This window comes from Rhinoderma darwinii, chromosome 1, assembly GCF_050947455.1.
Source record: "Rhinoderma darwinii isolate aRhiDar2 chromosome 1, aRhiDar2.hap1, whole genome shotgun sequence".
NCBI lineage: Eukaryota > Metazoa > Chordata > Amphibia > Anura > Rhinodermatidae > Rhinoderma > Rhinoderma darwinii.
In genome coordinates, this window is record NC_134687.1 from 323,200,913 (window position 1) to 323,273,001 (window position 72,089).

The 72,089-nt window shown below is 43.5% G+C and overlaps 1 protein-coding gene across 2 annotated transcripts; it reads right to left on the reverse strand.

Annotated features, from left to right (window-relative positions):
• Positions 1-2,856: 2,856 nt before the first annotated feature.
• ANP32B (acidic nuclear phosphoprotein 32 family member B) lies at positions 2,857-42,980 on the reverse strand. Of its 2 annotated transcripts, XM_075825620.1 has the most exons (8): positions 42,915-42,980; positions 42,614-42,753; positions 15,049-15,198; positions 13,006-13,128; positions 9,500-9,695; positions 5,967-6,097; positions 5,522-5,585; positions 2,857-3,621 (listed from the first exon to the last, which is right to left on the reverse strand). In XM_075825620.1, exons 2-8 carry the CDS (start codon positions 42,665-42,667, stop codon positions 3,548-3,550), a joined length of 792 nt encoding a protein of 263 aa, XP_075681735.1. In that variant the 5' UTR covers positions 42,668-42,753; positions 42,915-42,980; the 3' UTR covers positions 2,857-3,547. The 2 variants fall into 2 exon arrangements, with proteins under 2 accessions (XP_075681735.1, XP_075681734.1); XM_075825619.1 differs by having other exon boundaries at positions 42,614-42,944.
• Positions 42,981-72,089: the final 29,109 nt, after the last annotated feature.

Below are 72,089 nucleotides of genomic sequence, written 5' to 3' on the forward strand. Positions count from 1 at the left end.
ATGGCTCCCATTGTTACTAAAGATGTCCTAGGAAGCCCTTTGGCATCTACCACTCAGACAGGATCTACTGTTCCAGGGTCCGGCAGTGAGTCGACGTCATCTTACAGCCTGGATGTTGAACGGAAATTGTTGATGGATAAGGGTCTTTAAAAAAAGGTTGTAGATACCTCATTAAAAACCAGGAAGATGGTCACTTCAAAAAACGTACCACAAAAAGTATAGAGAGCCTTCCTTTCCTTCCTGAACCAGACATCAGATTCTTTATTTGAACCCAAGATATCTACTATCCTTGAATTCCTTCAATTAGTTATCGATGTAGGCTTAAAGACCAGCACTTAAGTCCACGCTGCAGCCCTCAGTGCCTTCCTGTATCAAAAGCTTGCTGACTATCCGTGGATTAAACGATTTTTTAGAGCAACATCACATATAGCGGCTTCAATTGTTCCTAGAGCTCCTCCTTGGGATCTAAACTTGGTGCTAACAGCACTTACCAAACATCCCTTTGATCCAATTCAAGATTTCTTATTAAAAGTTCCTGACTTCGAAAATGGCATTCTTTCTAGCAATTACATCTGCTCGTAGAGTCTGTGAAATACAATCCTTCTCTTCTAGTCCACCTTATTTAAATATTCTGGAAGACATAGTTATTCTAAGACCTTTAACATCCTTTCTTCCAAAGATACTGCCCACATTTCAGTCATCAAGATATATCACTTCTTTCTTTCTGTGCCTTCCCTAAAAATGAAAAGGAGGCCGAATTTCATACGATGGACGTAGGATGATGTATCCTCGCCTATTTGGAAAGAACAAAGACGTTCAGATGTCAAGAGCAATTATTGATCCAATTCCATGGCAAGAACCAGGGACAAAGTAAGCAAGCAAGATTTCAATTTCAAGATGGATCAAAGATATTTCCAATTCCTATAAGATTATGGAGAAGACTCCTCCCCTGCTGCTTAACTTCTTAACCCTTATCACCTACAGTTACATGATATTGCGTTAAGTGGAAGTATGGAGCAAGCTCACGGGCTGAGCTCACTCCATACACAGCAGGTGACGGCTGTGTCACGCAGCCAACACACACCTCACTGCAACGGGCGAAATCAAAGATTACTTTGATTAGACCCGTTTTACACCTTAAATGCCACGGTCAATCGAGACAGCGATATTTGAAGTGTTAGAATCAGGGGGGGTGCCCCCTGAAACAAGCCATCACCCCCCCCCCCCCGTGGCACGATCGGCTGTTAACAACGGTTGTTATGGCTGCCAGGCCCCCAGGTCTGCCAACTTTGTACTCCTTTGAAGCTCTGCCTCTGTCAGAATCACGATATATTGCAATACATTAGTATTGCAGTATATCATGCTAGCGTTCCAACGATCGCCACTTCAAGTCTCCTAGGGGGACTAATAAAAAAAAAAGTTAAAAACGTAGTTTTTTTTTTAATGTTCCAAAAAAAAAAGGAAAGTATTAAGTTAAAAAACCCTTTTCACATTTTTTCCCTAAATCAATGTTAAAAAAACATTAAAGTTAACATAACTGGTATTGCCGCGTCCGTAAGAGTCCGAACTATCACGATATAGCGTTGTTTAACCCGCTCGGTGAATGCCGTAAAAAGAAATATATATTATATATAAAACACGCAAATTGCTGTTTTTTGATTACCTTAGCGCTCCAAAAAAATACAATAAAAAGTGATCAAAAAGTTACATATACCCCAAAATGGTATCAGTGAAAACTACAGCTCGCCCTGCAAAATTTACTCACATCCTTACTTTGAAGGAAAAATGAAAAAGTTATGGCTCTCAGAACATAGCAAATAGTTTTATTTTTATAAAAGTGGTAAAACAAAACATAAATTTGGTATCGCCGTAATCGTATCAACCTGTAGAATAATGTGAATATGTAGTTTCCCAGTACATTATGTGGTACAATAAATGGTGCCATGAAAAACTACAACTTGTCCCAGCAACAAACAAGCCCTCGTATGTCTATGTCATATATATATATATATATACGGAAAAATTAAAACTATAGCTTTTGGAAGGTGGGAAGAAAAAAAAAATGTGAAAATCCGAAAAATAGCTGAGGAGGGAAGGGGTTAAAGCTCATTCAACCAGAGTGGTTTCTACCTCCTGGGTTGAGAGTGCTTCTACCGCAATTGAGCATATCTGTAAGGCCACGACGTGGTCAAGTCCGAGCACTTTTTTCAGACACTATAGATTGACGTAATGTTGAATCAAGATGTAAGTTTTGGCCGTAAAGTTTTACCGCTCATCGTCCCCTCCCCTTGAAAAATCTGTTTATCCTCCAGCTATGTTGAGACAGGGTACACAGCGTATCCGTCCTGGTCCCCGCAGGGAATTCTGTCAGAAAAAAACACTCATTTTTATAAAAAAAAAATTCTGTGGGTTTTTATGCAGCGTGTGGATCAGATTTGATCAAATCTCATCCACTCTGCTGCTACTGTATTACGCTGCAGATTTTCCGCAATGAAAGCAGTTTCGGAAAATCAGCAGTGTTTGCGCTAAATTTCATCATGCTGCAGGACAATTATCTAAACTATTCAAAAATGATTTAACACAAAAAAAAAACAGGGGGACTGGCCAGCTCAATTTCCACACTTCAATTCTAGTTCTCTCTTTTGGGATGAGTTTCCCTGTCAAGGTCAATGAAAAGTACCCTACTAGCCATTCACACCTCAAGAAAAAGTTATCAATATAATTAAAAACTGGGAAAAAATAACCTGAAAGATATTTCTCAGCAATTCCAAAATTTTTGATGGTCGTAAATACACACGCACGCACGCACGCACACAGAGTATATACAGAAAAAAAATACAAAGCACATTACAAGTACACGATTAAGAGTAATTTACTTATTCAGAAACGTAAACATACAACTAGGGTTTACCAAATAGTAACATGTTTATTTCACTCATGTTCTTAAAAATAGTTCATCTGCAGTTTTCGCAAAAACATCCTACTGTAAAAAAATACTGAACTGTTAGGAAAAGAAAGCAAAGCATGAAAAACAGGCCCAAACTGTTAAGATTTTATTTACAAAGTTTTTCTTTCTTTTTTTGTTGTACAGAAAGTAAAAATGGTGCTCCAATGTCTATATAATAGGTAGCCATTGACAATCATGACTCACCAAGCACACACTAAATGTTCTAGCTTGTTAACCCTTAAGAACCCAAATGTAATAGTAAAAGCATTGGCCCAGTTTGTTTAGCCGAACGTTTTGTGTGTAAATATAATTTTTCCTATGTATACATAGATATATATTTATTTTTTCCTTTTATTAATTTTTTTTTGCCTTTTTGAGACTTAATTATAAACCAGGATGTAAGCTTCCAGTAGGGTTTATTGGCTGTAGGAATGTCACAGTAACAACTCTTTGGCTCTTTTTGGGTATTTAGGGATAGGGCTTGTTTTAATTGTTACATTTCATTTGCAGCTTGCTTTTCAGTAATCCATGGATGGGGCCAGTTCAATCAATACTATGTAATCCAGTAAGGTCCTTTTCAATTTTTTTTCTTACACAAATTTAATCATCCTCTTCATCACCTTCGTCATCTGTTTCCCTCTTCCTCTTTTCTCCTTTTCCAGCTTCTTCTTCATCTGGAGAATGAGACAGATTATGTATGGAGTTACCATCAAACACACCAACAGCGTTAACAAAAAGAAAAAACACATACAAGTCAGGTCCTGTATTAGTATTAAAAACTGGTTATAGTCGCTTGAAAATTATTGCTGATGGCAAGTGTAACAAAACATTCATATTAACCACTTTTTTGTGTGGCTTGGCTGCTGCGCCAAATTTTTGTAGCAGAAAAATCTAATGTGGAAGCCAAAGTTTGTGGATTACGAATTTTTATTTTGGTATTTGCATTCGGTGCAGCCATATTGGTAGTTACTTAACCCTTTCAGGATGCAGCTATTTTGGTCCTTGAGGACATCGTGATTTTTTTCATTTACATTTTTCTGCCGATGTGGGTGTTTTTTGAGGGACGATGTGTATCTTTTAATGCCTCCATTTTGGGGCAGATACACTATATGGACAAGAATATTGGGACACCTACACATTAGGCTAAGTTCACATCACGTTTTGGGCACACGTTAGTTGAATATGACTACGTATACGTTTTAAAGTTACAAAAACATGCATTCGTAACATACGCTTACGTTTTTTGTAGTATATGTTTGTGCCCATTCTTACTTCTAAAAACGCATACATTTTTTTGTTCTTGAGCTAAATCAAACTTTGTAAATTCAATATTTTCCATATATGGTGGCAGGCTTAAGATTGCATACGTCGTCAATATGTAACCAGTGACTTCAATACAAATGAAAAAGTATAAGTGTGGTATACGTTTTGGAAAAGTACTGAAAAGTGTAGTGGGCTAAGCTTTTTCAGGACATGGAAAAAAAAAAGTGTCTGTGGGAATTTTTGGCCATTCATCCAGAAGAGCATTTGTGAGGTCAGATACTGATGTCAGTCGAGAGGGCGTGGTTTGCATATTCCGTTCTAGTTCATCACAAAAGTGTTTAATGGGGTTGAGGTCAGTGCTCACACTAAACTCACTCAACCATGCCTTTACGGACTTTGCTTTGTGCACAGTCATACATATAGATGTCCAAAATGTCTTGGTATGCTAAAACATTAGGAATTCCCTTCACTGGAACTGAGTGGCCTAAGTCAACCCCTAAAAAAGACCCATAACATTATTCCTTTACAGTTGACACAATGCAGTCAGGCAACATTCTCCTGGCATTCGCTAAACCCAGACTCGTCCGTCGGACTGCCAGATGGAGAAGGGTGATTCTTCACTCCACAGAACACATTTAGACTACTCCAGAGCCAGCGGTGGCATGCTTTACACCACTCCATCCGATGCTTGGCATTGTGCTCGATTATGTAAGGCTTGCATGCAGAACCCATGCCATGAATATCCCAGCGTAAAGTTTTTGTACGGATGTTGATGCCAGAGGAGGTTTGGAAGTCTGAAGTTATTGAGTTATTGACAACTTTTATGCACTATTTTTAGTGATTTTGATTTTAGGGTAGGGACTCCAAAGACAATGACGACCCTTGACGCAGGTTACGAGATTGTGTATTTTCGCCAATATGTCAACGAATACCTCACGTTTATAATTTTTGCTGAATACAGTCTGGCCTTGTGAAGTTTGGGGAGAATGGAGTGTCAGTAACTTGTGTGGTGTACTGAGAAAGATCCGGGCAAACCGCCTGATCTAATACTATGGGCATAACGAATAGGCTACAATCTAGCATTACCCACTACACACAACCGGTGGGACTGACACCCCATAGAAGCCTTATTTGTCTGCACACTGCTAGAACCTGTCCTCATAATCAGTGAGTTTTGCCTTTTTCTGTGATTGTAAGTAAATTTGTAAATTACAGTAAATCTGTAATTTATCTTTAGCAGCTGCCAAATAAAACGCTCAAGCTAGTAAATTGCAAGTTTTAACCAGAATGCCTAGTATGAATTAGACAAACCTTCATCTTCCTCTTCATCCTCCTCCTCTTCATCTACTTCTCCATCATGTCCAATTTCCTCATCCTAGTAGATAAAACAAACTGGAGTTAGAACAATGTAGCAATTTTTTTTAAATCTAGTCAATACAAGGCTGCATTTGCGCTGGCCTTTGGAAAAGCTGTTCCCACAGCCATCATTATGGGAATGGACGACAGCACAAAATGGTATGGAAACCTTTTTCAAATTAAATATTTGGGATGGTTTCAGACGTCAGGAAATATTTAGCACAATAGACTATCCATTATCCATGACTGGTTAAATTTATTCGTAAGAAAAAAAAAAGTGTCCCATTAATAGTATTTAGCATTCTGTGATGAATTTTGTCTAGAGGATAGCAGCAGTTTATTACATGCAATTATCAGAATTATAATAATAAAATGCACACAAAAAATATTCTACACTAACCTCTTCTCCACTACCATCCTCCTCTTCATCTTCTTCTCCAACCTCTTCCTCATCTTCATCATCTTCTTCCTCATCTATATCTTCTTCCTCTTCACCTTCCTCCTCATCATCATCTTCCTCCTCTTCTCCTTCTATAAATATTTGTAATGCGTACATATATTAGGAGTGGAACATTATGTAAACAGAAATAAAAATGCTATGTGATAACGTACAACATCGCAGTCACATAATGTCACATGTAATTTCAAATATAATTGTATGGGGGGGGGAAAACAAAAAACTACTTTGAAATAACATGGAATTTCTGCAATTATGATATTGCAGTTGCATTCTAAATGATTTGTTGCACTACGATCTAAGGCAGTGAAGAACAATTATGCTGTTATTTCGGATCATTACACCCACGGTCAGGCTGAGATTTGCGGTCGTAATATGAGCAAAGAAATGTGCCCGTATTACACTTTTGTGAAACTGGTCTTACTTGAACCTTTATCACTCTCTGTAGACTAGGGTTGTCACGATACCAGAATTTGGACTTCAACAAACGATACTTTGTGTAGTATTGCGATTTTGATACCAAAACGATACTTTGCCAACAGTAATAGAAAAAAAAAAGTTCTTCCATTTTCTGGTGTGATGAATTTTGAATCTGCCTCACATTAATAGTAATTAACCCCATTATGTCTCTCAGTCATGATGGGGTTAATTACTATTAATGTGAGGCACATGGAGGTTAAATTCATCACACCTCGTGCCTAACATTAATAAGTGAAAGCAGTTTTTATTTTTTAGTGTACACATCATAAATGAGGCAAAAAAAAATTGTTGTGCAGGTTATTACGGCCGCGCCAATACCGAATATGTGTATGTTTTATGTATTGAGACTTATTTTACTGTTTATTGTAAAAAAAAAAAAAAAAAAAAGTGTATGTATATTTTTTTAAATTTAATATTACTTTGTTTTTACTTTAATGTACTGGCATATATCAGATATGTGCCAGTACATTAGCCTGTGTACGTATAGTGCACAGGCAGTTGTTAGAACATACCTAAGTATGCCCTAATAGGAAATATGGCAAGACAGCCCTGGGGTCCTTCAATGGACCGTGAGCTGTCTGGCCATATATGGTATGGCCCTCAATCTAGTCAAGGCAACCGGAGGCCAGACGATGGCCATGTATGGAACCCTATGAGGGCCAGCCGGAGGAAGTGTAATGTATTCCAGAAGCGATTAGAGCTGCAAGTCTTCAATTCCCCTAGTGGGACAAAAATAAAAAGTAATTTTTTTCATAAAACTGTAAAAATAAAAAAAAACTTTTTTACATAAACAAGAACGGTTTTTTTTCTCTAAAATAAGTCCTTGATTATAAAATGATAATAGAAATTTTACTGCAGGGTGAACAGCGTAAAAAACAATGCCAGGATCGCACTTTTTTTTGGTCATCACCTCTCGCAAAATATAGAATAAAAAGTAGTAAAAAAGTTGCATGCACCCCAAAATAGTACCAATAAAACTACAACCCGACACGCAAAAAACAAGCCCTTACACAACTTTTTTGACTAAAAAAAAAAAAAAAAAAAAAAAAAAAAAAAAAAAAAAGTCATGACTCTCAGAATATGGGGACATAAAAAAACAATGTTTTTTTTATAAAAAAAACCTGATTTTATTGCGCAAATGCTGCAAAACATAAAAAAAAACAAAACACTATATACATATGGTATCGCCGTAAGCGTATCGACCCGCAGAATAAAGTAAAATTTAAATTTATAGCCATGGGGGAAGGGCGTAAAAAAATTAAAAAAAAAAGAAGAATAAAAAAACATTGTCAGAATTGATTGTTTTTGGTCACCTTACTTGCCAAAAAATTGAATTAAAAAAAAAAAATATATATAAAAAAAAAATGGCATCTACCCCAAAATGGTATCAATGAAAACTACAGATTGTCCTGCAACAAATAAGCCCTCACACAGCTCCGGTGGAGAAAAAATAAAAAAAGTTCTGTGCAGTGCTCCAAAAGTGGATAAGATTGGGCGCCATTTATCAGTGTGAAACTGGCAAACAGATCTGTGAATTATTATTTATTCACCCCATTATTATACCCTCTTATTGTACCCTGATGTACTCTGCACAACTTACATATGCCCTCACATTATAAAATGAAATACTAGCAAAACCCCAAACAGAACTACCAAGCAAAATCTGCGCTCCAAATGACACTTCCTTTCTTCTGAACCCTACAGCGTGCCCAAACAGCGGTTTACGGCCACAGATACGCCATATCCGGGAGAACCCGATTAACATTTTATGAGGTATTTGTCTTCAGTTGCACAAACTGGGCACAACTTATTGTGCATTAAAATGGCAGATCAGTGGAAAATTTAAATTTTCACTCTGCACCATCTGTGACGCATTAACCCCCTTCGCGCACAACGACTTAATAGCATGTAGTGGAGGGTGATGTATGGAGTACATGAGCCCGCGCCATACGCTGCGTTCGTCAGCTGTGTATTACAGCTGACACTGTCAGTAACCGCGATCGTGTGGTTACAGGAGCCTATAAAAATGACAATACTATTAATGATAAAACATATTTAAAAATCTTTTCCAACCTGCAGGCTTGGCGGTTTTTTTCTTCCTGTTAATTCGAATCCATCACAATATATAAGGGTCAGAATTGTAATGTGCACATGGCCTGAGGAAGACGCTCGTTCAGCGTCGAAACGCGTAGCCACCTATTGTTCCATTAAACAGATTTTATATCAGAATAACCTGTTCGCTAATTTTCCGATCGTACCACGCAGCAGCGCCTCCAAAAGATCCATCTCTTTGTTCAATTCTTCATTCATCTATTAGGACATGTCTCTGGAACGGCCTAATAAGTTTATAGTCAGGGCAGGCCTGGGGGCCTTTGCTAGGCCCCCAGCTGCCGTGGCAACCCATCAGAGCCCTTTCCCCTCTGTAAGCCACTGACACCGAGGTCACTATTGACCACGGCGACTAAATGGATGCGAGTGGAGCAACCGCGGTCCTCCTGAAACGGGACACAGTGGAATAGGCGCTGTGAAAAGGCCCCTTAGTGACCGGCGTGAAAAGGTGCATTGGCGTTCACTAAGGGGTTAATATGAAGTAAATTAATGGGAACCTTCATTGTTTACTTCCAGAAGGTGAAACTTATCCGTGCCATGTGATGATCAGACAGGTGCATGGCTCGCTACAGTTAAACTCCATCTGTAAGGCTGGGTTCACATGTCGCAGTCATAATCCGTTTTTGAACGTGACGTGTGAACCCAGCCTCAACATCTGTTTCAGTGTCTTGTAAAGATCCATACAACTGTGTAATCATCACAAATGTCCTTCCCTGGAAGCAAACAAGGAAGGTTTCCTTTTTAATTACTAATAAGTAGACCTCAGGGAAACCGGGAGGAATTGATACAAAATGTAAAAATTTAACAACTTTTCATTATATAATTAATACATTTTATTTGCGGAATCCAAAATACCATTTTAATAGAGTAAAAACAAAATAGCAGACCTTCATCTTCCTCCTCTTCGTCAACACCATCTCCATCAGCCTCTGCATCAGAGTCTGGTGCCTCCTTATCGTCTCGGTCATATCCATCCAAGTATGTCAGCTGAGGGAGGAGTTTGAATACGCTTTCTCTGTAGTCAATTAGATTTGTTACTTCACAGTTGAACAGGTCAAGACTCTTCAAATGTTCCAATTTTTTCTGAAATTTAAAAAATAAATTTTCAGGTCAGTAACATTTTCCAAGATACCAGTGTGGGAGGTGACAGGCTGAAGGTCTTAATGAGGATTAAATTCTCATACATATTCCTGGAAAGAATTTAGTGGCTTGAAGGTTTAACTGCCAATTAAAAGGGGTTTTCCACTATGGACAATCACTACTTGTAAGATGGGTCCATCAAAAATAAGCTGATCACAAAGTGTCCCCTTGTTGGGACCCCTAGCGATCAGTTATAATCTGTAGGGAAACCTGGCAGTAAGTGTTAATTTTTCCTGATGCACTACCAGAGAGAAAATTTCAGGGCTATGTACATCTCCAAAAGTATATATATTATTTTTTTTTTTAAATAAAAACGTTTATTAGTGTGTTTGGTGCAACTTTCTAATTAGTTTTTATTTAAAAAAAAATTGTTTTTGAGGTACAGCTGCTTTGTATCCTGTATAAAGAGCAGCTGTATCGTGCACAGAGACCTGAATCCGTCAGGTCAGCGGGACTGACGGGTTCAGTGTTAGCAGGTCTGACATTCAGGATCCACCTGTAAATCTATCACATCTAAGTTGTAAACTTAGATGTGATTGGTAACAGCTCGATCCTGCGTGTCAGAGACACGCAGGACCTGCTGACACTGAACTTGCCAGTACCTGACAGATACAGGATTCAGCGCAAGATACAGTCGCTCTGTATACAGGATTACAAAAACAGCTGTATCTCAAAATCAGGTGGATAGGTCATCAGTTGTCAGAAGCTGGGAAACCCCTTTAAGGATAATGGTCTAGAGCTTTTTTTCAGGGTTTGGGCTACACATCTTATTTCCAATAAATGGTAGTGTTAGGGTATGTGCACACGTAGAGTCAAAAACGTCTCAAAATACGGAGCTGTTTTCAAGGGAAAACAGCCCCTGATTTTCAGACGTTTTTTCAGCAACTCGTGTTTTTCACAGCGTTTTTCGCGGCGTTTTCTACGGCCGTTTTTGGAGCTGTTTTCATTGGAGTCTATGAGAAAACGGCTCCAAAAACATCCCAAGAAGTGTCCTGCACTTCTTTTGACGAGGCTGTAATTTTACGGGTCGTGTTTTGACAGCGACGCGTAAAATGACAGGTCGTCAGCACAGTACATTGTAAAACCCATTGAAAGTAATGGGCAGATGTTTGCCTACGTATCGGAGCAGTTTTCTCAGACGTAATTCGAGGCGTAAAACGCCTCTATTACGTCTGAAAATAGGTCGTGTGAACCCAGCCTTACTGCGACCGCATACAAAGACTTTTTTTTTTTTTTACACAATTGTAGGCTTCCAACTTTATGGCAACAGTCTGGGAAAGGCATTTTCTTGTTTTAGCATGACTGTGCCCCTGTGCACAAAGCGAGGTCCATAAAGACATGGTTTGATGAGTTTGCTGTGGAAAGTTCAGTGGCCTGCACAGAACCCTGACTTTAACCCCATTAAACATCCTTTGTTATGAATTGGAAGGCCTATTGTGAGCCAGACCTTCTCATCCAACATCAGCGTCTGCCTTTACAAACTACAAACACTCTTTTGGCTGAATGGGCACAAATTCACAGACACATGCCAAAATCTTACGGAAAGCCTTTCGAGAGCAGTGGCATCGGTTATAGCCATAAAAGAGAGTCCAACTCTATATTAATACCCATGGTTTTTGAACAGGATATACATAAAACCCATATAGGTGTGATGGTCAGTTGTCCACACATTTTTGGCCAAATAGTGTGTGTGTGTGTGTGTGTGTGATATGAAAGCAACTATCACACCAAAGCATCCTGAGTTATTGACACAAGTTAGGATGGATCCATGGATTTGTGTCACATTCTGAACAAACACCCATAAAGTTGTCTTGAGTGGTAGCACACACATGCTAACTTACCACCACTCCATACAACTGCTCTTCACTGCAGGCTTGTTAGTGAGGGTAACGGAGGATGCTGGGTGCCCATTTAAGGCCTCATGCACACGACCGTAGTGGTGTGCACGGGCGTGATTTGCGGCTCGGATGGCCAAGGAGTGTCACCCACGAGCAGCCCGCAAATTGCGGACCGTGCACATGGCCGCGTTCATTAGTTTCTATGAGCCTGGACTGCAAAACACGGCCGTAATAAGACATGTCCGTTATTTTTGCGGTGCAGGCTCCTGGGCAATGCACGAACCGTGGAAACAACGGTCGTGTGCATGGGCCCATTGAAATGAATTGCAGCCGCAAAAATACGTTCGTGTGCATGGGGATTCCACTGTCAGTGGGGCCTAAGAAATCAGTCACAGATTCATCTAACATCTATACAGTGGATATGTGCTAAATTTTTTTAGCTGGAATATCCTTTTAACAACCCAACTTAAAATACCTGAATAGTTAAAGAGACTCTGTCACCACATTATAATTGGCCTATCCCCTACATAAGGAGATGGGCGCTATAATGTAGGTGACAGCAGTGCTTTTATTTAGAAAAACTATCTATTTTTAACACTTTACGATTTTTAGCTTTATGCTAATTAGTTTCTTAATGCCCAAGTGGGCGTGTTTTTACTCTAGACCAAGTGGGCGTTGTACAGAGGAGTGTATGACGCTGACCAATCAGTGACCAATCAGCGTCATACACTACTCTCCATTCATTTACACAGCAGATAGCGATATAGTTATATCACTATGTGCAGCCACATAAACACACTATAACGTTACTGCAGGGTCCTGACAATGAATATACATTACCTCCAGCCAGGACGTGATGTGTATTTAGAATCCTGACAATTCTGAATCTTTTCTGTGAGATTTCCAGCAAGGCAAACGTAATCTCGCGAGATTACGCTGTAAACAAGAATTTAAAACGAGATTACGTTGGTCTTGCTGGAAATCTCACAGAAAAGATTCAGAAGTGTCAGGATTCTGAATACACATCACGTCCTGGCTGGAGGTAATGTATATTCACGGTCAGGACACTGCAGTAACGTTAGTCTTTGTGTATGAGGCTGCACAGAGCGATATAGCTATGCAACTACAACGCCCACTTGGTCTAAAGTGAAAACACGGCCATATGGCTACACAGTGGGAAAGGTCACTACCTTCCGGTTAAGGTACAGAGAATAACGCGATTTGGACCGGGCTGATCAGACATTTGTAGTACAGATCCATATTTGTTTTTGTTTATAAATTCCACTACATGTATCATCTTTATACATTTTATACAAATAGTCATATCTATTGAGAGAATATTTCAGGTGGCAGGTGGCAAAAACCCCCCAAAAAAAACAAGCACATAAAAAACACAACAACAAAAAGCAACATACCAGAGGTTCCAATGTGCTAATGTCTTTTAATTTATTTCCACTGAGACTTAGATGTGTGAGGTTGGGCAGTTTCTCTGCTAATACATCCAGACCTCCAGAGATTCTATTGTCACTTAATTCAAGCTGAAAAGAGAGAAAAACAATATTTTTTTACATAAATTATTTAGGGAAGATGCCAAGCATAGAACTTTAAACTTGATGAAACTATCAAGCGACATGTTCTTACAAAACTTGAATCCATATGGGGACCATGGTTGAATGTGCCTGAACTAGCACCTGCGATACGGATGAGATAGAGAATGCAAAATGGTATACTTATAGGAAATCCTTTTATTAAACTGCCTTACATAAGCTATGTTAAATATGTATGTATATGGCTTGTAATAATCCAGGACTTGAGAATGTACTGCATACCTATTGCTGTAAACCACTTTCCATGTATATGAAAAATGCATTCATACTGTTCATTTATGAATGTCCCAGGGGGAGGGTTAGGGGGCGTTTCTTTTGTGTCTGTTTGGTTGTGTTTTTGTACTTTTTAATTTTTGGAAAATCAATAAAATACTATTTGATAAAAAAAAACAAAAACTTGTGGAAACTATGACTGAGCAAATAATGTTCAAATGTCTAATATTCATATCACATTAATGTATAAATATGGATGTATGGAAACTATGGATCCAAAACAATGATAAATATTGACCATATCTGTACCTTCACTGCTGTGATGGCCTTTGACAGCAACAAAAGCGGTATGTATATATATATATATGTACTGTGGAGTCAGAAAGAGAGAGAGAAGGAGAAAACTTGATCCTGGACAGTAACTCCCATTAACTACCCATTAACTACCAATAGTCAGCCCGACGCCAGGGCTGAGTGTTTTATAGGACAGCTCTGGACCTAAGAAAGGGCACCATAACTGTCCTGAGATAATACCCATTAGGGAATGCCCCAACAGCAGTCTATGCCGTTTATATGCAAAGCATAAATATTTCAATCCAATATTAAAAAAAATATATATATATTAAAAGTTGTGGGACAAAAGATTAAAAAAAAAGTAGTTTAATAATTCATAATAAATTAGCAAAACTAAAAACAAGAATACATGTCAAATATGACATCTACTAGTCCTTCTCAATGAATTAGAATATCACCAAAAAGTTAATTTATTTCAGTAATAATTCAAAAAGTGAAACTCCTATTCTATAGATTCATTACACACAGAGTGATCTATTTACAGCATTGTTTTCTTTTAATGTTGATGATTATGGCTGACAGTTCATGAAAACCTCAAATTTTGTGTCTCAGAAAATTAATATAAGCCCAAATTCAAAAATGATTTTTAATACCAAAACGTTGTCCTACTGAAATGTACAGTATATGCCCTCAATACTTGGTCGGGGCTCCTTTTGCATGAATTACTGCATCAATGCGGCGTGGCATGGAGGCGATCAGCCTGTGGCACTGCTGAGGTGTTATGGAAGCCCAGGTTGCTTTGATATCGGCCTTCAGCTCATCTGCATTGTTGGGTCTGGTGTCTCATCTTCCTCTTGACAATACTCTATAGATTTTCTATGGAGTTTAGGTCAGACGAGTTTGCTGGCCAATCAAGCACAGTGATACTGTGGTTATTAAACCAGGTATTGGTACTTTTGGCAGAGGAGCGCTCATCAGCCCATTCTACTGTGACGCCAAAAGAAGTCGCTGTGGATTAAGGACCTGCGCCGACTGCAGTCAAAAGACTGTGGGCGGTTGTTAAGGGGCTAAAGCTGGGTTTACACATTGAGTTTTTTAATGCAATTTTTTTTATATGCAAACGCAGGAGTGAAATCGTAAAAGGAAAATGTTTTCGTCTCCCCTTTATAATTTTCCTTCCTTTTGGCTTGGACTTAAAAAAAAAAAACATCAAAAAGTCCACCAAAAAACAGACCCCCCCCCCCTCACTGGTAAAAAAGTAATAGAATATGGTAGCAATCACTTTCATTGATGGGAGAACCCCTTTAAGACAGTGACATTTAAAAAGCTGACAAATTAACTTACCTTTTTTAACTTGGGTAGCTTTGGAAGATTTGAAACAGACATCAACAAGACATTTATTAGGCTGAGGAACTCTAGATTAACAAACTCCGCCGTTAGGCCCTCAATTTTTCCTTCCCGCGCTCTGCAGTTGTCAAGAACCAGTTCTCGTACCTATAAAGAAGAAATGCATAACATGATAATGGTGTACAAAACAACCTCAGACAAACAGATAAGGCTGTAAACGGTCTCCTTCTCAAAATATCGCAGTATTTCTACCCTGACACTTTGGAAACCGCAGCAATGACCGCTGACACCCTATATTGTGCTGTGGTCCCATATTTTTCTTTTTAATAAAAGGAGCGGTAGTGCCTATACAATGGGGAACATTAATACTCGGGCACTGGTATAATTCCCCCATGCATTTGGCACAGGCGCTTCATAAATATGGGATTCAACCAGAACATCGTATGATTCTATGTATTTACGCCAAAAAACAGCAATTGTAGATGTGACTTTTTAACCAGTGCAATTTTTGACAAAATCAGGCGTAGTCTGAATAATAAGTCAGGGCCTGTGGGTTTGTGATTGAATACGCTTTAAAAAATTATTTTCAGCCATTACGATACATATGACTGAATGTATGCTTTTGCACATAAGAATATTATTTTAATCTATGGCTTGCAATGCAATAGTCATTTCTTAATTCAACAAACTTCTAATTTTATAAAATATAACAAATGTATACAGAAACATTTATAGCTATAAATTATGTTAGGAACATAGTATTTAAAGAGGAAGTAATGACTATGAAATTCACACCCAACCGCTGCTGATCATGGATCGGAAACACAATGTGAAGAATAGGGGAAAACATATGCAAGACAGACGCTAGAGGGCATCATAAAACCCTTGTTACATAACACTGCACACAATCTAGTATGTGAGATGTGTCTTTCCACAAAGTATCAAAGGTGAATTAGAAGGGAAACAAGTGTTGCAATTTACAACAATCTAAGCATAAGCAACTTCCAAAAACAGAAATGTTTAGTAATCAGATATGTTTCATATAGTGGATTTTTGTAACAAAGGCAGCTACTTACTATAATATAGAATTTTATTTTGTTTTTTTTTAAATTTTATTTTGAATGATGCAATACACACACACACACACACACACACACACACACACACACACACACACACACACACACACACACACACTCTGAGATTGTACCACCAAGAAGTGCAAGCCATAAGGTTATGCAAATTTAGGAAGTAGCAGGTGACACTAAGATCTGCAAATGATGACAATCATCGAGCTCCAATCTGTGGCATGTGGGGGCATAAAAGACAGATTGAAAGCAAAGTGTTTAGCCACATGAAACCTCAAAAATCGGATCAAGTGGCGTGGGATGATTGTGCGAAGCCTCCTGTTAGTCGACGTGCCAGTTGTCGCCACTTGTCACAAACTGAGAGGGACAGAATCCTTCAACGGAGAGCGCTTGGTTTATCATTCCAGGAGATCACTATGCGCCTAGGCCGAGATGTCAGCACTGTTAAACGTTGCATTCCAGGAGGTTGGGAGAACAACTAATAGGAATGACAGCAACTGGTGCGCAGAGGCAAACCACTGAACGGACAGATCGTCTGATTGGAAAAAAGGCGCGTAGCGATCCATTCTGTACCGCAAGTAAAATTGGACGTCACATCCCAACAACCAGTGTTGACACAAACCATCAGAAGGCGTTTACACAACATTGGGCTATGAACCAGATGTCCAGCTACAAGTGTTCCATTGACCACAGGTCACCGCTCTCAAAAGCTATCATTGCGCACAGCAGGACGGCAATGGCGGCTGGAATGGAGGTCTATCCTCTTCAGGGATGAGTCCCGCTTTTGTCTCGGATGCAATGATAGTTGGAGATTGGTCTGGAGACCATGTGGGCGACGCCATGAAGGGGCCTTCACAAGGGAACAGCACATTGGTCTTACTCCCGGGATTATGGGGAGTCATGGCATAATGTACTAATAAAACTTTTAAACTTTTTTTTTTACACCATTTATTAGTCCCTCTGTATTGCAGTAAATTGTGATTTTCACAGGCTTCTGTTAAGCCGTGCCAGAGACACGGCTTAAAAGGGAACCGGTCACCAGCATTTCACCTATTGAACTTTACTTATCCCTCACTGGCCACTGCTATCAAAAGTTCATTACTGTTATCCCCTCTCCTAAACTCCTCCTCCGACTGTAAATAACGGTCTGCAAATATTTCACGCCTTTTATTCTAATAATCCGTTGTACGCGCATACCAGAATAGGACATCAATGCGCAAGCTCAGGATTTTGTGTGGTGAGGAGCGATCAAAAGTAAGGAGGCGGAGTAAATTCGGAAAGACTTGAGGAGTGAAGATTTGACTCTTTTCAAACGAGGCCCCATGCACACGACCGTGCCGTAATTGCGACCTGTAATTACGGGCACGGCCGGCATGGTCGTGTGCATGGGGCCTTACACGCCTTGGCATGCTATCAATGAGGTTAATTACTCTTTGACGCATTATGACATACATGTACGTGATTAGTGTTACAGGGAAGTATGAAGGGCGCTCACGAGCCGAGCACCCTCCATACCTTGCGAGTGTCAGCTGTGTTTTCCAGCTGACAGCCCAGACTAACGGCCGGGAGCAGTGATCGTGCTGTTCTTGGCCGTTTAACCCCTCAAATGCTGCTGTCAATCGCGACCGCAGCATCTGAGGCGTTATAGAGAGTGGGCGGACCCCTCCGACAGCTAATCGGCGCCCCCACACCACGATCGGGGGGTGCCAATGGTGGTCATCGCAGCTCGGGAGCACGGTCCGTAAAATAAAAAATATGTCCTATTTTTTTCTGAAAGTTTCTACGGCACGGACACAAAAAACAATGGAGGAATCTGATTTGTACCCCACAAATAATTTCTTAACATTTCCTAGTACGATATATGGCACAATAAATGGCGCTATGAAAAACTACAACTGGTCCCACAAAAATCAAGCCCTCATAGGGCTATATCAACTGAAAAAGTTATGGCATTTGGAAGGTGGGGAGGAAAAAACGAAAATGTTTACGACGGGAAGAGGTTAAAACAAATCCAATCCTGCCAAGCATAGGCATGCGCACAATGTGCTCCTGGTGTGCCCAGGCACACCTTAATGTGCGGGGTCTACATTTTTATTTATTTTTTCCTTTTCTCACTGCTGTCACCGAGGAATGGTGCGGCCTGGGGACAATTGTGACTTGCATATTTATCTTTGCAGTAAGCTTGATTACATTACTGTATCTAAGTACTGAGCTTGGTACTAGTTCTATGTCTATACAAAAACATACCAATATTGAACTTAGATTGTGAGCCCCAATGGGGAAAGTAAGGAAGGACAACCTCTGCACAGCGCTGGAGAATATGTTGGTGCTATATAAGTAACAGAAATAAATAAATATGCAGTAAGCTTGTTTACATCACCTGTTATTGCATCTATGCTCTAGACTTCGATCCGATACCGTATCTCTGCAGTAAGCCCATTTACGCACTACTCTTATTATGTCACTATAGCTATACCATACTTATCTTTAACCTGGCTGAGTGCCAGAAAATGTGTGTCTCGTGCTACATGTGCCACACACTACCCCCCCCCCCCACCCCACTCCTATGTGGCACACCAACCCTAACTTAAAAGTGATATTCAAGTCTCTAATTTTTCACCTATTCACAGGATAGGTGAAAAATTCTAGATGGGTGCGGGTCTGACTGCTGGGAACCCACTGATCACCAGAACGGGAAACCCCTGTCCCACCCAGCCGCAAGACGGCAGCTAGGAGGAATTTGAACGTAGCGTAGGCCGGGCATGCGCGGTGCTGCTCCATTTAAAGTCTATGATGCCAACGGAGTCAGACCTCAACCGATCTAGCTTTTCCACCTATCCAGTGGATAGGTGAAAAATGCTGGAGGCTGGAACACCCCTTTAATGGCCTGTGAATGCCTATTCTGGCAAGAAGTTGTGGTAAAATCCATTTAGGCTGCAGTATGGCTCTGAATGGGATATTTTATGCCAAGAGCAGGAATCAATCCTATCAGAACAAAGCAGGGAAACCTTTGGGCAAGATTTCCCTGATTTGCCCTGATGGAAGGCAAACCTACTCCAGGCTCAAAATATGGGTTATTATGCAATACATGCATGTGCTTAGACTGCCAGAGCAAAGTGCCTCTGCTTAATAACTCCGTTTATTAGCCAGCGCACCAAGCTGCAATGACAGATATATATCCTAACAGGGCATATAAACAGGGATAATCTTGTTCAGACGACTCCTTACATGATTTTTGTTATTCACTAGATCTTTGCCATGAACTTGCTGCGTGTCTGGTCTATAATGAATTCAAGCGGTAGCATTTCATACCTGCCTACTATACAATGTATTTTCAATTAGAAATTATTTAGCCAAAGATAGGACTACTGTTCCTGTAGAACATGTGTGCACCATTTTTTCCGGTCCAAGGGCAACATTGTCAGATTGTACTGCTCCTAAGGGTGGCAAAAAAAACTTAAGCGGTATCTTCATCTTGCCTATAATGACGGCACTCTATTCTCTGCTTCGGAAGGATGCAGCTGTTTAATAGCCAAGTCTTTTCCCCCTTAAAAAAAATTATACCTCAACTGTATGGCAAAATCATGGTGTGAACACAGCTCTATTTTAGATACAAATGGTTTGTGAATCCACGACTAGAACAGTTGGCCACATGCTGTAATACTACCATTTGGCCAGAGTTTCGACTGACAGGATCATAAAATGTTGACTAGGCTACTCACGTTACCAACTTCTCATCGTATAGTTTTTTGTGGTGTAACTAAAAAAGGTCCTATTACGCGGCCAGATATAGGCCATGAAAACTAGCGCCGATCAACTTGACAGCTCGCTGATCAGCGCTCGTTTGCTACTTCCACAAGGAGCAATGATTGCTTATGTATGGGGACAAGAACTCGTTAATCCGTTCGCTCGTCCCCATACATTTTTATCATGTCGGCAGCACATCTCCGTGTTTACACAGGGAGACGTGCGGCCAACAGTGGTGATATTTAATGCTGCATAAATGAGCATATCAGCCAATGAACGAGCGTTTGTTCGTTCATCGGCTGATCATTTCCCTGTTTGCACAGGGCACATGAACGCTTGTTTGCCCGACCATTCTCCAGTGTAAGGCCTTATTCACATGAACGTGTGCATTTTGCACACGTAAAAAAAAAAAACCAGGGTTTTTCCTGCATTGCAGTTCCGTGTGACAGTGTATGGTGCGTGTGCGTTTTTTACGCGCGAATGTCAGGCGTATCATGTTAGCAAAATAAACTGAAGGTGGTGTTTTTCTATTTTTCATAATTTCTTTAGCAACTGTTGCGTGAATCACGCACAGCACACGGATGTGCGTCCGTGATTTTCACGCACCCATTGACTTCAATGGATGCGTGATGCGCGAAAAACGCACAAGTATAGGACATGCAGTAACTTTCACGCAGCCGACACGCTGCGTGAAAAACACCGATTGCCTGAATGGCCCCATTGACTTGCATAGGTCCGTGTGACGTGCGTTGTTTTCATGCACGTATCATGGACGTGAAATACGCTCGTGTAAATAAGGCCTAAAAAGGGTGGATTATTAATTATGTGTATAAAACGCTTGGCAAAGAACAGTCAGCTTTATGCAAGCCGATGAACACTGCATATATCAACGGTTTACGTAAATGAAATTGATCGGTTTGACATCACATTAAGCAAACCACACTTGGCACAGACCAAGCTAAAATAGTGAGCACCAAGTAACAGGATCATAATCCAATTTGACCAGACATAAGTAGTGATATACTGTAGGTAGTGATATGGCTGTAACATAACCAAGCCATATTCTGGCACACTGGCCACTACATTTCTCTCTTTAGTCACATACTGTTCAAATTTACCAACAGGTCATAGAATAATCTGATAAATTGCGTGTGTGCAGCATAACAAAGCATGAAAATAATAGCAAATCAAATAGTGTAGGGGGTCTGCCGGAAAAAATAACATGTAATACTGCAAATAAAGTTCCTACTAACTTAGCAAAATATCATAGTATTTTAGTGAATGGAATAACTAGCAAATCAATATAATATTATTGGATTCCATCTTTTTAAAGTCATAAACTCTCTGATACTACTACAAGGAATTTAGTATTAGTGAATTGGTAGAGAATAATGGCACATTGACTTCAGTGGCGGAAACACAGGAGTTATCACCCCAAGTAGAAAAATGCATAGAAAATCGCCATGGGATTATTGGTGGTTGTCATTTTTTAGGTTCAAAGCAGGTCTCAAACTGGTTGGCAGCAGCTTGAATGAAGGATAGGCCACCAATTTTACGTCACAGGTTAATGACTATAGGTTAAAAATAATAACAATTCATATGAGGTGTACAGATACGAATTCGACCTTGACCACCACCTTTTGTCTTTTAAAGGCTATATACACACCGTTGCATCATTTTATTCTATGATAAAAAAAAAATGTCTAATATTAGTTTTAATTACAAATAGTCAACCATTTTGCTTCTGCAGCATATATGTATTCCAATACATTGCAAGCTGCTGGATGCCAAATCACTATACGTATTTTTTTTCTGCATGTAAATTGACCTGCAGTGCATATTTTAAAATCTACAGCATGTCAATTTATCTGCGTTTCCACTTGCAATTTCTGACTAGTTCTAAAGCTAAACACACCAAAACCTGCAGCATGAAAACACATCTACTTACGAATCAAAATGTAAAAACCGCATTGGAAAACGCACGATTAAATGCGGTTTTTACCTGCGAATGTCCTGCGATTTTGATGCATATTTTTTGCAGCAAATTACACAACGGTCTCCAGATATTTTTAGTCAAGACAATTTGCTAAAGTAGATTTAGTTTATATTTTGGATGCACTAAAAGTGGAGGAGAACATCTATGGAGATTCAGCATGCTTTAATACCCACATGGCGTTATTGAGACCCTATACTTTACTACTCTGTAAAAGCTTTCTGTTGTGGTTTACTACGTAAAAACACACAGCAGAAAGTGAACATATATATTAGCAGACATCAAAAGCAAAGATACAAAAAAAAAAAATTAACTACCAACACAGATGAAAAAAGTTTAGCATTTAGTTTGCCTTTAAACAAACTAAAGGATTATGGAGGGATTTCCCCTAGTGTGTGTGTGTGTGTGTGTGTGTGTGTGTGTGTGTGTGTGTGTGTATATATATATATATATATATATATATAATTTTTTTTATAAAATGTATCAATGACCACAAGTCCGAATACAGGCTATAGCAATGTTTATTTATGTACTTGCATTCCATGTATGAACTACAATAACTTGCACTTTTCCATTATAAAACACTGTCAGGTTATATTCACACAGTGCGGTCAAATCATTTTATTGCCCCCAAACAGCAAAGGTGTTGGTCCCAAATAGGGCTTGTCCACACCTATTGGAATTGCTGCAGAAAATTTCTGCAGCAATTCTATTAAAAAGTAGCAGACATTCAGCTGTGGAAAAAAACGTACCATTTCCTGCGCTTTTTACTGCAGAAAAATGGAGCGTATTTTGCTGCGTTTTTCTCAATGCTGGGAGATGCTGCGTTTTTCAGAGGAGATATCAGCAAGTCAGTCCACCTTCCGCAGCAGGAAGGGACATGTTGCCGTATGAAAAATACGCACTGCAGGTCAATTTCTTCTCAAAATTTTTACGCAGCGTGTGGATGAGATTTGTTAAAATCTCACCCACTTTGCTGCTACTATATTGCGTTGCGTATTGTCAGTAGTCAAATCCGGACGGAAAATACGCAGCAATTCCTCTACGTGAGGCCCATACACTTACACGTCACAGTTAATCATTTCGCAAGCTCTTGCCCCTGTATTAATATTTGGTAAACCAATTATTGAACTAATCCAATATAAATCATTGCCTTGCAGTTCCCTCCATTTTTGCTAGGGAAACGGCGATTAATCTTTGCTAAAGGGATGTGGCTTAGACTACTTTGTCTCCCATTGGAAACAGAGCATTTCCGGGTTGTTTCTGTGGCACTTTTCTAGAAAGTGGATTATTAAATGGACACTAACTTTTCAAACAATTTATGCTAATCTAAGAGTATACCTGATATAGATCAACTTTGCATGTATAAAACAATTTTAACAGTAAGTAAATTACAAATGCTGTGTGATGTTACTACCACTAGGTGTCTCCCTTACTGTAATCTGCCGTCCATCCATGGCTACAGGGCAGAATGGACAAGCTGCTGAAGGTTGGGGTGTGTAATTTCGCTGCCTGTCCATACAAGTGTATGGTGAGGAGAGAGAGAGAGAGACAGAGTCAACAATGCTGCAAACAAGTCTATGAAGATGGAGGGGTAAGCAGGGGGAGAAAGACACAGGCTTCTGGTAAAATTTCTGTGTCACCCCAATGCTGGATTCTCTGCTACATTGCGCATTACAGCTGTATAATGTCCTCCATGCTGTTGCAGAGTGAGTGTGTGTGTGTGTGTGTGTGTGTGTGTGTTTACACACACACACTTCTGTATACATACATATACTGTCGAGTCACATTATTATGACCACCAGCTAAAATCCAGAGAATCCGCCGCTAGACAGGCTGGGACTGACTCAATAAAGTGCTGGTAGGTTGTATCAGTTATGCAGTGCACCCCACATTTGCTGGAGGGTGCGTGGGGGAGGATCCATAGAGCGAACAAGATGATCGCGGTGGTCCAACAGATGCTCAATTGGGTTCAAGTCTGGCGACTTAGGAGGGCCAGGGAATTACTTGGTCTAGGTCATGCTTTTCCAACCACTATCGGACATTTCTAGCCGTGTGACATGTCGCATTGTCTGGCTGGAAGATTCCATCTGCCCCAGAGAAGACAAACAGCTTGTATGGGTGGACGTGATCTGCAACGATGGATTCATACTGAAATCGGTTCAGAGTGCCTTCCACATGGATGAGTGGGCCCAGAGAATGGCATGAAAAAATTCCCAAGACTGCCGCCACCAGCTTGTGTTCTTCCAGCAACGGTTGTAGGGTGTTTGTTTTTTGAGGTTTCTCGCCTGACACGCCAACGTCCATCCGTTCGATGAACCAGAAAACGTGATTCATCAGGGAAGGAAACCCTTTGCCAATCATCGGTGGTCCAATTCTGATACCGTCGTGCAAATTAAAGCCTTTTTTTCCGATGCACCCGTGTTAGCATAGGAGTGACCATCCGTCTGCTTCAGAGCCCCATATGAATGTAGGGTTCGCAGAACTGTTGTTTTAGACACACAACTGATGTAGCCAGTGCCAGTGCTGTTAATACATCAATTAATATACTGAATTGGCTGAATGTAGATATGGTCCAAGCGAAGTTAAATTAAATATATGTGCACAAGTCCCCGGGACCAGATGTTCTTAAAGAACTTAGTTCAGTTATTTCTGTCCCCCTCTTCATAATATATAGAGATTCTCTGGTGACTGGTATAGTGCCAAGGGACAGGCACAGGGCAAATGTGGTGTCTATTTTCAAAAAGGGCTCTAGGTCTTCCCCGGGTTATTATAGACCAGTAAGCTTAACCCCTTAACGCTCAGTGACGTACTATTACGTCATGGAAAGCGCCCTGTTCGCGCTCCATGACGGAATAGTACGTCTCGGGAGTAACGGCCGTTTCGGCCGTCCTCCCGACACATACAGGAGCTGGGACAGCTGCTGTCTCGTACAGGAGCTGGGACAGCTCCTACAGCGGGGACCGATCGCTGTGTCCCCGCTGATTAACCCCTGAAAAGCCATGTTCAATAGCGATCACGGCTTTTCAGGGGTTAAGCTGCCATCGCCGGCCTGCTACACGATAGCGGCCGGCGATGGTGACTATGGCAACTGGACACCAAACAATGGCGTCTGGCTATGCCATCGACGGAAGCCTAGTGGGTCCTGACGAAGTCAGGACCCACTATGCTTGCTGTCAGTGAGTAGCTGACAGCTCTAATACACTGCACTACATATGTAGTGCAGTGTATTAGAATAGCGATCAGTGCCTCCTGCCCTCATGTCCCCTAGTGGGACAAAGTAAAAAAAAAAAAAAAATGTGTAAAAATAAGAAAATAAAAGATTTAAAAGTAACAAAAGTAAAAATCCCCCCTTTTCCCTTATCAGTCCTTTATTATTAATAAAAATATATAAACAAACAAATAAACTATACATAATTGGTATCGCCGCGTCCGTAACGGCCTGAACTACAAAATTATTTATCCCGCGCGGTGAACACCGTAAAATAAAATAATAATAAACCGTCCCAGAATTACAATTCTTTGGTCACTTCACTTCGCAAAAAATGGAATAAAAAGAGATCAAAAAGTCGCATGTACCTAAAAATGGTACTGATGGAAACTACAGTTCGTTACGCAAAAAATAAGTCCTCGCACGGCTTTATTGATGGAAAAATAAAAACGTTCTGGCTCTTAGAATAAGGTAACACAAAAAGTGAATGATTTTTTACAAAACGTATTTTATTGTGCAAACGCCATAAGACATAAAAAAAAAAAACTATAAACATCTGGTATCGCCGTAATCGTATCGCCCCGCAGAATAAAGTGAATGTCATTTATAGCGCACGGTGAACGCTGTAAAAAAAATAGAATAAATAAACAATAGTAGAATTGCTGTTTTTTAGTCACCGCGCCACTTAAAAATAGAATAAAAACTGATCAAAAAGTCGCATGCACCCCAAGAAAACTACAATGGATTCCTCAAGGGGTCTAGTTTCCAAAATGCTGTCACTTTTGGGGGTTTTCCACTGTTTTGGCAGCACAAGACCTCTTCAAACCGGACATGGTGCCTAATAAAAAGGATGCCACAAAATCCACTAGGTGCTCCTTTGCTTCGGAGGCCGGTGCTTCAGTCCATTACCGCCCAAGGGCTACATGTGGGATATTTCTCAAAACTGCAGAATCTGGGCAATAAGTATTGAGTTGCGTTTCTCTGATAAATCCTTTTGTGTTATAAAAAAAAATGGTATAAAGAGGATTTTCTGACAAAAAAATCAAATAAAAAAAAAGTAGATTTCACCTCTACTTTGCTCAAAATTCCTGTGAAACACCTAAAGGGTTCATAAACTTTCTAAATGCTGTTGTGAATACTTTGAGGGGTCTAGTTTCTAAAATGGGGTGTTTGATTGGGGTTTCTAATATATGGGCCCCTCAAAGCAACTTCAGTACTAAACTGGAACCTAAAAAAATAAATAAATGAGGCAATACTTTGCTTCTTACATTATACTGATAATGAGCCGTGCCCACCCCGAGAGGACCCCAGTTTTGACCGTTTGTATAAATGGAGACCCCTATTAGACCGTTTCAGTGCCCGGTTTTCCCAAGTAAACACCCCCGAGAAGTGTATTTCTATTGATGAGTCCTTGGTACATTTTAAAGGGAGGGTTCAATTCCGCCAGTACCTGCCGGGTAAGAGGGCAAGGTATGGCGTAAAGATGTATAAGATGTGCGAGAGTGCATCAGGGTATACCTACAAATTTAGGCTATATGAAGGGAAGGACACCAGTGCTCAGCCCCCAGAATGCCGCCCCCCCCCCTTTACTGGGAGTTAATGCAAAAAGTGTGTGGGATTTGGTGCACCCACTGCTGGACCAGGGTTACCACCTCTACCTGGATAATTTTTATACCAGCGTCCCACTCTTCAACTGCCTCACTCCCAGAAGTCCTGCGGCATGCGGCACTGCTAGAAGAAATCTGAGAGGCCTCCCCAAGACTCTGCAGGGCAAACGCTCAGAAGGGGTGAGAGCAGAGCACAATCTAGCAGCAACATATTGTGTGTCAAGTACAAGAGAGATGTCACACCAGTACCCATGTACCTGTACGAGGTACCAGTACAGAGACCCCCAAACCGGACTGCATCCTGGACTACTATAGGTACATGAGAGGGGTGGACTTGTCAGATCAAGCCCTGAAGCCCTACAGCGCTATGCGGTGTGGTATAAGAAGCTGGCCGGGCACATCATACAGATGGCATTGTACAACGCGTACGTGCTACATCGATGTACAGGCCAGACGGGAACTTTCCTGGAATTTCAAGAGGTGGTTTTCAAGAAACAAATTTTTATGGACCAAGAAGGGGGGGGGGGCACCCAGTACTTCTGGAGGCGAGGCCACACGCATCGTACCAGGGCAACACTTTCCAGGAGAAGTTCCCCAAACTGGCAAGAAAGGAAAAAGTCAAAAGAGGTACAAAGTCTGCTATAAGAGGGGGATAAGGAGGGACACAATATATCAATGTGACGCGTGTCCCGAAAAACCAGGGCTCTGTATGAAAGAGAGCTGAAAAATTTATCATACATACCATGATTTTTAATCTACCCCAGTTTTACTTACCCTGATGCACTTAAAATAGGTGCTGTGAAAAAACTGTGTGGTCAAAATGATAACAACAGCCATAAATTAATTCCTTGAGGGGTGTAGTTTCCAAAATGGGGTCACTATTGGGGGATTCCTACTGTTTTGGCACGTCAACACCTCTTCAAACCTGGCATGCTGCCAAAAATATATTCTAATCGAAAAGGGGCCTCAAAATGCACTAGGTGCTGCTTTGCTTCTAGGGCTTGTGTTTTAGTCCACAAGCGCACTAGTCACATGTGGGACATTTCTAAAAACTGCAGAATCTGGGCAATACATATTTAGTAGTGTTTCTCTGGTAAAACCTTCCGTGTTACACAAAAAAAAATTGAATAAAATTGAAATTCAGCAAGAAAAATTAAATTTGCAAATTTCACCTCCACTTTGCTTTAATTCCTGTGAAATGCCTGAAGGGTTAAAAAACTTTCTAAATGCTGTTTTGAATACTTTGAGGGGTCTAGTTTTTAAAATGGGGTGTTTTATCAGGGTTTCTAATACATAGGCCCCTCAAAGCCACTTCAGAACTGAAGAGGTACCTTAAAAAAAAGGCTTTTGACATTTTCTTAAAAAAAAGAGAAATTACTGTTTATGTTCTAAGACTTGTAACGTCCAAGAAAAATAAAATAATGTTCAAAAAACGATGCCAATCTAAAGTAGACATATGGGAAATGTGAACTAGTAACTATTTTGGGTGGTATAACCGTCTGTTTTACAAGCAGATGCATTTAAATTCTGAAAAATGCTAATTTTTTATACATTTTCCCTAAATTTTGCACATTTTCACCAATAAACACTGAATATATCGTCCAAATTTTACCACTAACATAAAGCCCAATGTGTCACGAGAAAACAATCTCAGAATCGCTTGGATAGGTTTAAGCATTCCGACGTTATTACCACATAAAGTGAAATATGTCAGATTTGAAAAATGGGCTCTGAGCCTTAAGGCCAAAACAAGGCTGCGTCCTTAAGGGGTTAACATCAATCGTGGGAAAAATGTTTGAGGGGCTATTGAGGGACTATATACAGGATGTGGCAAAAAAATTGTATTATAAGTGACAGCCAGCACGGTTTTACTGAGGACAGAAGTTGTCAAACCAACCGGATTTGTTTTTATGAGGAGGTGAGTAGAAGCCTAGACAGAGGGGCCACTGTGGATGTAGGCATTTGACACTGTCCTTCATAGACTAGGTAAATTAAGGACTATAGGTTTAGATAGTATAGTTTGTAATTGGATTGAGAATTGGCTCAAGGACCCTATCCAGAGTTGTGGTCAATGATTCCTACTCTGAATGGTCCCCGGTTAAAAGTGGTGTACCCCAGGATTCAGTGTAGGAACCACTATTATTCAACTTATTTATTAATGATATAGAAACTAATAATATAACTATTTCTATTTTTGCAGATGACACCAAGCTATGTAGTATTGTTCAGTCTATAGAAGAGGTTTGTAAATTGCAAGCTGATTTGGACACACTAAGTGTTTGGGCATCCAGTTGGCAACTGAGGTTTAATGTAGATTAATGTAAAGTTATGCATCTGGGTACGAACAATCTACATCATTCATCCTAGGGGGAGCTACACTGGGAGTGTCACTTGTTGAAAAGGATCTGGGTGTGCTTGTAGATCATAGACTAAACAACAACATGCAATGTCAATCAGCTGCTTCTAAGGCCAGCAAGATATTGTCGTGTATTAAAAGAGGCATGGACTCGCGGGACAGAGATATAATATTACCACTTTATAAAGCATTAGTGCAGCCTCATCTAGAATATGCAATTCAGTTCTGGGCTCCAGTTCATAGAAAGGATGCCCTGGAGTTGGAAAAAATACAAAGAAGAGCAACAAAGCTAATAGGGGCATGGAGAATCTAAGTTATGAGGAAAGATTAAAAGAATTAAACCTATTTAGACTTGAAAAGAGACGACTAAGGGGGGACGATTAACTTCTAAAAATATATAAATGGCACATACAAACAAGATGGTGAAATCCTGTTCCATGTAAAACCCCCTCAAAAAACAAGAGGGCACTCCCTCCGTCTGGAGAAAAAAAAAGGTTCAATCTGCGGAGGCGACAAGGCTTCTTTACTGTGAGAACTCTGAATCTATGGAATAGTCACCGCAGGAGCTGGTCACAGTAGCTACTGTAGATGGCTATAAAAAAAGGCTTAGATAATTTCCTAGAACGAAAAAACATCAGCTTCTATGTCAATGCGTAGAAATGTTTTCCTTTCCTTCTCCCATCCCTTGGTTGAACTTGATGGACATGTCTTTTTTTCAACCGTACTAACTATGTAACTGGTAGTCCCCTGGTTGATTTTCACGGTGAGCTGCTCCACTGTGTCGTGTCGTTTGGGCCCTCGTGCACCTTTATAGCCGACATTCACCTCTCACATCAATGGCACATGGTGCTCCTCAGTTTCCACGTCGGTTATTCCCAATGGTGCCATTTGTCCACTCACAATACACTTTCACCACAGCAGCACACGAACAGTTTACAAACAGCGCTGTTTGAGAAATACTGCCACCCTTGGCCCGAAAGCCAATAATCATCCTTTTTGCAACTCTGATAAATTGTTCCTTTTACCCATGGCAACGAGTGATGTGTGTTCAGACAGCCTATCGCACACCTTATATACCCACCAAGCCAGCCCACGACTTCACTTCCTTCACGGGCTACGCACTGCCAATGTCGAAAATAGGAGGTGGTCATAATAACGTGACTCGACTGTGTAGTTATAGCTATATTAATTTTTCCACTGACATAGCTGTATGATGACTTTTTTTTACGGGACGACTTGTAGTTTTTATTGGTACCATGTTGGAGTGCATGAGACCTTTAGATCACTTTTCATAAAAAAAAATTTGAAGGGAGGATGAACAGAAAACAGCAATTCTGGCATTGTTATTTATTTTATTTTTTACAGCGTTCACTGTGCGTTTTAAATAATGTAATCATTTTATAGTTGGGGTCGTTACGGACACGGGGATACCAAATGTGTGTGACTTTTTTTTACATTTTTCTCATAATAAAGTATTTTGTAAGGGGAAAAAGTATTTATTTACTACAAACGTTATTAAACTTTTTTTTACTTTTTTTTTTTTAGTCCCACTAGGGGACTTCACTATGCGACCATTTGATCGCTTTTAGGGTATGTTCACACGGCCTATTTTCAGATGTAATTCGGGCGTTTTACACCTCGAATTACGCCTGAAAAGACGGCTCCATTTCGCCTGCAAACATCTGCCCATTGCTTGCAATGGGTTTTACGATGTTCTGTTCAGACGAGGTGTAATTTTACGCGTCGCTGTCAAAAGACGGCGCACAAAAAGACGCCCGCATCAAAGAAGTGCATGTCACTTCTTGGGACGTTTTTTGGAGCCGTTTTTCATGGACTCCATTGGAAAACAGCTCCAAAAACAGGCGTGAAAAATGCAGCGAAAAACGCGAGTAGTTACAAATACGTCTGAAAATCAGGAGCGGTTTTCGCCTGAAAACAGCTCCGTATTTTCAGTCGTTTTTGGTCACTGCGTGTGAACATACCTGAATAATACACTGCAATACTTTTGTATTGCAGTGTATTTTGCCTGTCGAAACTTACAGGCATCTGTTAGGCGATGCCCCTGGCATGGTCTAACAAGCATTCAGTAAAGGCGGAACTGGGGGCCTTTAAAACCATCGGCACCCCACGATTGCATCGCAGGTTGCCCATGGGGTGAGAGAGGGAGTCCCCTCCTTCTAAAACCACTCAGATGCGGTGGTCGCTATTGACCACCACATCTGAGGGTTTAAACATGACTGGAGACCAATGCTATATATTGTTAGCTACAGCCTAGGCTTCAGGAGCACAGCGTCCAATTTCGGAAAACATCTTCTGAAGCAGTCGTTAAGGGGTTAGTATTAGTGTGGGATGAAATAACTAGCTTAGGCTTCATTCACATCTGTGCTCAGTCTTTCCGTCGCTCTGCTCACTCACAGGAACAGAACGCGGAAAATAACGGAAGCACTGGAATAGTCGCATGACGGACGCATTGACTCTAATGGGTTCCATCGGGTTTCCATCATGGTGTCTGTCATTTCACCACACAAAATCGTGCAACACGCTGCGCTATAGTGTTTGGCATTTTTGACCGGATGTGCGAGCCTCCGATGCAGGTGTAAATAACGCTTTATCCTCCCACTTGAGGTTAAAATGGATCTATCTAAGGGCAGTATATGATAGAGGGGGAGATGGTGACCTTGGGGATATTTAGGCCTCATTCACACGGCAGGGTTTCCCGGCCGGGTGCCGGCCGTTCATAAATCGGCCGGCACCCGGCTGCATTAGGAATAATAGACCCCTAATGGGGCTATTCACACGACCGATTTTTTGACGGCCGGGAAAACCGGCCGTCAAAATATAGGACATGCTCTATCTCCGGCCGGGTACCCGGCCCCCATAGAAGTCTATGGGGCCGGGTAATACACGGCCATCACCGGGATGTGTCCCGAGTGATGGCCGGGTTTTCCGGCGCTTGCGCTCTATCTCCTCCTCCTCACAGCGCAGAGTGCATGTGAGGAGGAGGAGTTGATGCCATTTTGACGAATGGCATCGCTGTACACTGTGTGGCAGGGCCGGGGTGTACAGCAGGTGGAAGGGAGCGCTGCGCTGCGCTGGCTCCCGTCCCCTGCTTGTTTTCCTGGCCCGGCGACACCTTCGATGGCGCCGCTAGTAGCAGCAGCTGCTGCGGCTGCTACTACTGTAGCGACGCCACTATAGCAGAGCAGGGAGGTATCTCCCCGCTCTGCTATGTGCTAGCCGCACTTTAGCTCCTTGGAGGAGTGGAATCCCCGTGTTTTCGGGGATTCCGCTCCTGGACAGAGCGCTTGATGTCTCTGACCATATCTGGGCAGTGACATCAGGGGAAACTCCTGAAGCGGAATCCCCGAACACATGGGGATTCCCCTTCAGGAGTTGCCGATGATGTCACTGTCCAGATCTGCCAGGCCCGGCACGGATGCAAAACTTTATGCAAACCGGCCGGGCAGAATGGCCGATTTTACCGCCGGCACTCGGGCTCGGGCGCGACCCGTTCGTGTGAATCCCGCCTTAGTGTTCTATGACTTCATTAACCTTTAACCCCTTAATGACCGGGCCATTTTTCACGTTAATGACCAAGGATTATTTTTTGTTTTTTCACGGTCGCATTCCAAGAGTCGTAACTTTTTTTTTATTCCGTCGACATAGCCGTATAAGGGCTTGTTTTTTGCGGGACGAGTTGTATTTTGTAATTGTACCATTTTTAGATTCTTATAATATATTGATTAACTTTTATTAACTTTATTTTAGGAGAGAATTGAAAATAAGCAGCTATTCCAGCATTAATTTTCATGTTATAAATTTACGTAGTTTACTATGCAGCGCAAATAACATGTTAACTTTATTCTATGGGTCGGCACGATTACGGGGATACCAAATATGTAAAGGTTTTATATGTTTTCCTACGTTTGCACAATAAAAACCCTTTTAGAAAAAAATTACTTGTTTTTCCATCGCCGCGTTCCAAGAGCCGTAATTTTTTTATTTTTCCGTCGATGTGGCCTTGATTTTTGCGGGCCAAGGTGTAGTTTTCATTAGTACTATTTTGGGGTACATAAGACTTATAGATTAACTTTTATTTTATTTTTTATGGGGGGAATGGAAGAAGAGAGAATTTTGCCGTTGTTTTTTGCAATTTTTTTGGACGCCGTTCATCCGGCGGTTTAATTAATGTGTTCATTTTATTGGTCAAGTTGTTACGAACGCGGGGATACCATATATGTGTATGTGTGATTTGTTTTTACACTTTTACTGAATAAAACCACTTTTTGGGCAAAAAAGTAGTTTTATTTGATTTTGACTGTAATTATTTTTATTTTTTTTCCACAAACTTTATTTAACTGATTTACATTTTTTTTTTTTTAAGTCCCACCAGGGGACTTCACTATACAAAAGCATTATTGCCTGTCAGTGTAAAACTGACAGGCAACCTATTAGGTCATGCCTCCGGCATCGCCTAACAGGCAGTTGCGGAAGACAGACCTGGGGGTCTTTGTTAGACCCCCGGCTGTCACGGAAACCCGACGGTGACCCGCGATTTGTTTGCGGGGGCGCCGATCGGGTGACAGAGGGAGCTCCCTCCCTCTGTCAAACACATTAGATGCCGTAGTCACTATTGACAGCGGCATTTAATGGGTTAAACTGCCGGTATATCCGTCCTCCTGCGTTAAGGAGTTAAAGAGGCTCTGTCACCACATTATAAGTGGCCTATCTCCTACATAAGGAGACCGGCGCTATAATGTAGGTGACAGCAGTGCTTTTTATTTAAAAAAAACGATCTATTTTTACCACTTTATTAGCGATTTTGGTTTATGCTAATGAGTTTCTTAATGCCCAAGTGGGCGTGTTTTTACTTTCGACCAAGTGGGCGTTGAAAAACGGCTGTGAAAAAAAAAAAAGTGCAGGTCATTTCTTGGGACGTTTTTGGAGCAGTTTTTCATTGACTATAGAAAACAGGGTTTGTGCAGCCCTCCCCATTACATGCTGCACATGTATGGGGAGGTGAAAGGTTCTCTTTAACCAAAAACATCTGAAAATACGGAGCTGTTTTCAAGGAAAACCAGCTACTGATTTTCAGTCGTTTTTTTAGCAACTCGCGTTTTTCTATAGAGTCAATGAAAAACGGCTTAAAAACGGCTCAAGAAGAGACATGCACTTCTTTTTCGCGACCGGTTTTTTACACGGCCATTTTTCAAAACCTATGGACAGTGATGTCAGGGGTCACTCCCTGAACGGAATCTGCCAGACGGAAACTACACGGACATGAAATACGGTCAGTTTTTTGTGTACGCAAAACGGACTTGCTCGTCTGAATGAGGCCAGCAATCAGCTTAAGGCCCCAAGCACACGACCGTAAAAAACGGGTGTCCGTGCCGTGGAAATGTTCCGGGAATTATGGAACATGTCCGTTCTTTTGCATTTTGCGGGCCGTGCTCCCATACTCTGTATGGGAGCACGGCCCGAAAATGCGGTTGTCAGTCGGCGGCCGGCCGTGCCCGCAATCGCGGGCACGGTCGTGTGCATGGGGCCTAAGGCCTCATGCACACGACCGTATCCGCAAATACTGACCGCAAATACGGTTCCGTATTGCTTTTTAGTCATCAGCAAATCATCAGCAACGTACCCATTTCTGCTGAATGGTATCCGCAAATACGGTCCGTAGTGCATCCGTATTACATCCGTATATACGGATCCGCAAAAAAAAAAAAAAAAAAAAAAAAAAGAAGAAGAAGAGGTCTGGTTGAGGGGAAATCCTCTTTGTGTCGCTTAGCAACACTTCTGTATTTGCGGATGGCTATCCGTATTTGCGGACGCACCTCCATAGCCATCCGCAATTTTGGTTTCCCCCATAGACTTCTATGGAGGAGGCCGTGCCGCAATTGCGGACATCCTCCATAATTCCCGGCACAGTTCTGCGGAACGGACACACATCCGTAGCGATACGGAAAGGTGTCCGCTTTCAATGGAAGTGAATCGCGGTCCGCAAAAACTTTTTAGGCTTTTTACGGTCGTGTGCATGGGACCTCAATCTGTAGGGGAAACCTGGCAGTGTTTAATTTCCCTGCAGCGCCACCGCAAGGCAAAGTTAAAGGGGTTTTCCAGTCATAAGTATTTGATAGCTTATATCTGATCAGTGGGAGTCCAACTCCCAGCACCCCCAATGCTTTGCTGTTTGGAAGGGGCCGTGGCGCTGTTTCCCCTTCATTCCTGTCACTGCTCGTACTGTTAATCGCTGACACACTTGTAGCGGCGGTTCACAGTAATACCGCCTTCTCCCATTTACTTGAATGGGAGAAGACTGTAATGCTGTGAACCGCTGCTACGTGTGTCAGTAATTCAGTAACGAACACCGCGGCCCCTTCCAAACAGCTGATTGGCAGGGGTGCCAGGAGTCAGACCCCCACCGATCAGATATGGATGGCCTATCCTGAGGATTAACCCCTTAGTGATCAGCCTAGCAATTTTGCCACTCTTTTTTGCGTCCTAAATTTACACCGTTTACCGTGTGGTATAAATAACTTTATCCATCTTAGTTTTCTTAAGTTTTACTACTTTTACACAGTAAATACACTTATTTCAAAATAATTTGTTTTTGTGTCTCCATATTTTAGAAGCCATAACTTTTTTTATTTTTACAGCTGTACGAGGGCTTTATTTTGTGGGATGACTTTTAGTTTTTATTGGTACCATTTTGGATTACATGCAACTTTTTTTCTCATTTTTTTTTTAAGGCAGGATGCAGAGAAAACAGAACTTCTTGCATTGTTTTCTTACTTTACTTTTTATGGCATTCGCCGAGTGGGTTAAATAATGTAATAGCTTTATAGTTGGGTTCGTTACGGACGCGGCGATACAAAATATGTGTAACCTTTTTTTTTTTTTTTTTTATAATAAAAGCATTTTCTAAGGATTGAAGGTGGGTTTTTCATTTTTTTTCATTGGGATTTTTATTTTCTATAAACATTTTAAACTTTTTTTTATTAGTCCCACTAGGGGACTTCACTATGCAATCATTTGATCGCTTTTATAAAACACTGCAATACTTCTGTATGGAAGTTTATTACTGCCTGTCAGTGTAAGGCCTCATTCACACGACAGGGTTTCCCGGCCGGTTGCCGGCCGTTCATAAGTCGGCCGGCACCCGGTGGCATTAGGAATAATAGACCCCTAATGGGGCTATTCACACGACCGATTTTTTGACGGCCGGGAAAACCGGCCGTCAAAAAATAGGACATGCTCTATTTTCGGCCGGGTACCCGGCCCCCATAGAAGTCTATGGGGCCGGGTAATACACGGCCATCACCGGAATGTGTTCCGAGTGATGGCCGGGTTTTCCGTCGCTTGCGCTCTATCTCCTCCTCACAGCGCAGAGTGCATGTGAGGAGGAGGAGTTGATGCCATTCGGACGAATGGCTGTACACTGTGTGGCAGGGCCGGGGTGTACAGCAGGTGGAAGGGAGCGCTGCGCTGGCTCCCTTCCCCTACTTGTTTTAAAAGCGCCCTGGCCCGGCGACACCTTCCATGGCGCCGCTAGCAGCTGCTACTACTGTAGCGACGCCACTATAGCAGAGCAGGGAGGTATCTCCCTGCTCTGCTATGTGCTAGCTCCATTTTAGCTCCCTGAAGGAGCGGAATCCCCGTGTGTTCGGGGATTCCGCTCCTGGACAGAGCGCTTGATGTCTCTGTCCATATCTGGGCAGTGACATCAGGGGAAACTCCTGAAGCGGAATACCCGAACACATGGGGATTCCCCTTCAGGAGTTGCCGCTGATGTCACTGTCCAGATCTGCCCGGCCCGGAATGGATGCAAAAATAATGCAAACCGGCCGGGAAAAATGGCCGATTTTACTGGCCGATACTCTGGCGGGACCCGGTCGTGTGAATCCCGCCTAAGGGTATGTTTACATGCTTAATAAAAAATGGCTGTAAATACGGAGCTGTTTTCAAGGGAAAACAGCCTCTGATTTTCAGCTGATTTTTAAGCAGTTAGGGTATGTGCACACACACTAATTATGTCCGTAATTGACGGACGTATTTCGGCCGCAAGTAGTGGACCAAACACAGTGCAGGGAGCCGGGCTCCTAGCATCATACTTATGTACGATGCTAGGAGTCCCTGCCTCTCCGTGGAACTACTGTCCCGTACTGAAAACATGAATACAGTACGGGATAGTTGTCTTGCAGAGAGGCAGGGACTCCTAGCATCGTATATAACTATGATGCTAGGAGCCCGGCTCCCTGCACTGTGTTCGGTCCGGTACTTGCGGCCGAAATACGTCCGTCAATTACGGATGTAATTAGTGTGTGTGCACATACCCTTAGCATTTTTTTCGGACGGTTTATCTATAGTCAATGAAAAACTGCTCCAAAAACAGCTCAAGAAGTGACATGCACTTTTTTTTACGAGGGGCGTCTTTTTACGCGCCGTTATTTGAAAATGAGCCGTAAAATAATGCCCAGTCTGAATATAACGCCGTATTCCCCATTGAAATCAATGGACAGATGTTTGCAGGGGTTCTGCTTCTGATTCTACAGCAGTTTTTCGGGACGTTTACGGCCTGAAAATCGCCCGTGCGAACATACCCTAAAACTGACAGGCATTTGTTAGGCCATGCCAGCAGGTATTAAAGGGGTTTTCCTTCAGAGATAGGTCATAGAATATGACCTATCTCTGAAGGAAAGGTCATAAATGTCAGATAGATGAGAGTCCCACCTCTGGGACCCGCACCTATCACTAGAACGGGGTCCCCATAACCCCGTTCTTCCGCTCTGTGTTGTAGCTGAAAAGTGTTATTCCCAACCATAAGTTACAGAAACAGCGTAGCTCGCTGAGCTACGCTGTTTCCGTAAGTCCCATAAAACTAAATAGTAGTTACAGAAACAGAGTAGCTCGCATGCTACGCTGCCTCCGTAACTGCCATTCAGTACTATGGGTGTTACGGAAAAAGCGTAGTTAAGCCAGATACGCGGTTTCCACAATTCATGGTCGGAAATCACACTTTTCAGCTACAACACAGCAGAACAGGGTTTAGGGGGCCCCGTTCTAGAGATCGGTGCGAGTTCCAGAGGTGGGACCCGCATCTATCTGACATATCCTGTGGATATGTCATAAATGTCTCTTTTGGGAAAACCCTTTAACTACAGTCAGACCAAGGGGCCTTTATTAGGCCCCCCGCTGCCATAGAAGACAATGGCACCCTGCGATCGCATCGGAGGGTGCCGGTGGGGTGAGAGAGGGAGCCCCTTCCCTCGAAAACCACTTAGATTCTGCGCTCGCTATTGAGTGCCACATCTGAGGGGTTAAACGGGCAGGATCTATACAGATATCGATCCCGCCCATTCGCCCATTCCATTCCGGTAGCTGAGAGCAGAGAGATTTACCTGCTCCCGGCGGCTCAGATTTATTCTGATGCAGCACCGTAAAAAAGCTACTGTACCAGAATAAAGCCCGATAGTGGCCACCGTAAAAACACCTATGGGCGGTCACGAACGGGTTAAGCATTACACAGGTACCATTTAAATCAGTGGGTTGTCTGTTAGGTCGTGTGCACATGCCCTATTTCCAGACGTAATTGAGGCGTTTTACACCTCAAATTACGCCTGAAAAGACGGCTCCATTACGTCTGCAAACATCTGCCCATGGCTTGCAATGGGTTTTACGATATTCTATTCAGACGAGGTGTAATTTTACGTGTCACTGTCAAAAGACGGCGCGTAAAAATACGAAAAACGTGAGTACTTGCAAAAACGTCTGAAATTCAGGAGCTGTTTTCGATTCCGCTATTGATTCTGTCTGAAAACCGGAAACCTGCCGGAATGGTGACGAACGTAAACAATAAGCGATGTTTTCGTCACCATTGAGATCAATGGTGACTGAAACGGAAGCTGCGCTTTCACTTTCCGTTGCGGGGTTCACCCGACGGAGACCTCAGACGGAACCCCGGAACGGAAATGAATGGTGATGTGAACAAGCCCTTACCGTACCGAGTGTACTCACATACTGCAGTGAGTACACTGCTAATTCTTTTTGCTCCCCACATAACCCCTTGAAGTCAGATTTTACCCAAATCTGCCCCTGGATATTTTATGACTTAACTTATGACCTCTTAGGCTTCCAACACAGCACTACGCAATGCCAATCAAGAAAAAAGGAACTTATTACTTCATTTCCTTCTAATGTCATTGTGAAAGGTTCCAACAACTGTGCGGAAACCCACTTTTTAACCAGGTAAAGAACTTCAATTCGCCATAGTGTCTTAAAATATAAATCTCGGTACTACAATTGCAAGTGTGTATTTTTCTTTTTCGACATAGAAGCTTAAGGCCCCATGCACACGAACGTATTTTTGCGGCCACAATTCATCTGCAAATCTGTGGGTGAATTGCGGCCCCATTCATTTCAATGGGACCATGCACACGACTGTGGCTTCCACGGTCCGTGCATGGCCCAGGAGCCTGGACTGCAAAAAGAATGGACAGGTCTTATTACGGCAGTGTTTTGCGGTCTAGGCTCATAGAAAATAATGCACGCGGCCGGCTCGCGGGTGACACTCTGCTGCCGGCCGACCCGAAAATCACGGCCGTGCACACGGCTACGGTCGTGTGCATGAGGCCTAAGATGATATAGTTATAATGTACATTGGTGCGGTACATGGAGTTCTATATTTCTATATATATTTTCCTCACACATTCTTAATACCATCAAAACTGGTCATTTAACCTATTTGCTGGGAAAAAAAAATATGAATATTGATATGTTGAATTACCTACTAAAGCTGACCATACACTGGAGATTTTGGTTGGTCGAAAAGAATGATTTAGAGCAATTTTGGCTGACTGTTAGCGCCTTTTTGAGTCATGAATGAGCGTGACAGACGCCGACCTAATACAGAGATTTGTGAAAAAGTTGATCTGCCATGTTGGATTGTTTTCAGTCGTCATGTGCAGTATTGTAAAGTGGTTCATGCCAAACAAACCTGCATTCTAACAATAGAAGCCCAGACCCGGCAGAAATCGTTCGGCAATTTGTCGTTTTAACTTATGGGGTTATTGCCCAGAACGACAACCTTAACATACCAACCAAGGCAAGTCATTCATGAAACGTCTGTCTGAAATCCCAAATGTATAGCCAACATTTCAGAATGTCCATTAGAAGGCATGATAAATCAAGGTAAGCCATGTGACCTTGACCAGGTCATTTCACCTAGCTGTAGGCGAGTTGGCAAAAGCCAAAATGGTAGAGATGAGAATACTTTTTGTGGCATTTAATTTGCACTGGCACAGCTCTTTAATCAGTCAACGCCACATAAAAATGTCAAAAATAAGTTCGCATGATATATTCATGTCTTTCTAGTGAATGAAGCAGAAATAAATAGCATGTCTTTAGAATATTTTATATAAGAATATAACATGTAGTGATAGACTGTAAAATGGTATGATTGTCATCTCCTATCAGGCACATATTCAGGTTTACAATTCTAGGTCACTGAAAATAAAAAGAAGGGTGAAGACACACGGCTTTATCCTCACAGGAAATGAATTTAAAAGGTTTCTATGATATCACACAAACATGGAAGAGATATGGAGTACAAATAATGAAACATTCAAAGAATGGGCATATGTAGGGTGGAATCTCTGACTAAAGGGAGCAGCGAAATACAGTACAGCAAGACATGTAGCCAGAGCATGAAGAAGGGAGAATACACCTTTAACACAAGGGAGCTAGCAGACAAAGGCACTGAGGGGGAGGGAAGGAGAAGCGGAGGAGGAAGACAGGCAAAATGCAAGGGAAACGTCGAAGCAAATGACACCAATAACCGAGCAGCGCCATGCCGGGGACATATTCACACACACTGAACGAAGCAAAATGGAGGGTGGAAGGCGGGTACTGCAGCTGTCACCAGAGAAGGAAAACATCGACAGCACGACATGGAGAGCGTGAGTGAGGAGGAAGACATGAGGACAAACAACATGGCGATGTCTCCTCCTCTGACATTGCCAGGCAGGAAGAATGCTGGATTATCCTAACATATCGCGCAGCAAGAGCTGCGTCTACCTGGGAGGGGATGTATACTCCACATTAATACGGTTAATGTATTTATTTATCTATGGCTGTGTATGTGTGATTAAGACCCTTCACATTCTCCTCCCCCCTTTGCTCTGCTGCGCTTTCCCGCCCGACTAGCTGAGGAGGAAGAGGAGGAGGGGAACATGTCGCCCGGACTCGCTGTTTATATCCGTATTAGCTTATTTTTCTCCATTCTATTTACATAGTACATAGCCTGTAACTACACACACATAGTAAATAGTAAAGTACGTGGTTGCGGGGTCGACATATTAGAAAATAAAATAGCTACTGCCCCTTTAACACTGCAAGACAGTCACATCCTGAAATCTAATGGCACAAGCTCAATTAGTCGAGGCCAAACACTGCTATGTTGTGCTGTAGTGTATGCATTGCTCGTGTATACTGGGAATAGGCAAGCAAACACCAACAGGGCCATACTCGGTGATACACAATGGGAGCGTCCTGGCGGGGAACTTCCCACAAGAGGGCACCGTATGCAGGTCACCATTCCACGTTTACACACACTTCTACTAAAACATGTCACCTAAACAATATTACCTCACAAACTCATGTCCCTTGCTATACTGTAGTCACGCGATACCATTTGTCATTTGTCTGGTAAAACCAGCAACTTTCCAGTTGACTTTGAGTCCACCCAAGCTGCAACCTCGTTATTCAATGTGCATGACCTTACGTTATTAGTACTGAACTATTTAGCTTTTTTTTTTTTTTTTTTTATGGACATAATTTCGCCAACCACTGCCTGCAATAAGGGGCAGCTCTGTGACGGGCATCTTGAGTAGCTTTTCTCACAACTCTTACCACAAAGTAAAACGAATGAAACGTGCGTTTTTTTTGTATATTCCCTGCCAGGGGTGAAAACAAGCTATCAACTCTTCACCATTATTAATATAGTAATATTTGAAAACCTAGAAGGGCGGTCAGGTAATGCCCATATGCAAAACATGGCTACCAGTCTGGCAGCTGAAGAGTGTGAGGGAGTAGAAAAAAAATATATAGGAACTTAAAACTGTGAAAACCAATGAAAATAGCCATCTAAAAATCTAATTTTCCATAACGCCATCCCTTCCTCCTCCGCCTCTTTCCCTACAGACAACAAACTCACACTTTGAATGATCACCTTCCTATCCATAGGTATAAAGGGGCGACGCAAAGTTAGCAGTTACGTTACCGAGCAAGGGAAATCGCGTTACACTGGGGTTAGCAATGATAATAAAGTGCCAGCCACTTTCTGTATAGGCGATGACAGTTAAAAGTGGAATAAAGTGGAGTCTTGAGCTCATAGGGAGGTGATCGGAAAAAGCAGGACAGTAGAAAATAAATAAAATGAGCCCATGTGGTGCCCATTCTGGACAAGTCATCGCAACGTCTAAAATAACGTGTGTAGCTAGCCTGAGCATGACAAGCATGCACGATCAAAGCCCAGGAGTGTAATAAATAGAAATAGGCGCTTACATCAGACGGCGTCCTGTTCCTCAGCTCCAGGTGAATTCTTTTTTTCATTTCCATCTTCTTGGTTTTGTGAGTCGTTCGTCCCCCGCTCTCTTGTCTATGGCTCTATGATAGATCTGTCTCCCCCCGTCCTGGCTGGTTTTCTAGGTGATCAAGCAAAGAAATAAAAGTTTCAAAGGGAGGGGGTGGGAGGTTGCACAGCAAAAGAGCAGTTCGAGGTGTCCTTAATGGAGGGAGAGAATCTGAACGTTCTCTGTATAGGAAACGTGTGGAAGCTGCTGAGACCAAACGCCAAGTTACTCACAAGAGCGAGGAGGAGAAACCATGGAGGGAAAAAAAGGCACTGAAATGAAAAAAAAAAAAAAAAGGACATTACCATTGCTGCCTCTTGTGGCCACAGGACGATATTGCAGCCTGAGCAAGCAAATGCTGCAGCAAACGGCGGAAAGCGACACCAGAAAAAAAAAACGCTTGCATAAGAAAGCTACAGTGAGGAAGACCGCTTATTTTATAGAACGGTTACATTGCGCTTTTCATTGTCACATCTATTTCGCCTGCTCTTTAGCGCTATAACGTGAGGTTATCGTGGTTAAATCACCAGCATTAATGCCCATGGAAGCTGAAAGGAGTGGCTCGGAGAGCTTGGGTTACAATTGTTTTTTATTTCAAGTTTTCATGGTCCTTGTACGTGAATATTACTCTTCTGAAATGATTAATATCGCTCTGTAGGTACTAGAACTTGAATAAAGCCGGTTGTCGGGTCATGTTTGCATTCTTTGCTGGTTACCGGGTGCTGGCACTTCAGTACAATGCAATAATCACAACCAGTATTTCTCCTATTCAGGGCTTCACTATTGATATCATTGGTATCCCGATGAAAAGCTAAGCCTGGCTGTAATAGTAGATCCACATATGAGGTACTTCTAGTAAGATACTAGGACACTATTTTATCAGCAGTCCCCTAATATATCACTGGGTGGATTTTTTTTTGTGTGCTTTAATTTAAAAACTGAAAAGCGGGTTCTTACAGGTGACCCGTGTCATCTATTTTTTATATATATATATATATATATATATATATATATAACTTTTGATGGCACCTGTCCCATAACTGCAACATATTTATCAAATATAAAGTACATGTAGGACATGTCAGTCAAACCCGGAGCAGCGCCTGTATCTGTTTTTATAATAGGTTGTATAACAGTCAATTATGAGCTCCTTGTGCATTTCCGGTTTTTGAAACCTATACATATATATATATATATATATATATATATATATATATATATATATATATAACTGTCTGTTCTTGTCTCACATTTTGCTTCTCACAGTTGTTTTTGTTGTTTTTTTTTGCAATTTTAAACCTCCTACAATACAGCCTATGCCTCATAACAACAGTGACCCAAACAGTGCCATCAGAGTGCCCCCATAAACAATAGTGGCAGTTTTTTGTTTTGTTTTTTTGTTCATTTTTATAATATATCTTTTCATAGTTTATCTTCAATATAGCTTAGCCATATATCTATAAGGCTTGGAGTTAAATTTTTAGTGACACAGAGCTCCATATCCCCTGCTCCCTTTCACACAGTCATAGAGGGGCTTACCCACACAATTTATATACACATTACATAATTACATATACACAAGCTGCTTTGGCCGTAGTGAGGTCAAGGGACCCCTTTACTGCTGATCGTTCTCCACTGCTGAACAATTGATGACCTATCCACCAGATAGGTCATCGGTGTGGGTTCGACCCACCGTTTTCCACTTCGGCTGCCTCTGGGAAGCGGATGTTATGGTCCATTATACAAAGTATGGAGCTGGAAGTAGTTGGCTCCGTACATTGTGTAGAGGCCATGCTGCAGCTCTGCTCTTATTCACTTGAATTAAGTACTGCAGCTCGGCCACTATTCAGTGGCCGGAGTCAACTGCTTCCGGCATGTACGTCCGGTGCTCGGAGACAGCCGGAGCAGCTTGACAGTGCGGGGTCCGGGTGTCGGACCCCCACAGATCATATACTGATGACCTATCCGGTGGATAGATCATCAGTTTTCTAGTAGTGGACAACCCCTTTAAGCTAAAAATATTTGAAGAGCGAAAACCCCTTTTAAATTATACAATTCTGGTGGCCTGCAGTCACAACAAGGGGGAGCTCACTGTGTGTGTATGTGTATATATATATATTAGGGATGCACGATGCATCGAAACTTCGATACTGGTTTGGTACTGTGCACCCTCAAATGGTTCGGTACCGTTATTTCATGTATTTCGATACTAAGCTGTGCGGCCGCACAGCTTCGCATTGTAACACATGAATGTATGAGAAACATCTCATCTCCGCCGCTATTCGTCTGAATGCTGCGAACAAAGCTGACCGCAGCATTGAAGGGGAAAATTATAAGGGGGGATTCCCCTTGGATTGGATCGAGTCACAGGGAATCCCTGTGACACGATTGAGGACATACCATATATGGGCAGACAGTCCAGGGTCCATTGAAGGACCCCAGGGCTGTCTTACCATATTTCCTATTAGGGCGTACTTAGGTATGTCCTAACAACTGCCTGTGTACAATCAGTACACAGGCTAATGTACTGGCATATAGTTATATGGCAGTACATTACAGTTTAAAAATAAAAAAGTAAAAACAAAGTAATATTAAATAAATAGACATACACATTTTTTACAATAAACATTAAAATAAGTCTCAATACATAAAATATACACATTCGGTATTGGTGCGGCCGTAATAACCTGCACAACAATTTTTTTGCGCCATTTATGATGTGTACGCTATAAAAAAATCAAATAAAAACTTCTTTCTTTCACTTATTAATGTAAGGCACGTGGTGTGATGTGTTTAACCTCCATGTGCCTCACATTCGTAGTAATTAACCTCGTCATGTACCTTACACATTAAGGTCCCATGCACACGACCGTAAAAAATCTCTGCAATTATGGACCCGCCTGGTTCTATTGGCCGCAGACACCTTTCTGTATCATTACTGGTGTCCGTGCCGTAGAACCGTGCCGGAAATTATGGAGCATGTCCTACTTTTCATTTATTACGGGCCGTGCTCCCATACTTTGTATGGGAGTCCGGCCTGAAAATGCAGCAACGCAGCCCGCGCCCGTCGGGGGCCGGCAGTGCCCGCAATCGTGGGCCGTGATTACGGACACGGCCGTGTGCATGAGGCCTTACCTAATGTTGTCAATTATGACTGAAAAACATGATGGGGTTAATTTCTATTAATGTGAAGCACATTCAAAATTCATCACACCACGTGCCACACATCAGAAAATGGAAGAACTTTTTTTTTTTATTATTACTGTTGCCAAAGTATGGTCTTGGTATCGAAAATCGCAATACTACACAAAGAATCGGTATCGAAGTCCAAATTTTTGTATCGTGACAACCCTAATATATACAGTGTGTATATATATATATATATATATATATATATATCTCTTCCATTGAAGTCCATTGTATCAATATAAATATATATGTGGCGCTACCAGCAGCACATTCAGGGAACTTGGATGTTTTGCCAAGTCTGGGAGATCTACCCTATTTTGGTAGACTCTTGGACAATCCAGGATAGTAAGCAAGTTTGGATATAATTTACATAAGCAGCTGAGTAAGTAAATTGCATTACTTATCTCCCACTGATCTTGAGTTATAGGCTGCATTATAGTATGCAGCTGCACTCATAGTTATACTGGTTGCCATTGGAAACAGACAAGTTTTTCATCAGACATATTCATAACAGCTAAGCTGAGCACCTATAATGCAATGGTAAAATTAGTTTTTCTTTTATTAGATTACTATATACTGCTTTGTGTAAAGATTATACTTCCCTGAATGCAAATCAGTAGAGCAAGCTCTAGGCTGGGTTCACACGACCATGTTACGTCCGTAATGTACGGAACGTATTTCGGCCGGAAGACCCGGACCGAACACAGTGCAGGGAGCCGGGCTCCTAGCATCATAGTGATGTACGATGCTAGGAGTCCCTGCCTCTGCGTGGAACTACTGTCCCGTACTGTAATCATGATTACAGTACGGGACAGTTGTCCTGCAGCGAGGCAGGGACTCCTAGCATCGTACATCACTATGATGCTAGGAGCCCGGCTCCCTGCACTGTGTTCGGTCCGAGTCTTCCGGCCGAAATACGTTCCGTACATTACGGACGTAACATGGTCGTGTGAACCCAGCCCTATGCAGACATTGAGCCAGCATGGAATGAAAGTAGATTTTAATGCTGAAGCCTGCAGAATTATGAATGCAGCTCTGGGCATTATCAGTGATTATGGAACAGTAAGGTAAATAATGCAATATATTTATACATTTGCTAAAATTGTTATGCAAATTTATTTTATATGCAAATTGGAAATCGGTTTTCAAAAGTGGACAAATCCTTAAAATAAACATTTTGAAAGCAAATCTGTCTCACTTATTAACAAAGGTTCTTCTGAAGATAAGTGATTAGTAACAAAAAACAGGGCATTGTGGCCACATGATGTAAACGTCCCGAAAAACGGCTGCAAAATCGGGAAGCAGAACGCCTCCAAACATCTGCCCATTCATTTCAATGGGAAATACGTTGTTCTGTTCCAACGGGGCGTTTTTTTTTACGCCTGACTTTAGAAAAACGGCATGTAAAAAGTAGTGCATGTTACTTCTTGAGCCGTTTTTGGAGCCGTTTTTCATTGACTCTCTACAAAAACAGCTCCAAAAACGGCCGTAAAAAACGCGAGTTGCTAAAAAAAAAGTCTGAAAATCAGGAGCTGTTTTTCCTTGAAAGCAGCTCCGTATTTTCAGACGTTTTTTAGTATGCGTGTGCACATACCCTTATAAGCTCAACCTTATAATGGTCTCAATACCCTAACTCCGTTCTATGGCCTCATTGCCCCCTCAGAAACTAGCCTTGCTTATGTCCTTACAGTGTATATATATATATATATATAATGTGTAATGTATTTAGCTCTTTCCTGAGCTAAAATGCCTGGACTTCAGACTGATAATTTTTTGTAAACTACTAGAGATTTGTGCTGATGTTTTAAACCCTTAACACACCATGACGTACCGGTACGTCGTGGTTCAGGGGAAGAACCCGCTGAGCCTGCTCCATACGCTGCGGTTGTCAGCTGTGTATTACAGCTGACACCCGGGACTAATGGCCAGGCCGTTTAACCCCTTAAATGCTGCGGTCAATTGCTACCGCAGCATCTGAGGTTAAAAAAGTTTAAAAAGATCCACGACGCTATTGTGGGGTGCCGATGGTTGTCATGGTAGCCTATGGGCCTAATGAGAGCCCCCACCGACACTGCTTCCCATAGAAGTCTATAAAGGGGAGGGAGGAGTAGAGACAGACGCTGCTGCCCATAGAAGTCTATGGATACGGGAGAAGGGAGCAGAGTCATAGATGCTGCTGCTCATATGAGTCTATAGAAGGGGGAGCAGAGAGAGAGAGATAAGATACAGGCTGCTAGTAAAAGTTATATGTCACCCCAGTGCAGGAGTCTTAGCTACACTGCTCCTTACTGCTGTATAATCTCCTTAACCCCTTCGCGCTCAGGTCAGTAATAGTACGTCCTGCTAAGTAGAACGTTCGCGCTCAGGTCAGTACTATTACTGACCTGAGTAAACACGGCGCCATCTTTCCCCGGCGCGTGTCTGAGCTGTGATACCTGCTGTTTCCGACAGCAGGCTATCACAGCTTAGTGTGCAGGGACCGATCGCGGTGGTCCCCGCCGATTAACCCCTTAGAAGCCGCGTTCAATAGCGATCGCGGCTTCTTAGGGGTTAAGCTGCCATCGCCGGCCTGCTACACGATAGCGGGCCGTGATGGCTACTATGGCAACCAGAATCCTAACAATGGACTCTGGCTACGCCATCGACGGAAGCCTAGTGGGTCCCGACAAAATCAGGACCCACTATGCTTGCTGTCAGCGAACAGCTGACAGCTCTAATACACTGCACTACGCATGTAGTGCAGTGTATTAGAATAGCGATCAGAGCCTCCTGCTCTCATGTCCCCTAGTGGGACAAAGTAAAAAAAGTGTGAAAAAGTAAAAAAAAGTTGCGTAAAAATAAGAAAATAAAAGATTTAAAAGTAATAAAAGTAAAAGTCCCCCTTTTTCCCTTATCAGTTCTTTATTATTAATAAAAATATATAAATAAACAAATAAACTATACATAATTGGTATCGCCGCGTCCGTAACGTCCTGAACTACAAAACGATGTCGTTATTTATCCCGCGCGGTGAACGCCGTAAGAGAAAATAATAATAAACCGTACCACAATCACAATTGTTTGGTCACTTCACCTCCCAAAAAATGGAATAAAAAGAGATCAAAAAGTCGCATGTACCTAAAAATTGTACTGATCGAAACTACAGTTCGTTACGCAAAAAATAAGTCCTCGCACGGCTTTCCTGATGGAAAAATAAAACAGTTATGGCTCTTAGAATAAGGTAACACAAAAAGTGAATGATTGCTTACAAAACGTATTTTATTGTGCAAACGCCATAAGACATAAAATAAAACTATAAACATCTGGTATCGCCGTAATCGTATCGCAGCGCAGAATAAAGTGAATATGTCATTTATAGTGCACGGTGAACGCTGTAAAAAAAATTGAATAAAAAACAATAGTAAAATTGCTGTTTTTTTAGTCACCACGCCACCTAAAAATAGAATAAAAACTGATCAAAAAGCCGCATGCACCCCAAGAAAACTACAATGGATTCCTCAAGGGGTCTAGTTTCCAAAAAGGGGTCACTTTTGGGGGGTTTCCACTGTTTTAGCACCACAAGACCTCTTCAAACCGGACATGGTGCCTAATAAATTAAATTAAATTAATTAAATGTCACCTCTACTTTGCTCTAAATTCCTGTGAAACGCCTAAAGGGTTAATAAACTTTTTAAATGCTGTTGTGAATACTTTGAGGGGTCTAGTTTCTGAAATGGGGTGTTTGATAAGGGTGTCTAATATATGGGCCCCTCAAAGCAACTTCAGAACTGAGCTGGAAACGAAAAAATAAAATAAAAATGAGGCAATACTTCGCTTCTTACATTATACTGATAATGAGCCGTGCCCACCCCGAGATGACCCCAGTTTTGACCGTTTGTATAAACGGAGACCCCTATTAGACCGTTTCAGTGCCCGGTTTTCCCAGCATTCACCCCCGAGAAGTGTATTTCTATAGATGAATCCCTGGTACATTTGAAAGGGAGGCTTCAATTCCGCGAGTACCTGCCGGGTAAGAGGGCAAGGTATGGCGTGAAGATGTATAAGCTGTGCGAGAGTGCATCAGGGTATACCTACAAATTTAGGATATATGAAGGGAAGGACACCAGTGCTCAGCCCCCAGAATGCCCCCCCCTTACTGGGAGTTAATACAAAAATTGTGTGGGATTTGGTGCACCCACTGCTGGACCAGGGTCACCACCTCTACCTGGATAATTTTTATACCAGCGTCCCACTCTTCAACTGCCTCGCTTCCAGAAGTCCTGCGGCATGCGGCACTGCTAGAAGAAACCTGAGAGGCCTCCCTACGACTCTGCTTGGGCAAACACTCAGAAGGGGTGAGAGCAGGGCACAATCTAGCAGCAACATATTGTGTGTCAAGTACAAGACCAGGGAGATGCCACACCAGTACCCATGTACCTGTACGAGGTACCAGTACAGGGACCCCCAAACTAGACTGCATCCTGGACTACAATAGGTACATGGGAGGGGTGGACTTGTCAGATCAAGTCCTGAAGCCTTACAGTACTTCTGGAAGCGGGGCCACAGGCATCGTACCAGGGCAACACTTTTTAGGAGAAGTTCCCCAAACTGGCAAGAAGGGAAAAAGTCAAAAGAGGTGCAGAGTCTGCTATAAGAGGGGGATAAGGAAGGACACAATATATCAATGTGACGCGTGTCCCGAAAAACCAGAGCTCTGTATGAAAGAGTGTTTTCAAATTTATCATCCATCCCTTTATTTTTAATTTACCCCAGTTTTACTCGCTCTGATCCACTTCGCACAGCTTACCCCTCCTCATCTTTCCCCTCTGAGCCCTGCTGTGTGCCCAGGCAGCTGATAACAGCCACCTGTAGGGTATTGCCGTACCCGGGAGAACCAACATTACAGTTTATGGGGTGTAGGTCTCCGGTGGCACATGCTGGGCACAATATATCGGACACTGACATGGCATATATATAGAAAATTGCAAATCTCACTCTGCACCATCTGCTGCGCATTATCTTTTACACAATACCTGTGGGGTCAAAATGCTCACTACACCTCTAGATGAATTCCTTAAGGGGTGTCGTTTTTAAAACGGGGTCACTTCTCGGGGGTTTCAACTGTACTGATACCTCAGGGGCTTCTGCACACACGACTTAGCACCAGAAAATTCCCAGTAGGCCACATGGTGGTCCTTTCCTTCTGAGCCCTCCCATGGGCCCAAACGGCAGTTTATCACCACAAATAGGGTATTGCCGCACTCAGGACAAATTGGGCAACAAAATGCGGTATTTTATTCCTTGTGAAAATAAGAAATTTTGAGCCAAAACTACCTCTTATTGGAAAAAATAATTTTTTTTTTAATTCACAGCCCAATTCAAATAAATTCTGTGAAAAAACTGTGGGGTCTAAATGGTCACAACACCCATAAATAAATTCTTTGAGGGGTGTAGTTTCCAAAATGGGGTGACTTCTGGTGGGTTTCCATTGCTTTGATACCTTTGGGGCTCTGCAAATGCGACATGGCACCCGAAAACCAATCCAGCAAAATCTGGGCTCCAAAGAACACATAGCGCTCCTTTCCTTCTGAGGCCTCCCATGGGCCCAAACGGCAGTTTATCACCACAAATGGGGTATTGCCGCACTCAGGACAAATTGGGCAACAAATTGGGGTATTTTATTCCTTGCGAAAATAAAAAATTTTGAGCCAAAACTACCTCTTATTGGAAAAAATTTCATTTTTTTGAATTCACAGCCCAATTCAAATAAATTCTGTGAAAAAACTGTGGAGTCTAAATGGTCACAACACCCATAAATGAATTCCTTGAGGGGTGTAGTTTCCAAAATGGGGTCACTTCTGGTGGGTTTCCATTGCTTTGATACCTTTGGGGCTCTGCAAATGCGACATGGCACCCGAAAACCAATCCAGCAAAATCTCTGCTCCAAAGAACACATAAGCGCTCCTTTCCTTCTAATACCTCCCATGGGCCCAAACGGCAGTTTATGGCCACAAATAGGGTATTGCCGCACTCAGGACAAATTTGGCAACAAAATGGGGTATTTTATTCGTTGTGAAAATAAGACATTTTGAGCCAAAACTACATCTTATTGGAAAAAAGTTTTTCTTTTTAAATTCACAGCCCAATTCAAATAAGTTCTGTGAAAAAACTGTGGGGTCTAAATGGTCACAACACCCATAAATAAATTCCTTGAGGGGTTTTGTTTCCAAAATGGGGTCACTTTTGGTGGGTTTCCATTGCTTTGATACCTCTGAGGCTCTGCAAATGCGACATGGCACCCGAAAACCAATACAGCAAAATCTGGACTCCAACAAACACATAGCGCTCCTTTCCTTCTGAGCCCTCCCATGGGCCCAAACGGCAGTTTATCACCACAAATGGGGTATTGCCGCACTCAGGACAAATTGGGCAACAAAATGGGGCATTTTGTTCCCTGTGAAAATAAGAAATTCTGATCAAAAATGACATCTTATTGGAAAAATTGTCATTCTTTTAATTTCACAGCCCAATTCAAATACGCGCTGTGAAAAAACTACGGGGTCAAAATGGTAACAATAACCATAAATTAATTCCTTGAGGGGTGCAGTTTCCAAAATGGGGTCAGTTTTGGGGGATTCCTACTGTTTTGGCACCTCAACACCTCTCCAAACCTGGCATGCTGCCTAAAATATATGCTAATAAAAAAGCACCACCAAAATGCACTAGGTGCTTCTTTGCTTCTGGGGCTTGTGTTTTATTCCACGAGCGCACTAGAGCCACATGTGGGACATTTCTAAAAACTGCAGAATCTGGACAATACATATTTAGTAGTGTTTCTCTGGTAAAACCTTCTTTGTTACAGAAAAAAAATAGAATAAAATTTAAATTCAGAAATAAAAACGAAATTTGCAAATTTCACCTCCACTTTGCTTTAATTCCTGTGAAATGCCTGAAGGGTTAAAAAACTTTCTAAATGCTGTTTTGAATACTTTGAGGGGTCTAGTTTTTAAAATGGGGTGCTTTATGGGGGTTTCTAATACATAGGCCCCTCAAAGCCACTTCAGAACTGAACAGGTACCTTAAAAAAAAGGCTTTTGAAATTTTCTTAAAAATATGAGAAATTGCTGTTTATGTTCTAAGCCTTGTAACGTCCAAGAAAAATAAAATAATGTTCTAAAAACGATGCCAATCTAAAGTAGACATATGGGAAATGTGAACTAGTAACTATTTTGGGTGGTATAACCGTCTGTTTTTCAAGCAGATGCATTTAAATTCTGAAAAATGCTATTTTTTCTAAATTTTCTCTAAATTTTGCAATTTTTCACAAATAAAGACTGAATATATCGACCAAATTTTACCACGAACATGAAGCCCAAAGTGTCACGAGAAAACAGTCTCGGAATCGCTTGCATAGGTTTAAGCATTCCGACGTTATTACCACATAAAGTGAAATATGTCAGATTTGAAAAATGGGCTCTGAGCCTTAAAGGAACAGTGTCATCACAAATATTTTATTAATATGTTAAAGATGTTAGTGCCTTAATATAAACGTTTATTTTCATTTGTGTGTTTGTGTTTTACTGTTTCTTTTTTTCACACTTTTTTTTCCCTATGGGGGCTGCCATTTTTTGTTCCATTTCTGTGTGTGTCGATTAACGACACACACAGACATGGAATACGGCAGCCACAGTCCCATAGGGACTGCGAACGGCTCCCGTCCCATTGACTGCCGTGTACGGCGTCTGTGTGGGAACTGCGCATGCGCCGCTCCCACACAGTCCTATTCGAAATTGGCGCCGTCCGGCGCCATTTTCCTGTGGACCGGAAGTCGCGGCCGGACAGTAATATTACTACTTCCGGTCGCGGCTTCCGGACAAGTGCACATGGAACAGCGGCAGCAAAGGGAGCGGACGGGCCGCGGCGGCAGGAGCAGGTAAGCGATTTCAATGTATGTTAGTGTTTGTGTGTGTTTACTACTGCATGTAAACCTACTACACTGTGGGTTACCTCAAAAAATGGCGACGCACAGTGTAGCAGGTTAAACCTTTCAAACCCCTCGTTTATCCCGGCACTAGCCAGGATAAAGGAGGGGGGGATGCTGAGCGCTCACTAGAGCGATAGCTTTTAACCCAATGTTGCAATGCTGCAATTTTGGGAACTAGCTCCAAACAGCTCCATCTAGTGACCAAAAATGGGTAGTATTATAAATTTGAAAAAATTTATAATATTTCCTGACTCGCGAAAAAAATAAAAAAAATTTGAACAATGTTTTATCACCCACACACTAAATGTTTAAATTTTAAAAAAAAAACATGTTTTTGGGGCGACACCATGCCTTTAAGGCCCAAACTAGGCTGCGTCCTTAAGGGGTTAATGCTGCTTTTGTTCCTACAATGCAACAGAGCGATAGTGGACCAGGATTTTCTCTGCTCTGTGTGTGCTGTGTATAAAATACATGCTCGCAGTTAGGCTCCACCCAGTAGTTTAGGGAAAATTGAAGAGCAATTTAGTAATTTAGATTACTTCTAAATAATGCCATATAAGTCATATAACGGTCAGGTATTGTGGTATTTCTCATGTATACCTATATGACAGCTTATTCTGAAAAGTCACCTGAAAGTTATGTACGCTTTCAGTACTTCAGGAGTGGAACCTACAAAGAGAAAAGTATAATGGGAATTTGTATAACTCTGCTGTGTTTTGGAGCCATTCCTAGTTAACCCCTTAGTGACCAACAATACGCCTTTTCACGTTCGTCACTAAGGGGCCTTAGGCTAGGCTGACGCCTTTTCACGTGAGCCTAGTCTAAGTCCTGCACGGGTCTCCCGTGCAGGCTGGAGCCGGGGCTCTGCTGTCTGATGACAGCTGAGCTCCTGCTCCAACGCCCGCGATCGACGTTTACTTCGATCGCGGCCGTTTAACCCGTTAAATGCCGCCGTCAATAGCGACCGCGGCATTTAACTTTGTTTACAGAGGGAGTGAGCTCCCTCTGTCACCCATCAGCGGCCCGCGAATGCAATCGCGGGTCTCCGATGGGGTGTCATGGCAGCCAGGGGCTTGATGAAAGCCCCCAGGTCTGCCCTGGACATATGCCTGTTAGGACGCGCCGGAGGCATGTCCTAACAGATTGCCTGTCAGATTTACACTGACAGGCAATAATGCTCTGGTATACGAAGTATACCAGAGCATTATAGCAGCGATCTGAAGATCGCACAGTAAAGTCCCCTAGTGGGACTAGTGAAATAAATAATAAATGTGAAATAAAGATTAATAATAAAATTACAGTAAAAAAATAAAAAAATTTTTTCCATAAAAAGTGGTTTTATTTAGTAAAAGTGTAAAAAAAAAAAAAAGTACACATATATGGTATCGCCGCGACCGTAATGACTCCATTAATAAAGATAATATGTAATTTAAACCGCAAGGTGAACACCGTAACAAAAAAACGCAAAAAACAATGGCAAAATTGCAATTTTTTTCCGTTGCCCCCCAAAAAAGTTATAATAAAAATGAATCAATAAGTCCCATGCACCCCAAAACAGTATCAATCAAAACTAAGTCTCGTCCCGCAAAAAACAAGCCCAAAAAATCACTACATTGATGGAAAAATAAAAAAGTTACGGCTCTTGGAAAGCGACGATGCAAAAACAAATAATTTTAGTTCAAAAGTGTTTTTATTGTGCAAAAGTCGTAAAACATAAAAACCTCTACATATGTGGTATCGCCGTAATCGTACCGACCCATAGAATAAAGGTAACATGTTATTTACGTCGCACAGTGAACGGCGTCAATTTAAAAACGCATAGAACAATGGTGGAATTTCAGTTTTTTTTTATAATCCCCCCCAAAAAAGTTAATAAAAGTTAATAAAAAAATTATATGTACCCTAAAATGGTGCTATTAAAAAGTACAACTAATCCCGCAAACAACAAGTCCTCATACAGCTATGTAGACAAAAAAGGGCCTAAAATGGGCTGGTCACTAGGGGGTTAAAAATACTGAAGCTAAATATTGACCAAAATACTGTCCTATGAAATTGGCCTATAGCTCTGTTTACATCTGCATTGGAGTCTCTTTTCGGAATTCCATTAAAAGAGGCTCTGTCACCAGATTTTGCAACCCCTATCTGCTATTGCAGCAGATAGGCGATGCAATGTAGATTACAGTAACGTTTTTATTTTTAAAAAACAAGCATTTTTGGCCAAGTTATGACCATTTTTGTATTTATGCAAATGAGGCTTGCAAAAGTACAACTGGGCGTGTTGAAAAGTAAAAGTACAACTGGGCGTGTATTATGTGCGTACATCGGGGCGTGTTTACTTCTTTTACTAGCTGGGCGTTCTGATGAGAAGTATCATCCACTTCTCTTCAGAACGCCCAGCTTCTGGCAGTGCAGACACAGCCGTGTTCTCGAGAGATCACGCTGTGACGTCACTTCCCCAGGTCCTGCATCGTGTCAGACGAGCGAGGACACATCGGCACCAGAGGCTACAGATCATTCTGCAGCAGCATCGGCGTTTGCAGGTAAATCGATGTAGCTACTTACCTGCAAACGCTGATGCTGCTGCAGAATCAACTGTAGCCTCTGGTGCCGATGTGGCCGACACGATGCAGGACCTGTGAGTGACGTCACAGATCTGCACTGCCAGAAGCTGGGCGTTCTGAAGAGAAGTGGATGATACTTCTATACACAACGCCCAGCTAGTAAAAGTAGTAAAAACGCCCCGATGTACGCTCATAATACACGCCCAGTTGTACTTTTACTTTTCAACACGCCCAGTTGTACTTTTGCAAGCCTCATTTGCATAAATACAAAAATGGTCATAACTTGGCCAAAAATGCTCGTTTTTAAAAAATAAAAACGTTACTGTAATCTACATTGCAGCGCCTATCTGCTGCAATAGCAGATAGGGGTTGCAAAATCTGGTGACAGAGCCTCTTTAAATTTGACGCTGGATTTGAACGGACCCCATTGTAAGTCGATAGTGTGCGCCAGGAGGCTGTAGTATCCGTCATATGACTCATCCGGCAGAGCATTGTGGCATGTGTTATGAATGGTAGGCACAATGCAAGTGTGAACATAGCCTAAGCTTTCTTTGGAGAAATCTGGACACCCCTTTAACATTTGCTCTGATTTTAGGACCATCCCAATACAGAACTAGTAGTATTGTGACATCCTAACAGTGACCATTGTGACATTATCAGAACATTAAATGTAATTTATTCACCCGTAGACGCGACGTTTCAGTCCAGCAGGACCTTTCTCAATCCAGGTACTGAAACGTCGCATCTTTGGGTGAATAAATTCCATTTATTTTTGTATGTGCTGCCTTCTCTCTTTTTTGGATTTCACTAAGGGACTTTTGGTTCAAGTCCGGTTGAGCCTTGCACCCCGTATATTATATATATCTAGTGCTGTGATATACTTGTGTTTTGCCATCATCAGAATTATCACCATTGTGACATTATAACAGTGACCATTGTAGCATCACAACAGTGATCATTGTGCCATCAAAACTATCACTATTGTGATATCTCAACAGTGACCATTGTAACATTACAATAGTGACCATCTGTAAAAGATTTGCCAGACACAGCTTCTGTGTCAACGCCCGTGGGCAATCAGTCTGCACCTGCTCCTATGTCTGTGAGACTGACTCCATCTTCCATCACTCAGGATGACAGGCTTAGGAGTGGGAGAGCCTATCACAGCCTGGCCAGACGGAGCTAGTTCCCGCCCACTGTCTATTTATACCTGCCTTTCCTGTTCCTCCTTTGCCTGTGATTCTTCTATGCTGCCCCGTTTCCCTAGCTTCTGTGTACCCTTGTCTGTTTTGTCTGTCTTGCATTTACTAAGCGTAGGGACCGTCGCCCAGTTGTACCCCGTCGCTTAGGACGGGTCGTTGCAAGTAGGCAGGGACTTAGTGGCGGGTAGATTAGGGCTCACCTGTCTGTCTCCCTACCCTGTCATTACATAATCACAGGCCCATATACCTAGTCTACCCTGGTCCCTGACACTTCTATAGACCCCCTTGAGACCCTGGCTCAGCAGATGCAGGGCCTCTCACTACAGGTCCAGGCCCTGGCTCAGAGGGACAATCTGCGTGATGCTTCCCTGGTAGTGCCCCCCACCTCACCTCTTGAACCCCACCTCAAGTTGCCTGACCAGTTCTCAGGGGACCGGAAGACTTTTTTCTCCTTTCGGGAGAGTTGTAGGCTCTATTTTCGCTTAAAGCCCCACTCCTCAGGTTCTGAGAGCCAGCGGGTGGGTATAATTATGTCCTGGCTCCAGGACGGGCCCCAAGAATGGGCCTTCTCCTTGGCTCCTGACGCCCCTGAACTTTCCTCCGTTGATCTTTTCTTTTCTGCTCTCGGGCTCATTTATGACGAGACTGACAAGACTGCCTTTGCCGAGAGTCAGCTGGTGACCTTACGTCAGGGTAAGAGACCTGTAGAGGAGTATTGTTCTGACTTTAGGAAGTGGTGTGTAGCTTCTCGGTGGAATGACCCTGCCTTGAGGTGCCAGTTTAGATTGGGTCTGTCGAACGCCCTGAGAGACCTGCTAGTTAGCTATCCCTCTGCTGACTCCCTAGATCAGGTTATGGCTTTAGCGGTACGACTTGACCGACGTCTCAGGGAACGACGACTTGAACGTTTTTGTGCTTTCTCCTCTGACTCCCCCATGATGGCTCCCGAGGTTCCGTTGCTTCATTCTTCAACGGAAAACTCGGATGAACCTATGCAACTCGGGGCCTCCGTGTCCCCCCAACAACGTAGAGAGTTCCGCAGGAAGAATGGTCTCTGCTTCTACTGTGGGGATGACAAGCATCAAGTGAACAACTGTCCTGGGTGTAAGAATAAGCAGCCGGAAGAACTTCCGCGCCTAAGTGATCATCGGGGAAGTCACTTGGGCGCACAGGTATTTCCCGTAAAGATGAAACCTAATAAAATCTTGCTTCCCTTTCAGATCTCTTTTGGTGGTAGGTCTGCTACCGGCAGTGCCTTCGTGGATTCAGGGTCTTCTGCTAATATTATGTCTGTGGAATTTGCTATGTCTCTAGCTATGCCATTGATTGATTTGCTTAAACCTGTCCCGGTAGTGGGTATCGACTCCACTCCTCTTGCTAATGGTTATTTTACACAGCATACCCCTGTTTTTGAACTCCTTGTTGGCTCCATGCATTTGGAGCAGTGCTCTGTACTGGTGATGCAGGGACTATCGTCCGATTTGGTTTTAGGCCTTCCCTGGTTGCAGTTGCATAGTCCCACGTTTAACTGGAATACTGGGGATCTTACCAAATGGGGTAATGAATGCATGACGTCATGTTTTTCTGTTAATTCTATTTCTCTCCCTGAGGAGGTGAATACTCTACCTGAGTTTGTTCAGGACTTCGCTGATGTTTTCTCTAAAGAGGCCTCCGAAGTGTTACCTCCTCATAGAGAATACGATTGCGCAATCGATTTGGTACCAGGAGCTAAGCTCCCTAAGGGTAGGATATTCAATCTCTCTTGTCCCGAACGTGAAGCCATGAGAGAGTATATCCAGGAATGCCTGGCCAAGGGTTACATTCGCCCCTCTACTTCTCCGGTAGGTGCTGGCTTCTTCTTCGTAGGGAAGAAGGATGGTGGTCTTAGGCCATGCATCGACTACCGGAATTTGAATAAGGTCACTGTAAGGAACCAGTACCCCCTTCCTTTGATTCCTGATCTCTTCAATCAGATTCAGGGGGCCCAATGGTTCTCTAAGTTTGATCTACGGGGGGCTTATAACCTTATCCGCATCAAAGAGGGGGATGAGTGGAAGACTGCGTTTAACACGCCCGAAGGTCATTTCGAATACCTCGTCATGCCCTTTGGGTTGTGTAATGCTCCCGCGGTCTTCCAGAATTTCATAAATGAGATTTTAAGAGACTACCTGGGGGTATTTCTTGTAGTGTACCTTGATGACATACTTGTGTTTTCCAAGGACTGGTCCTCCCACATTTAGCATGTCAGGAAGGTGCTCCAGGTCCTTCGGGAAAACAAACTGTTTGCTTAGACCGAAAAATGTGTGTTTGGGGTGCAAGAGATACCATTTTTGGGTCAAATCCTCACTCCTCATGAATTCCGCATGGACCCCGCCAAGGTCCAGGCTGTGGCGGAATGGGTCCAACCTGCCTCCCTGAAGGCGTTACAGTGCTTCCTGGGATTCGCTAATTATTACAGGAGATTTATTGCTAACTTCTCGGTCATCGCTAAGCCTCTTACCGATCTCAGGATCTGCCAGGCACAGCTTCGGGGTTAACTCCCAGAACTAATCAGTCAGCACCTGAGAATACATCCCTGAGACTGACTCCTGCTTCCACCATTCAGGCTGGCAGGCTTAGGAGTGGGAGAGCCTATCGTAACCTGGCCAGACTCAGCTAGCTCCCGCCCTCGGTCTATTTAAGCCTGCCCTTCCTGTCCCTCGGTGCTTGTGATTCTTTCCTTGTGGTTTCCTGGCCCAGCTACAGCTCCTGCTATTTTTAATCCTGCTCCATACAGACCCTGGCTTACCGACTACTCTTCTGCTTTTCGTTTTGTACCTCGCACACTCCTGGCTTGACTCGGCTCGTTCACCACTCTGGTTGCTCACGGTGTTGCCGTGGGCAACGGCCCCTTTTCCTTGCTTGTGTTCCTTTGTATGTTTGTCGTGTTTGTCGTGCACTTACTGAGCGCAGGGACCGCCGCCCAGTTGTACCCCGTCGCCTAGGGCGGGTCGTTGCAAGTAGGCAGGGACAGAGTGGCGGGTAGATTAGGGCTCACTTGTCCGTCTCCCTACCCCCTGCCATTATACTCGCAAAGGTGCTGATCTCCTCCACTGGCCTCCTGAGGCTGTCCAGGCTTTTGAGGTCCTTATGAAGTGCTTTATCTCGGCCCCAGTGCTGGTTCAGCCCAACCAAATGGAGCCATTCATCGTGGAGGTTGACACCTCCGAGGTGGGAGTGGGTGCTGTCTTGTCCCAGGGTACCAGGTCCCTTACCCATCTCCGTCCCTGTGCCTACTTCTCCAGGAAGTTATCGCCCACTGAGAGTAACTATGATATTGGCAACCGCGAAACTCTTAGCCATTAAATGGGCATTTGAAGAGTGGCGCCACTTCCTGGAGGGGGCTAGGCACCAGGTAACGGTCCTTACCGACCACAAGAATCTGGTTTTCTTAGAATCTGCCCGGAGGCTAAACCCGAGACAAGCTCGATGGGAGTTATTTTTTACCAGATTCAACTTTTTGGTCACCTATAGGGCTGGGTCTAAAAATATTAAGGCTGACGCACTGTCTCGTAACTTCATGGCCAGCCCTCCTTCGGAGGAGGATCCTTCTTGTGTTTTGCCTCCAGGTATAATCATTTCCTCTATTGATTCTGATTTAGTCTCCAAAATTGCGGCTGATCAAGGTTCAGCTCCCGGGAACCTTCCTGAGAACAAGCTGTTTGTTCCCCTGCAACTCCGGCTAAGGGTACTTAGGGAAGATCATGACTCTGCACTATCTGGCCATCCAGGCATCCTGGGTACCAAGCACCTCATTGTCAGAAACTACTGTTGGCCTGCGTTGCTTAAAGACGTTAAGGCCTACGTCGCCGCTTGTGAGGTTTGTGCTAGGTCCAAGACTCCCAGGTCCCGACCAGCAGGCTTACTATGTTCTTTGCCCATTCCCCATAGACCTTGGACCCATATCTCCATGGATTTTATCACCGATTTACCTCCATCTCAAGGCAAGTCGGTGGTGTGGGTTGTAGTAGACCGCTTCAGTAAGATGTGCCACTTTGTGCCCCTCAAGAAACTACCCAATGCTAAGACGTTAGCTACCTTGTTTGTCAAACACAGCCTTCTGTTGAAAGTTGAAGATTGATCTGTCCTTCTCCTCGGCCTTCCATCCTGAAACTAATGGCCAAACTGAGAGGACTAATCAGTCTCTAGAACAATATTTAAGGTGTTTTATGTCTGACTGTCAATATGATTTGGTCTCCTTCATTCCCCTCGCCGAATTTTCCCTTAATAACCGGGTCAGTAATTCGTCAGGGGTCTCCCCCTTTTTCTGTAATTTTGGGTTTAATCCACGGTTCTCCTCCGTTTCACCTGGTAGTTCCAACAATCCCGAGGTAGATGTCGTTCATCAGGAACTGTGCACAGTCTGGGCCCAGGTTCAGAAGAACCTAGAGGTGTCCCAGATTATAAAAAAGACTCTTCACAACGCCCAGCTTCTGGCAGTGCAAAGACACAGCGTGTTCTCGAGAGATCACGCTGTGACGTCACTCACTTCCTGCCCCAGGTCCTGCAGCATGTCGGACGAGCGAGGACACATCGGCACCAGAGGCTACAGTTGATTCTGCAGCAGCATCAGCGTTTGCAGGTAAGTAGCTACATCGACTTACCTGCAAACGCCGATGCTGCTGCAGAATCAAATGTAGCCTCTGGTGCCGATGTGTCCTCGCTGGTCCGACACGATGCGGGACCTGGGGCAGGAAGTGAGTGACGTCACAGCGTGATCTCTCGAGAACACGCTGTGTGTCTGCACTGCCAGAAGCTGGGCGTTGTGAAGAGAAGTGGATGATACTTCTATACACAACGCCCATCTAGTAAAAGTAGTAAAAACGCCCCGATGTAACAAACACAATACACGCCCAGTTGTACTTTAACTTTAAACACGCCCAGTTGTACTTTAGAAAGCCTCATTTACATAAATAGAAAAATGGTCATAACTTGGCCAAAAAAAAACACGTTACTCTTATCTCCATTGCAGCGCCGATCTGCTGCAATAGGAGATAAGGGTTGCAAAATCTGGTGACAGAGCCTCTTTAACTTTTATTAACTTTATTTTATGAGAGAATTGAAAATAAGCAGTTATTCCAGCATTGATTTTCACGTTATAAATTTAGGTAGTTTAATATGCAGCGTAAATAACATGTTGACTTTATTCTATGGGTCCTACGTTTGCACAATAAAAACCCTTTTAGAAAAAAATTACTTGTTTTTGCATCGCCACATTCCAAGAGCTGTAATTTCTTTATTTTTCCGTCAATGTGGCCGTATGTGGGATTGATTTTTGCGGGCTAAGGTGTAGTTTTTATTAGTACTATTTTGGGGTACATAGGACTTATAGATTAACTTTTATTTAATTTTTTATGGGAGGAATGGGAGAAAAGACAATCTTGATGTTGTTTTTTTGGACGCCGTTTATCCGGCGGCTTAATTTGATTGCGGGGATACCATATATGTGTATGTGTTATTTGTTTTAACACTTTTACTAAATAAAACCACTTTTCGTTTTATTTTATTTTGACTGTAATTTTTTTTTACCAGATTCTCAAATCCCTATCTCCTATTGCATGTGATCGGCGCTGCAATGTAGAGAACAGTAACGTTTTGTTTTTTTTAAAAACTTTCATTTTTGGCCAAGTTATGAGCTATTTTATATATATGCAAATGAGCTTTGAAATGGACAACTGGGCGTGTTTTTTTCGTATGTCCAACTGGGCGTGTATTGTGTTTTTAACTGGGTGTGTTTACTTGTGGGCGTTGTGAATAGAAGTGTATGATGCTGACGAATCAGTGACCAATCAGCATCATGCACTCCTCTCTATTCATTTACACAGCACATAGTGTTCTTACTAGAACGATGTGCAGCCACATACACAAGTGTCCTGATAATGAATACACATGACCTCCAGCCTGGACGTCATGTGTATTCAGAATCCTGACACTTCTGAATCTTTTCTGTGAGATTTACAGCAAGGGAAACGAAATCTCGTTTACCTCCATAATCTCGCGAGATTTCGTATCAGTTGCTGGAATCTCACAGAAAAGATTCAGAAGTATCAGGATTCTGAATAACATATGACGTCCAGGCTGGATGGTCATGTGTATTCATTATCAGGACACTGGATTAATGTTAATCAAGCAGAATCGCTGTGTATGTGGCTGTAGATCATGTTCTAGTAAGAACGCGATTCTGCTGTCTAAATGAATGGAGAGGAGTGCATGATGCTGATTGGTCAGCGTCATACACTCCTCTGTACAACGCCCACTTGGTCGATAGTAAAAATACGCCCACTTGGGCATTAAGACACTCATTAGCATAAACCAAAATCGCTCCTAACGTTGTGAAAATAGATCGTTTTTTTAAATAAAAAGCATTACTGTCACCTACATTATAGCGCCCATCTCCTTATGTAGGAGATAGGGCACTTATAATGTGGTGACAGAGCCTCTTTAATGCCAGACATTCAATAACAATTGCAAACAAGAAAGGGTATAAAGGACATCCCTGTCGGGTACCTCTGGCTAAAAGAAAAAATCGTAAAATTAGCTTACTCACACCCACCTGAGCCCGGGGGGCCCTATACATGATGTCACGATCCATGGGTATGTGGACCAACTAGGCCGCACCACTGTAGCGGAGTAGCAGCCTTTCCAAACAACAGTTCAGGTACAATAGTACCTTTAATAGTCCAGACAGTAATGGAGACTCGGCACAGATGAACTTGTAGACAACCGACGTGTATATCAGCAGGCGTGACTGGTGGCACAACACGACTCCAACAGGTGAAGGCACAGGAACAGATATAGCACTGCATACAGGATACAGGTAGCTTGGCACGGGAACAGGATAACACTAAAGGACAATTTGCTAAGACTAACATGGGTAATCACAACAACGCTCAGGCAATGAGTGAAAGGGCAGAGCCCTTTTATAGTCCAGGGTGATCATGGGCTAATTACAGATCTTACTCATCTGTGTGCACTGGCCCTTTAAAGCAGGAACGCGAGCGCGCGCACGCACCCTACGGGAACCAGTGCAGCGATGCAGAAGTGAGTGCCGGCGTCTCTCAGGAGGGAGATGCCGCCCGGCACTCACTCGTCCATGGCCATCGGACGCCAGGTAAGAACAACAGCCCGCGGCTGTGGACGTAACACATGAGCTTGATCCAGGAGCCAAAATCAAACGCCCGAAGCAAACGCCCTTACTGCATCGGTTGAGAGAAGTCCCCCTTCCACCGCATAATTCTCTCCATACTGTAAATTAGTAAAGACTTTACGTAAATTGTAATTAATGGCTTTACCTGGAATGAAACCTGTCTGGTCTGAGTGAATAATATTCTCTATAACAGAGGCCAACCGGTTCACCAGAACCTTGGTTACCAACTTGGTATCACAATTTATGAGAGAGATTGGACGGTATGGCAATACAAGGAGCGGTTCTTTATCTCTCTTCTAGATAAGAGAAATTAAAGCATAATTCATAGACTCTGGGAGTGCCCCTTCTCTGAACGCTTCCTCCATTGTCGCCAGGAACTCCCACAGAATCTGCTCTTGATACTTAGAAAATAATTCATGTGGAATCCCATCCAGCCCAGGGGACTTTTCTGTGGCGCTTGTTTAATAGCCGCCTCAAATTCGACCCTTGACAAAGGTACCTCCAGAGCTTCCCTTGTAGCGTCCATGGCCGCGGGCCGTCGGGTTTACTCTCCTCCCGACGCCCGCAGCCATGGATCCGTGAGCGCTGGCCCCTGTCTCCTTCCTAGGAGATGCCAGTGCTCACTTCCGCTCCGTCCTGCTGTGTCCCGTAGGGTGCGCGCACTCGCTCGCGCACGGCCTTAAAGGGCCAGCGCGCGCACAAAAGGATCGTCATCATCATCAACTGCCATGATTTCCTGGTCTATAAGAAGGCCCCAGGCCTTCTGATCCTTGCCTGAGCGTTGTTAGTCTATCCCAGTCTGTCTCGCAAATGGTCCCTTAGTTTTTCACCGTTCCAGTTGTTACCCGTGCCCTGTCACCCGTTCCTGTATTCCGTATTGTTCTAGTTCCTGTGCCTACCAGCGTTGGAGTCGTGTCTGCTACACCTGCTGTCGTTGCCACGTCCAGTGTCTTCTGCCACGTCCAGTGTCTTCTGCCACGTCCAGTGTCGTTTGCCACATCCAGTGTCTTCTGCCACGTCCAGAGTCTTCTGCCACGTCCAGTGTCTTCTGCCACGTCCAGTGTCTTCTGCTACGTCGAATACTGCCCCCCACGTCTGGCGCCACCTGCCGCACCAGCCTCCATCCGTGCTGAAGCCACAGCCACCGTCTGGACTATTTCAGGTACCCAAGCATTACTGTCTGCCATTGACTTTCGCATAGACTGTGACCTGGTCAGCTGCCTCCCCGCTACGGCGGAGCGGCCTAGTGGGTCCACACACCCTGTGTCCGTGACACTAATACTGTGTAGATCCCCCTCATGCTGCCAAAACATCTCTCACTTGTTATCTTCAGGACCTCTGAAGGTGTCTTATGGTTTCTGGTTCCAAGACGTTACCAGCATATCCTTTAAGTTCTGTAAGTTGGTATAATTTACAGAATCCAAATGCATGGCACCGGTTCAGAAGCTGAGCCGGTGCCATCATCGCCGGATGTCAGCGGTGCATTACAGCGGACATCAGACTGTAATGGCGAGGACCAAAATTAGCTTCGATCCCCGCCATTAACCCCTTAAATGCAGCGCTCAAACGCGATCGCTGCATTTAAGGTGTTTGCAGCTCATCGCAACCCCGGCATTGAAATACTGTCCTCCCGGTCTGCCTAGCACGGAAGCAGTTCAGGACCTACCCGGCGGCGGAGCCTGAACGGCTACCATAGCCGCCGGCAAGATGGCGCCGGCTCAGGAGCTGAGCCGGCGTCATCAGCAGTGAATGTCAGCTGTATGTTACAGCTGACATCCACCTGTAACGACAGGAACCGGAGCTAGCTCCGATCCCTGCCATTAACCCCTTCGATGCAGTGATCGAAAGCGGTTGCTAGCAGATCGCCAGCCCTGACATGCAATCAGGGCTGCCGACTGCTGCTATGGCAACAGGGGACACAATGACCTGCTGCTCTGCCATTATGGAAGCCGATTAGGCCCCGCCGGGAGGCGAAGCCTAATCGGCTTGCTGTCAGTGAATAACTGACAGATCTAATACATTGCACTACGTAAGTAGTGCAATGTATTAGAAAAAAAAAAAAAACTGACAGTTGGACCTTCAAGTCCCCTAGTGGGACTTGAAAAAAAAGTGAAAAAAATAAAAGAGAAATTGCTTTACAAATGTTGCGGTTCTTTTTTTCCTTTATTTGTTGAGAAAATGATTTTTTTTTAGCTAAAGCTACGTCTTATTGAAGAAAAAGGATTGTTTTTATTTTCACTGCCCAATTCTAATAAATTCTATGAAACACCTGTGGGGTAAAAATGCTCACTACACCCCTAGATGAATTCCTCAAGGGGTGTAGGTTCTAAAATGGAGTGTTACGTCCATGTCCGGGGGTCGTCGTTCAGACTCACACCTTGACGATCCCGGCCATAGACATCTCTCTTCTCGGCGTCCGCTCCCTCCTGGGAGACGCCGGCACTCCCTACCAGGTCCTTGTACTGTTTCCCGCAGGGCGCGCGCGCCCGCGCATACACGGCCTTAAAGGGCCAGTACGCGTCCAGCTGTCTAATATCAATTATCAGCCCAAATGGCTGCTGGACTATAAAAAGGGGCTCTGCCCACTGGTTCCTTGCCTGAGCGTTGTTGTATACCTAAGTTTGTCTTGCAAATGGCCTCCTAGTGTTTTCCAGTTCCCAGTGTTACCCGTTCCTGCTGCCTGTACCCTGTATCCCGTGCTATTGTGTCTACAAGTGAAAGTCAAGTCGTGCCTTCCCGCTGCATCCGTGGCGTCACCTACTATGAAAGTCAAGTCGTGCCTTCCCGCTGCATCCGCGGTGTCACCTGCTGTGAAAGTCAAGTCGTGCTCCCGCTGCTGTCTACATTGCCTCAGGTACCCGTTCTGAACTATAGACATTGTTTTGTACTTTGTTGGCCAGCTGCTACTCCGCTACGCGGTACGGGCCAGTGGGTCCACACCTCGCACCGTGACAGTACGCTTAGGCCATGGACCCCGCTGGCCAAGTCAAGAGCCTGTCATCCTCCCAAGCCATGCAGGCGGACCTGCAGGATCTGCAAGCACGACAGGATCAACTCATTGTGGCAGTAGACTCCATGGCATAGCATCTTGGTGCGCTAGTTACTTCCGTCACCACTCCAATTCAAGCTCCTACGATCGATCCTCCTGCTACACCTCCTGGCAGCCCCAGTTCGGACTCTCGGTTCTCGCTTCCATTGCCACCTCGGTTTCATGGAGACGCAAGTTCGTGCAGGGGGTTTCTGAATCAATGCCAAATCCACTTCACTGTGCACGCCCGAGCATTTCCTTCGGACGGAGCCAGGATCGCCTTCATTATATCCCTACTCGCCAGCAAGGCCCTGGCGTGGGCGAATCCAATCTGGGAACGACAGGGACCCGAGACCAGAGACTTCCAGGAGTTTGTGCGGTTGTTCCGTTCCGTATTTGAGGAGCCTGGACGAGTCTCATCGGCAGCCACTGCTATCTTTAACCTGCGTCAGGAGGACGCCTCCGTGGGCGAGTACACCATCCAGTTCCGGACTCTGGCAGGAGAATTGTCCTGGAACAATGAGGCCTTGGTAGCATCCTTCTGGCATGGCCTATCGCCTGAGATCAAAGACGAACTGGCTGCTCGAGATCTTCCAGCTGCCCTGGACGACCTGATTCTACTGGCTACCAGTGTGGACATAAGGCTCAGAGAGAGATCCCAAGAGATTCTTCAGGAGAAACGGCTTCCTAGACTGGCGCCCACCTTCCAGCAACCCCTCTTGCCTTGTTCTTCTGCTGCGCCCGATGTTCCGTTGCAGGTGGATCGGCTTAAACTGTCCGATCAAGAAAAACAGCGCAGGCGCACCTTTGGACTCTGCCTATATTGCGGCCTCGCTGGCCATGTCTTGCGTCTGTGTTCCCAGAGGCCAAGGAAACCCCAATGCCTGGGATTGGTTGGAGAGACAACCCTGGGCGCTACTGCACTTAATAGAGAACTCTCTTCCAAGCTGTTTATTCCTGTGACCATCGTCGCTGGCGAGAGACCTCATCCAGTCTCTGCCTACCTGGACTCTGGCTTCGCAGCCAATTTCATCTGTCAAGACCTCGTGGATCTTCTTCAATTGCCCACTGTTTTACTGGAGAGACCATTCATCGTTGCCGAGGTAGATGGACTGCCTTTGCCTGACCCAGTATTGTCTGTGACCAAGCCTTTGAGGCTCCAAGTGGGAGCTTTTCATTCCGAGCTCATCTCCCTGTATGTCCTGTCCAAGGCCGTCAACACTGTGCTGCTGGGTTTGCCTTGGCTCCGTCTTCCTGCCCCAGTCCTGGAGTGGAACTCCGGAGAGGTTCTTCAGTGGGGCCCCAAGTGTCTAGACCGATGTCTGGGTCATGTCCATCCATCCCAGCCTTCTCCGCATCAGTCATTGATCGGGTTGCCTCCTTGTTACTCTCAGTTCGCTGATGTCTTCGACAAAAAGGAGGCAGAGATATTGCCAACACATCGGGAATACGACTGTCCTATCGACTTGGTTCCTGATTCGTCCCCTCCTCGTGGTAGAGTATACCCTCTCTCCTTGCCAGAGACCCAGTCTATGTCGGCCTACATTAAAGAGAATCTGGAGAGGGGCTTCATATGAAAGTCTTCATACCCGGCCGGAGCCGGGTTTTTGTTTGTCATAAAGAAGGATGGATCCCTTCGACCCTGCATTGACTACCGGGGTCTCAATCAGATCACGGTGAAGAACAGGTACCCTTTGCCGTTGATTTCTGAGTTCTTTGATCGTATACGGGGGGCAAAATTTTTTTCCAAGCTTGACCTGTGGGGGCTTACAATCTAATCCGGATCCGTCAGGGAGACGAGTGGAAGACTGCATTTAACACACGTGATGGACACTATGAATATTTGGTCATGCCATTCGGTCTGTGTAACTCTCCCGCAGTATTTCAAGAATTTGTGAATGACATTTTTCGTGACCTCCTCTATGTCTGTGTTGTGGTGTATCTCGATGATATCTTGATTTTTTTCCCCAGATCTTGTGACTCATCAGGGCCATGTCCGCCAGGTGTTGCTTAGATTAAGAGAGAATCATCTTTACGCCAAGTTAGAGAAGTGCGTGTTCCAAGAGAAGTCTCTACCCTTCCTGGGCTACATCATCTCTGATCAAGGTCTCAAGATGGACCCTGAAAAAATCAAGGCTGTCCTGGAGTGGCCACGTCCCCAAGGCTTAAGGGCCATACAACGCTTCCTGGGATTCGCCAACTTCTACAGACTGTTCATTCCCAACTTCTCTTCTTTGACAGCCCCCATCTCCACCCTCACTAAGAAGGGTATGAATGCCAAGGTGTGGACTCCAGAGGCGGAAATCGCATTTGAAACCTTAAAAAAGGCCTTCACGTCTGCCTCAATTCTGCAACATCCTGATGTATCCCTACAGTTTTCATTAGATAGAGGTGGATGCCTCCTCTGTTGGTGCCGGTGCACTATTGTTCCAGAGGGGTTCGAAAGGCAAGACGGTGGTATGTGGTTACTACTCCAAGCTGTTTTCTTCTGCAGAGCGCAACTACTCGATTGGAGATCAGGAGTTACTGGCCATCAAGCTGGCCCTGCAGGAGTGGAGACACCTACTGGAGGGCGCAGCTCATCCTATCCTGGTCTTCACGGACCACAAGAATTGGACCTACCTACAGACGGCTCAATGGCTGAATCCTCGTCAAGCCAGATGGTAATTGTTTTTTGCACGGTTCCGGTTCGAACTCCACTACCAACCTGCCGACAAGAATGTGAGGGCCGATGCCTTGTCTAGGTCATTTGAGACAGAGGACACTATGGAGCCTCCACAGAATATTATCGATCCTTCCTGCATCTACTCTGTTAACCCTCTGCAGGTTAGAGACATTCCTCCAAGAAAAACTTTCGTACGGCTGGCAGACAGAGGAAGAATCCTTCGCTGGGGTCAAAGTTCCAAGCTGGCAGGACACGCGGGTGCCCGTAAGACCCGAGACCTAATTGCCCGTCAGTTCTGGTGCCCCACGCTGCCCAAAGACGTCATGGACTTTGTCTCCTCCTGTTCGGTTTGTGTGCAGCCAACAAAGTTGCCCACTCCAGACCAGCCGGTCTGCTCCAACCACTGCCTGTGCCCGATGCCCCCTGGTGGCATATTGTATGGTCTTCGTCACTAATCTGCCTCTCTCTGCGGGATGCAGTATAATCTGGGTGGTGGTGGATAGTTTTTCTAAAATGGCTCATTTTGTTCCTCTGACTGGTCTGCCTTCTGCCGCTCTACTGGCTGATCTCTTTATGCAACACATCTTCCGTCTGCACGAATTACCCCTGCATATTGTCTCGGATCAAGGGGTCCAGTTCACCTCAAAGTTCTGGAGAGCCCTCTGCGGCCTACTCGGTGTAAAGTTGGACTTCTCCTCAGCTTACCACCCTCAGTCCAATGGACAAGTTGAAAGGGTTAACCAAATTATGGAGAACTACCTGCGGCACTTTGTCTCCAGAAGACATGATGACTGGGTGCAGCTGCTCCCGTGGGCAGAGTTCTCTTATAATAACCATACCAGTGAGTCCACCACCTCCAGTCCGTTCTTCATAGTCTACGGCCAACATCCTCGAATACCCCTGCCCGGCTCTACTATGTCTCAGCATGCAGCCGACTCTACCTTCAGGAACTTTCTGCAGATATGGCAGTAGACACGATCTTCTATTCTGCTGGAGGTGGACCGTATGAAGAGAAAGGCAGACACTAGAAGACGAGAACCTCCCCAGTTTCTTCCAGGTACAAAGGTCTGGCTGTCTTCCAGGAATATCCGGCTCAGGGTGCTATCTTGCAAATTTGCTCCCAGGTTCCTTGGACCCTTCGAGATTCCACTACAGATCAATCCTGTGTCGTACAAGCTTTGACTGCCTCCTACCCTCAAGATCCCTAACTCCTTCCACATCTCATTGCTAAAACCCGTGGTTCTGAACCGCTACTCCAGGACTCCTAGTTCCGCAGTGGCTCCTGGCGGTTCATCCGGAACTTTCGTAGTGAGGGAGATCCTGGCCACCAAGAAAGTAGGAGGCAGGACGTTTTACTTGGTGGATTGGAGGGGATTTGGTCCAGAGGAGAGGTCTTGGGAACCAGAGGAGAACATCGATTCTCCTGTCCTCGTGAAGAAATTTCTTTCCCGCTCTGGTCCCAAGAAGAGGGGGCGTAAGAGGGGGGATACTGTTACGTCCATGGCCAGGGGTCGTCGTTCAGACTCACCCCTTGACAATCCCGGCCATGGACATCTCTCTTCTCGGCGTCTGCTCCCTCCTGGGAGACGCCGGCACTCTCTTCCGGGTCCTCGT

What these genes read in the sequence shown, in the direction of transcription:
- ANP32B (XM_075825620.1), bottom strand. Translation starts at nt 42,667, where the DNA reads ATGGAAATGAAAAAAAGAATTCACCTGGAGCTGAGGAACAGGACGCCG. An exon ending in AGCTACCCAAGTTAAAAAAG is followed by an intron (nt 13,129 to 15,048) that starts GTAAGTTAATTT and finishes CTCTCTTTTCAG; the next exon opens with CTTGAATTAAGTGACAATAG. An exon ending in CGAAGAGGAGGAAGATGAAG is followed by an intron (nt 6,098 to 9,499) that starts GTCTGCTATTTT and finishes AAATATTTATAG; the next exon opens with AAGGAGAAGAGGAGGAAGAT.